The following is a 72,089-nucleotide window of genomic DNA, read 5'->3' as shown; positions in this document are numbered from 1 at the left end:
AGTATTAAAGTTAACCTACCTCAGATCATTTTTGCTGAAATTGTTGAAATCGTAAATCTTGTTCCTAACAAGAAACTTTGTTCATCTCTAGTTTACGGTTGCATTTTGAGTAATCTATTTTCTAAAGCCGGGCTTAGAGTAGGTCTAGATGCCTCCTTTCCTCTAAAGAAACAAATTAATCTTCTTTCCTTAACAAGAGCGGGATGGATAAAGGATAAGGAAACCGGTGAATGGGTTCGATCTTCTGAAAATACTCCGGGAGCTAGTTCTTCACGAGCTCCACCAGAAGCTGACGATGATCCCGAGCTTGAACAATTAATGCGAGACATCGATGAAGCCGAAGATGAGCCTGAACAGCCCGAGGACCAAGCACAACAAACGCATCAAATGCCTCCATATTTTCAATCTTTTATGGAGACATTCGATTTCCGATATGCTACCATGGATTCGCGCTTTACTTCTATAGAGTCCTATTTATCCACAACGGGAGCTCAACAATTAGATATTCTCCGAGAGATGCGCACAAAAAACGCTTCGATGAATGAACGTATTGATGCACTCTCACATGAGATGGCTGCTACGCGAGCTCATTTTCCTCCTCCCGATCTATATGTTTGATTCTGTGTTTAGCTTTAGAACTTTGAACTAAAAGATTATTGTTTCAATATTTTGAATATTTTGGAATGTTTGATTTTGTGGATTGTTAGACTTTGGATTTGTTTGGATGTTTGAAATTATATATTGTGTGGTTAAATTTATTCATTATTGCATCATTTACATCATGTTAGATACATGACCAATTTTGCCATGTCACATTAATTATGAATATTGATTATGAAACTAATGTCTAACTTTTCTCTTGCTTGTGATCTTAGCAGCTTAAACTATATATAATTGGCTAAATGATTTGAAAACCTTGTTTCATTTCTTTTAAAATATCTTTTTGATTTAACAAAAAGGGGGAGAAGTGTTAAGTGTTTTAAATGGGAGAAGTGTTAAAGTAAGGGGGAGTAATTTCAAAACTTGATTTCAAAATCTTAAAATTACTAAAATATTTTGTTATATCAAAAAGGGGGAGATTGTTGAAAACATTTTGATATTTCGATATAACAAATTAAGTTAAATGAATTTTAAGATTTTCCAAAAAGATTTTCTAAGTATATTCGATATAATTATTTACTCCAAATCTTTCAAATGTTATTTTTAATCCTTACTCAAGTGTAAAATTAAGTTTTAATCTTAAAATAATTTCAAAACGATTTTAAAAAATATTTCGAACCATCTCAAAGCCAAAAATTCCAGATTGCTCAGAGGGAACCGATTCCCCCCCCCAAGGGGGTACCGATTCCCCCCTGAATGGTTTGGCTCCGAGAATTCCAGTATGCTCAGAGGGAACCGATTCCCCCCAGGGGGTACCGATTCCCCCCCTGTTTAACGGTCGAAATATTTGAATTTTACAGTTAGGGAATCGATTCCCCTTAAGGGGTACCGATTCCCCCCACGCTCCAAATTGTTTTATTAATTGATTTCACACTAAAACGACTATATTATCTTCATTAATGATCCCCAACGTTCAGAAGTGATTCAAGGTGTATTTAAGCAAGCTTAGAAGCCATTGATAAAAAACAAGAAACATCAAGCAACTAGAATCAAGAGAGAATCAAAGAGAAAGCATCAAACCTCAAGTTTGAGCATTTCAAGCCTATTTTTCATTCAATATTCATTTTGCTTTCAAGAACACTTATTGTGCTCAATTGTATTCATTCTTGAGTGTTCTTTTCTTTGTTCTAGAATTGTGCAAACAATCTACCTTGTGAGGATTTCCTTGTAAGTTTGCAAATTTGTATTGTTCTCTTTGGGAGAGAGTGTTCTTAAGAATTTGGGGTATAATTCTTGAGAGTTTGTAAGGTTACTCTTTTTCCTCAAAAGAAAGACAAATTAGTGAATTTGTGGAAAATCCTTAGTGTAGATAGCTAAGGTAGTGGACGTAGACTTTGGTTGAGAAAGTCGAACCACTCTAAATCGCTGTGCAATTTCTTTCAATTTTCTGCAAAAGCTTCCACCAAAATTTTTATTGCCAATTCACCCCCTCTTGGCCGATTCCGTCAATCGATTAACTCAACACTTTGTTAGAAAACAGTTGATGATAATTGGTTGAAAATTTTGGTTGTCACTACATAAGCAGGTTAAGGTTATTGTTAGGAATGAATTAGGGATACCCAATGATGAATGCATAATTTGATTGCCTAGGCCATAATTATTGATAAGACTGTCTAAAGAAGAGAACCAATCTTAGGCCTGATTTTTTGAAGTTCATAAACACGATTGTAGGCTGTCTTTGTTTCAGGTAATCTGTAAAATGTTTGGAAAAGAACTTTCTGCTTGCCGAGACTTCAAAAGTATTTTAAGGGTGAAGTAAAAACTCTCTAGTGTTTAAAAACTTGAAAAATAAGAAGGGACACTTCTCTGTGAAAAGGCATAAACATAAAAACTTCATAAGAAATAAAGAGTAGCCACAGCATATGAGTGAGTGAAAGTAGTCACAGGATGACTCTGCTTGACTAGCTTGGGGGTGGAAGGTATGCTCCCTTTCACCTAGAGTGTGGAATGGTAGTTCTGATGAGCTGACTCCCCTACCAAAAAAAATTGATAAATAACTAGGAGTATAAACTAAGCCTGAGAAATAATTTGTTTCCTTGACAAACCAGAAGTGCTTACTTAAGTTTTCTAATTACCTTTATGCAAAGACTGGTTGCAATCACACACACACTATAGCAAATAATCCTGACTAGGGAAAGGACTTGACTTACATGACTGTCGAACATGTTGAGGCCAAACAATTTTTACTGAGGGCTGAAATCTCAAACCATATGATTTTCTTAACTCTGCTTTGCCATGACAATTTTTATTTTCTTCTAGCAATTATACATTGCTTGAGGACAAGCAATAGCTTAAGTTTGGGGGTGTGATAACTCCGTAAAAAGACTTAATTTCTACTCTTTTCACTTAAGTTATTGCTCGTCTAGACAAAGTATGCATAGCATTTTAGTTACATTTAGTTGCATATAGATTACATTAGCTTGTGGTGGATAAATTTTTCTTAGGCAAGATTTAGTTGGTTTGACTGATGCTACTGAGGAGAAATGGTTGTTTGGATTATATTTGTGCAGGAAACTTACAGGGGAAGAACATTTCAGTCATGAAAACGTAAATTTACAAAGGCCAACGGAACAGATGAGAACGTGAGGAGTAGATTTATCTCGCCGAGGTAAGGTTTATCAGAGGAAATCTGAAGCAGGTGTGACGAAACCGCCTATGTCACAAGCCAGCTGGATGACCTACTTCACGTGCAAGCAAGCCTTAGTTATTCTGACAGTCGCCTTTCCTTTTTAAGTTTGGACATTTATTTGATAATGGTTATTTAAGGAAACTCCAAAAAGCATGCAAAGCCCTAGGAGAATTTTCCTTATAAATAACCAGCCGTAGCCGTCAAAGAAAAAAAAAAGAAGAGAGAAAAACTTTATCCAAGGCGTGAGCAAGCAACTGCAGTGTTTCTTTACCATCTACCCACCGACCTTCCTTAGTGTCCTCCATAACCAGATGTTAGCAGACTGTTGATCAGACCTCGAGAAAGAGTGATCACCAAGGCATGTGTAATGCTGATCAGAATCGTCAAGACAGAGCCCCTGGTTTTGGGAGTTGTTCTTCCTTTGTTTTTTAATTCTCTATCTATTTAGAGTTGTACTAAACATTTAATTTTGGATGATCTTTGATAGCACCATGAAAGTCTTACTTGGTGTTAAACTTTGTGTTGCCTGAACAATATTTTTATGTTTTATGAATGATGAATTATGTTTTTCTTATGACTGTTTTGCTTACTGTTTAAATATTTTGCCTTAACACTGTAAGAGCATCGAGAGATCGCCTAGGGTTTTGGTAAAACATTTCTTGGCATTGTAAGAGCATCGAGAGATAGCCTTTTGTCTAGATAGTGATTTTTATATTCGAGAGAATTAAGATAGATCGACGTAAGCAATAGAATGAATCCAGGATGGTGAAGTTTTAACTTGTCTACCTTAGAGATAAGGAACGGTTTCAATCGACTAAAAGGGATAGACGCTAGAGTAGAATAGACAAAGCCTATAGTTTACGCTGAGAGGTATTGTTACAACAACAGATTTTGGTTAACGCTAAGGAGTATTGCATAACAACTGTCTAAGAATACCTAGTAATCCTGTCGGGCAGCTTGAGCGAGTCATAATAATTCATTCTAGACTTAGAAATAATTGTTGTCAATACACGGGTTTAGCATCAGTGCTCTGTGATATGTCTGACTATGTGAGGTTGTTTGCATTCAATTTAAATCAACACTTATCTTGTTTAATTTAAATCATCTCTTTGTTTTATTAATATTAGTTCTTAAGTTGACAACTTAGTAGGACTTAGTTTGTGACATTAGTTCTAGTTGTGGTGAAAATATATTTCTCGACCAATCCCTGTGGAGACGATATTCACTTACCCTATATTACTTGAATCGATTGTGTACACTTGCACAGATTTGCTTGCCTTAGCATATACATTTACAAGTGATCAGTAGTGTAGTACACTCACATGCTTAGAGATCAACTCAGACTTCTTAGAGGGGTTAGGGATCCTTCTAGAAGGTGGTAGTTTAGCTTCTGAAAAGAAAAATAGGGGTATTGCTAGATTCATAGTCGTTCTTGAGGCTAGGGTTACCTTATAAAAGTATGCAATATGGGCCTATAAAGTTTATGAGGTTGTTGACGTCGTCTCAGGTATATTTACATTTTTTGGTTTGCCTATTATTGCCTTGATAGATTCTGGGCCAACTTACTCTTATATTTATTGTAAAATTACCTGAGATAGAGTTATCCCAGCTGAAAAATTAGAAATCAAAGTCCAATTTTTGAGTCTCTTAGGACTGGATGTGGTAGTGGATAAGGTCTATTATAGATGTCTAATCAAAATCTAATGTCATACTTTTCTAGTTGATCTGATGGAGTTGTCGTTATGAGAGTTTGATATAATCCTAGGAATAAATAGGTTATCCGAACATGATGCGAGTTTGAGATGTAGGGCTATACAACTCAAACTTTGTAAGTAAGATGACACCAAGATTGTAATGGTGAACGAAGAGCTTAGTTGTACATCAAGGATTGATTTAGTCTTGGAGGATCACAAGTTGATAAGACATGGTTGTGAGGCATTCTTGGCTCATGTTGTGGACACTCAAGTTCTGAGTCTGACACTTGAGGGAATTCGTGCAGTGATGGATTTTGTCGACGTATTCTTAGAAAAATTGCCATGATTGTCTTCTGATAGAGAACTAGAGTTTAACATCGACGTTATGTCAGGATCAGTGTTGGAGTCCATCGATCCCTACCTTATGGAATTGATGGAGTTGAAAAAGCTTAAGCCTCAACTCCAAGAAATTTTAGAACAAGGGTTCATCTGACCGAGCATTTTATAGTGAGGAGCACAATTATTGTTTGTAAAAAAGAAGGATATGTCAATGATATTGTGTACCGACTACATTTTGTTAAATAAGTTAATTATGAAAAATTGATACCTGCTTCCGAGGATTGATGATTTTTTTATCAACGTAAGGGAGTCAGAGTATTCTTTAAGATCGACTTGAGGTTAGGGCACTACCAACTAAAACTTAAGGAGACCGACTTAGAAAAGACTGCCTTTAGGACTCGATACGGTCACTACGAGTTTTTGGTAATATCTTTCGATCTCACCAATACTCCAACTGTATTTATGGATTTAATGAATTACATCTTTCATCAGTATATTATATTAGTTTATGGTGGTGTTCATCGACGACATTAATATATAAATCTTGAGAGAGTGCCATTTATTCGCTAAGTTTAGTAAGTACAAGTTTTAGCTGTCAAAGATATCATTTATGTGTCACGTGGTGGCGACCGAGGGTATCTGAGTTGACCCTCAAAATATTCGAGTAGTATTGAGTGAGAACCATCATAGAAAGTATTTGAGGTATGTAGTTTTTTGTTACTTGTCAGATATTACCGTCATTTTTTCAATGGGGTTTTAATGATTGTCATTCCAATGACTAAGTTGCTTAAAAAAGGAGTTCTATTTTTATGGGATGATAAATGCCAATAGAGCCTTGAAAAGCTTAAGGAGGTCCTAACTCAAGCTCTAGTGCTGACTCAAATGGAGTCTAGTAAGGATTAAATCGTATTTAGCGATGCTTCGTTGAACGATTTAGGTTTCATATTGATTAAAGAATGTCAAGTGGTTACGTATGTGTCCCGATAACTTAAATCACATGAACGTGACTACCCTACTCATGACTTACAACTTACCTTTGTAGTTTTCCACTTAAATATTTGGAAGCATTACCTCTTTGGAGAGAAATGTTACATATTCACTGACTAAAAGATTTTGAAGTATTTGCTCACTAAAAAGAAGTTAAATTTGGGGCAGCATTATTGGGTAAAGTTGCCAAAGGATTATGACTCTGTTATAGACTACCACCCGAGTAAGGCAACTTAGTTTGCGTGTTTGAGTTTAACCAAGGATTGTGGAATTTTAGCTGAGTTGTAAGTTGAGCATGAAATAGTTAATGAAGTAAGGGAACTTCAAAATACCGATGATTTCTAAGTAGTTAGGTATAGTAAGTTCGATGAGGTGAGGCGCTTGGGTTCGAGTTTAGGGATGAAGATATATTGTACATTTGAGCTGGTTATGTATCCCATCGAATGAGAAATTAAGGGCTCAAATCATAGCGAGGCATACTGTATTTTGTTCCCAGTCTATCACGTAGGGAACAAGATGTATCAGGACCTTTGTCAGTTGTATTGATGGCTGGGTATAAAAAACGATATATCCAAATTCATGTCTAAGTGCTTATCTTGTTAACAAGCTAAGGAGAAATATCAGGTTCCAACGGGGTTACTTCAACCTATCCAGATTCCACAGTGGAAATAGGATAGAGTAATCATGGATTTCATAACTGGATTACTGATGAAAACATGACATAGTTTGGGTAGTGGTCGACAGATTAAATAAGTTTGCTCATTCCTGCTAGGAGATAGTACAATTACATGGAGTGTCATCGTCGATCATTTTCGATTGAGATCTGCATTTAACATCGAGATTTTAGAAAGCACTTTATAAGGCCTTAGGACCGATGGTCAATCCAAACGTCTATTTTAGAATTTTAAGGATATTCTTAGATGCTACATAATAGACCTTGTGGGTAGTTGGGAAGAACACCTTCTGTTGGTTGAGTTTGCCTACAACAACATCTATTAGTCTAGTATTTAGATGCCCTTATGAATCTTTGTATGGGAGGAAGTTTAGAACACATTTATGTTGGATAAAGCTTAGCAAGAATAAATTGATTGGTTTCGATCTTATTAGAAAAGTTGAAGAGAAAACTCGGTTGATTCAAGGTTATTTGAAGGAAGCTTTTAACCGGTAAAGATCGTACTCAAACTTGAAGTGCAAATACATAGAGTTTGAGGTGGATGACAAGGTATTTCTCAAGGTGTCACCTTGGAAGAGACTACTTAGGTTTAGGCGAAAAGGGAAGCTAACCCCGTATTTTATTAGCCCTTGTGAGATCTTGGAAAGAGTTGGACTTGGAGCCTATCGATTGACCTTGTCGCTATAGATAGAGTGCATCCACAATGTGTTTCATGTGTCAATGCTTATGAGGTATTGTTTCGATACTTCCCATGTGATTCTGTTAAAGAAAGTGGAGGTAAGCCAAGATATGTCCTACGAAGATGAACCGATAATAATCTTGGATCGAGAAGTTAAAAGTTGAGTAACAAACAAATTATGTTAGTGAAGGTCTTATGTAGGAACCATGGGGTTGAGAAGGCAACTTGGGAGATCGAGGAAGACAAACAACTCCAATATCCTCATTTGTTCAATTCAAGTAAATTTTGAGAATGAAATTTCTTTATAGGAGACGAGAGTTGTAATGTCCTGATTCCTGAGTTAATAGTTTCAAGCTAACCCAAGAGAGTTTGGATAAACCTAATAAATTTAAGGGAAGCATTGGTCTAAGAGTGGAGTAGTGTGGGCTTGAATTGAGCCTAAATAGTGATAAAAAGGATTTTTGAATGTGGAAATATTATGGAAGGACTAAATCTATAATTAACCCTTAAAGAATTTTGAAGCTAAAAACCCATTAAGAATTGGTGATGTCAACGGCATAACCATATCTTTTTCTTCACCATGTCCTTTACTTTTTCATATCTTCATTCTTCTTCATCTTCCTCAAGTGTGAGATAACAAAGAAGAATCTTGGTTGACCAAATTCCTTATTTTGAATTTGTAAAGGTAAGTGAGGAAATCCCCATTCCTAGAGCTTTCTTTTAAGCTCTATATCTGCACAAAAGTTGTGGTAGCCATAGATGAGGTTTAGTGGGGGGTTTTGGGTTCTAAAACCTTAGAGTGGTTCTAACTCATTTTCAATGTTTAGAATCTTGTTTCTATATCTCTAAAGTCCTTTAGATAAGTTAATAACGTATTCCTTTGTTTGTTTCTAATGAAATAATTGGGTGAAAGCACTAAGGATAAAGATATATAGAAAGTGGCCCTTAGATGAGCTTAAAGTGATTCTCTAGCTTCTATTAGTAAGGTACACTTCTAATCCCCTCTATATCACTTGTAGATCAATGTATGTAGTGTGGTTGCTTGTATGTGTTTATATAGCATGTGAGTGCATTTTGGGTTATTGGCATGAAAATGAATATATGTCGTTATTCATGCATAAAGAAATAACCTTTCATGACCCTTTTAACTCTACATAAGCCTTAAATATTGTTTGAGGGTCTTGGGAGGTAGTCTTTTTGATTTTAGGGTATTAGTACTACATGAACACTATTGACATTGATCGTTTAAAGAGGTTAAAATCAAAGGGCTTTGGTAAGAGGGTATTGATACTTTTTATTGTGGTATCAATGATGTTTATAGGGTATCGATACCTCTTATTGTGGTATCGATGATGTTTATGGGGTATCGATTCTTAAAGCTTAGTATTGATACTAGAATAACAACTTAAATTCCAGTAAACTATTTTAGTATCGATACCCAGGTAAGTATTGATACCATAGAGGACGATATCAATACTTCATATATATCATTAATAATTGTATGATAACATAAGATCATTATGAGATAAGATTCCATAAGACTTATTTGATGCTCAGGAAACAATGAGAACACCCGAGTTACTTGTGTACGACGTTACTTAAATCGCTAGTTGAATGTTGTGCTGACGCTAGGTTGCTCAGACATATTCTGAGTACTCAAGAGGAGTAGACTACCCTGGCAGGGTGTCGACGCTACGTGACTTGGACCTAACCTAGGGTATTGGGAAAATGCTTCTGCTATGTGACCTAGATCTTACCCAAGTTACCTTTAGTAGGCAAATAGGGGTGTGAGTTATGTGATGCAAAGGTGACCCCGAACTACACCATGATGCTTGTTTTGATTGTGTGTTGAATGTTCTCTCATGTTCATGAATACACATGTAGCATGCTTATTTGTTGGATGCATGTAGTATAGCTCTGCTATTTGAACGACATTGAGCTTGTGAGCTCAGTGTTTGGAATGTGTTTTCGTGTGCAGGTTCTTAGGAGTCAGCTCGAGGAGCTCATCGCCGGATTTCAGGATTTCCAAACTTGATCAACTATCAGAGTACATCTCGAGTACTGTAAACTTATGTATTTTTTGGAGATACTATTGGGAGCTCCCCATACTTTGTAGACTTATTATATATATAGTTTTGTTTTGTTTTAACTTTATTGATGTGTTAAATGTTTTCAAAAAATGATTAGTGACTTTGGTGGTTCCGTGTAATATTCTAATCATTTGAATTTTGGGTCTGAATGAAATAGATTTTTACAATTAATTTGTGAATTTTTTATATTTTCGAGTATAATTTTGGTTCTCTTAACTGTTAGGGAATTCGAAATTATTCATGATAACTTAAAAATTCCTTATTATTCTAAAAGTACATTAACTGCATGCAAGAGTCGAGACGGAAATATTTGTGGTCAAGTAAGCGTCGTTTTTATTGGCGTTTTGAGGGTGTTAATTATTCCTCACATGTAACTGTGCCCTGAACTCAATTTTGGTTTTCATAGACCTAAACAATTTTTTATGATCCAATCACACCTAAACTGATTGGTGCGACTCCCATCTTCTTTTTAAAAGTCATACAATTTTTACTTTGTTATAAAAAAATGGTGTCGACATATGTGAAGCCATGGTTGATTAGTTTTGATTTGGATTGACTAATTAGGAGTGTTTAGTTTTCTTTTTATAGTGGTTGATTTTCTTATCATACATGAATTTGTATTAAGTTTTAATTAGTATTACGTACTACAAAGAACTTTATTTTTTAGGGTATGTATTATATTTAATTAGTTACATTGTACATAAATACATTCAATTAATTAATACAATGCATATTTTTATTCATGAAGAACACTGTAGGTTCGTTGGATTGAAAAAAAATATCGTTAAATTAATAAATTATTAATTTATCAATTAATAATATATTTTTAAATTAATAAAATTATGTGATCACAGTATTATTTATTTGGTGGCCCACTCGGTTACAAGGCTTCGTCTGACTAACCCAGATCGACTCGCTTGCACACCTAGCTCTGGTGGGTGCTTCGCCTGACTAACTCGAACCGACCCGCGTCGCACACCTAACTTTGGTGGGTGAGTATCTCAGTGGGGATTTTCTTCATACATAATAACTCAAACCCAAGACCAAGTTGCTTATGAATTGAACAACATGTTTGTCCCGACAATATTTCTATAGATGTTTTACTATTTATATTGGGAATATGAACAACTATGACAGATCTGCTACACATATGCAAACAGTGTGTGCATTACAACTAGACAATTACTAAATTAAAAAGCTACGCTTATTACAAAGTAGCTACATATTAGCTACTGTGAAGGACTTGTAGTCACATGGCCAACAACTATCATGATCATGTCTACTTTTTGTTGAAGCTTTTAGCACATGATTGCATGCATGAGAACCAAGCTGATATCTGTATCTGTCTGAAAAACAAAGTCAGTTTGCCCCCAAAATAACATTGCTATCATGACACCTAAACAACAGTGAATTCTATATGGAAATCTCAAAACATACTCATATATTATTCACAATAGTAAGATCAATAGGAGTGTAAATGAATGGGATTTGAAGGAATAAAGTTATGCTTGTATTCATTTGTTCATTTTTGTAGGTGTTTATGCTCGGTTATGTTTGTTTAAAATGATAAAATTACTCCATTAGTCCTTAAATTCATTAGACTTCATAGTTTAAACTCCAAAATTTACCTTATTTCAGTTTAGTTCATATCTTCACAAATATTTAAAATAAAAAATAAAAAATGAGAACCAAATAAATGAAATTATAAACGAGCCAATAAACGAGTCGATAAAGGAATCAATAAATGAACTTGATCGTGAACGTAGAAAATCACACCTTTTCTCATGTTTGTTCGTTTATTAAATGAACATAAAAAATTTGTTCATACTCATTTATTTTAACTTAAAAAACAAATCTAAACAAACTGTTTACGTACAATTACTCGAATGTTCTGTTCATTTACACCCTAGACCATTCCGAAAATTACAATGATATTTTACCTTTTTGTTTATACAAATGAAGGGCGGTCTTGGATAGGACTAGTGGCTTATTGTTTCAGGTTCCATTTTCAACTTCAGCCTCCCACATATTGACTTTGTACACTAAATTTACATTTCCATTTTCAATAAATTTGACTTTAAAATTATATAAAGCGTACATGCTTTAATTTGAGCATTTTCATATCACATGGAATGTTGGGGTGGTAAAGCCTAAATCATATATATATACAATTTAATATACTTTTTAGCAGGAAATATAGGTTAATTATTGTATCTTTACTATATTAACGTTGAAACCCGATGGGGGCTCTCTCTTTCTTTTACATAGTAGAGCTTAATTATTTGCCCTTTGCGTGCATGCCATTTGGAGTCTGACCATAAATATAATGATAGTGTAGTCAAATAATCTTCAGTTCTAGTTTCCTATTTAGATGCATTATAATCTCAACTCATTGGTCAAAACTCTTGGGTCATTATTGGTGTAAAAGTGATTAAGTTTTTCAATTTTTTTGTCATTGATTTGTTGTCGCTTTTCTTCTTTATTGCTTTTGCAAGTAATCTTCTATATGCGTTCTCTAATATTAAACAATCTTGGTATCCATTAGTGGAAAACGAGTCATTCGGACCGGTTAAGTTCGTGTCATTTCAGTTTATATTTCATTCGGGTTAGGTTTGAGTCGGATCGGGTCATTTCGGATTTCAGTTTTATTTTGGTCTATAGTAAGTCGGGTCGGGTCTGGGTCTGGTTTGGGTCATTTCGGGTTTCAATTTTATTCGAGTCTATAATAAGTTGGGTCAGTTCAGGTATAGGGTTGTGTCAATATTTGATCGGTTGATTTTGGGTCGGATCAAATCATATCGGTTATTTTCGGGTCAAGTCAATATCCGATCAATTATTTTCGATTTGGGTCAATTTTGGATCTTTAGGTCATTCCAGGTTGAGCTGGGTATAAGTCAAATCAAGTATACATAGAATCATTGATATATTTTTGTATAAAATATCGGGTTTGGGTAAATTAAATTCGGGTTAATTTTGATATAGGTTATTTTCGGTTCAATTGCTTTCAGTTCAGGTTTCTTTTAGTTTGGTTAAACTCGGTTCGAGTTACTTTTGGCTTTGCTAAAATTCGGGTCAGTTTCAATTCGATTCGATTTTTTCGAGTTTCAGCTCAAATTTGAGTCATCATGTTCGGGTATATTTCGGGTCTCGATTCAAGTAAATCGAATCGGATAATCAGGTTTGGGTCAAATTTACCAGATCAAGTATCCATCCATGGGCAAAGCTATGTATTAGATTGGAATGTCATTTGACACTCATTTTTTTAATATATATATATATATTATATAAAATATATTAGTAAAAAATTGGTATCACTTAAAAAAGCATTGACATTATATTTTTAAAATTTTGATAAGGCACCTACACCATGAAAATAAATCGATATAAATTTTAGTATATTATTAACACTGCATACATTGTAGATGCAATTGATCGAACCTAGAATATTAAGAGAGAATAACATTTCCTTCAACTATGAGGCCTTTTGATGAGTTCAAATTTTATCCTATTCTTAGCTAGGGATAGAGGTGGAAATCATGTCATTTGGATCAGGTTAGGGTAGGGTCATTTCGAGTTAGGATTGTATTCGATTTAGGTTCGGGTCAGATCGGGTTCGAGTTTAGTTCGGGTCTATGAAAATTTAATTCGGGTTTAGTCAAAATCGGATCGATTGGTTTTTGGGTCGGGTTAATATCAAATCGGTTGGTTTCGAGTCGGGTTAGTATCTGGTCGGTTTGTTTCGGTTCGGGTCAACCTTTAGATTTTTGGGTCAATTCGAGTCGGTTTTGGTTCGGGTTAACCTTTAGATTTTTGGGTTGATTTTGGTTTGTGCAACTGAGATCTACAGCTGTAAAAGTATCAACAGTGTTAAATTTAACTTGATCTGCTTTCTTTGTAGCTAGATCTTTACTTAGCTTGATCCGCTTCATTACATTTGCGATTTTTTCATAGATCTTACGAGAATTCAATTTTTTTTTTCATTTATTTTGAACTCGATCTTCTACCAACCTATCTTGATTAATGCTTTCATCGCGTAAATTTTAATGTGTTCCAAAGATATTTTTCGAGCTTATAGAAAAATTCTAATATCGATTCTTATTTCTAATTGATTTACTTTGTTATCCATTGAATTATACAGTTTATTGATTAGATTATCTCAAATGAATGTTGCCTACTATTTTTGTAGTTAATATTAGAGTCACGAACTAGATCATATGAAGAATTGAGTAATTTTGTAGTTAATTTTCTTCAAAATTTCATTATTTTTATTTTTTTACAATAATCATTAAAGTTGTTAATTGTTTGATGTTCAAAATTGTTTGTTTAGTGGGAACTTGGATCTACTGGATCTTTATTTTTGCACTTTTCTTTGAGTAGGATTTACTAGATTTTTTGTTCATTGTCCTAGACTCCTAGTATCTTATATCATTATTGATTTTTAAGTAAGATATAAATCCAATCATTGGCTTCTAGCTGTTGGCCTTAAGTTAAGTTAGATAGTGTTAATTTGTCTTAAAATCCTATTAAGTAACCAACTAGGCTTCTTAGTACCCCTTAATTCTCTAGCGTTTTATTGGTGCACCTTCTGTCTTCTTTGGATTCCTTTTTCATAGTTCCACATAGCTTCGAATATAGATGATTACTTGAGGTCATGTCCTTCTTTTAGGTCCTATAGGGCGTATAGGGGGAGGGATCGACAGAGTGGTGTCAAGGAGACTAGACTTAGAGTTTGTTCGTTGAATGTAGGCACATTAAATGCTAGGCTGTTGGAGCTGACCGACGTACTTAGTAATAGGAAAATAGATTTTGCTTGTATTCAGGAGACTAGGTGGAAAGGGGCTCGCTCCAGATAGTGTAATGGGTACAAGTTGTGGTATTCAGGCGTAGATAACACTAGAAATGGGGTGGGTATCTTGGTATCCTCTAGGATCAAGGAAAATGTAGTTGAAGTTTGTAGATACCGGGATAGGATCATGATGATTAAGGTTATTATAGAAGAGGAAGTGGTGAATATCCTTTCAGTGTATGCCCCACACGTTGGCTTAGGGGAGGGGGAGAAACGTTGTTTCTGGGATCAGTTAGATGATTTACTTATAAGCATTCTGGAGGACCAAAAAGTTTTCATAGGGGGGACTTCAATGGCCATATAGGTAGTGCAACTAACGGGTATGACGGTGTTCATGAGGGTTTCAGTTTTGGTAGTAGGAACGAGGAGGGGCGTACGTTGCTTGAATTTGCTACTGCACACGATATAGTGGTCACTAACTCCTACTTTAACAAGAGAGATGTGAACTTGATTATGTTCCATAGCGGGGGACATTGTACCCAAATCGACTACATCCTTGTTCGAAATCGGGATCGATGGGCTTGCATTGACTGTAAGGTGTTCCCTGAAGAGGCATGTGCATCACAACACATATTGTTGGTTTTGGTGTTCCGCGTTCGCCACGGGAGGAGCACTCATAAGAGGGCTAAACTTGGTAAACCTAGGATCCTTTGGAAGAACTTACATGGAGCGACAACTGATGACTTTAGAAGTAAGGTTATGTCTAATACATGTTTTGGAACTACAAACTCAAATAATGCAGATATGTTATGGAAAAATATGGCACATTCCATCAGATAGGTGGGCAAAAACACTCTTGGGTTATCGACAGGGAAGGTCAAGGAGTATAAAGAATCGTGGTGGTGGAACGACGAAGTCCAAACTAAGGTGAAGAGCAAACTGGCTTCAAGGAGTATCTACAATGCAATGACGACAAAGAAAGATCGAGAGCTAAACAAAGATACAAGGAGGCGAACCGGGAAGCCAAGAAAATTATGGCTAAAGCAAATAATAAGGCATAAGAGGAAATGTACAAGAGATTAGATACCAAGGAAGGACAAAATGGCATCTTTAGGCTAGCAAAATCTAGGGAGAATAGGAAAAAGGATCTAGGTAGCATTAGGTTTATTAAGGACAATAATGGTGTTCTTTTAGTGAAAGATCATGATATTAAGTGAGTTTAGGGTAGTTACTTCTTTAGCTTATTTAATGACGGTGCCTCTCCCTATATAGATAGTATCGTTGATGGGTCAGCCGACCATCTTACTACGGCCAATGAATGCCTTACAACTAGGATTGAGTTTGAGGAAGTTAAAATGGATCTTAGAAAGATGGGGAGGGACAAAGCTATCGGTCCATATCAAATTCCTATCACTGTGTGGTTGGCCCTAGGAGAAGAGGGAGTTAAGTGGTTGACCAACATCTTTAATATTATTTTAGAGACTGCCAAGATGCCAGAGGAGTGGAGAGAGTCTACGGTGATACCAATCTATAAGAATAAAGGAGATCCCCAACGTTATGGCAACTACAGAGGTATTAAACTACTCAGTCATTCCATGAAGCTATGGGAAAGGGTGATAGAGGCTAGGTTGAGAAAGGTTACTAGGGTTTCGGAAAACCAATTTGGCTTTATGCCAAGCATGTCTACTACGAAGGCGATTCATTGACCTTGAGAAGGTGTATGATAGCGTTCCCCGCGATACGATCCGGAAGACCTTGGAAACGAGATAGATCCCAACTGCTTATATCCGGGCGATTCGTGATATGTACTGTAGATCTACTACATACGTCAGGACTACAGTTGGTGACACCGAGGCATTCCTAGTAGAAATCGGACTCCACCAGGGGTCGGCTCTTAGCCCTTACATCTTCGCCTTGATTATGGACGACATCTATTGTGCAACACCAGACGGTGTTCCATGGTGTATGCTTTTCGCTGACGACATTGTCCTAGTTGCTGAAACAAAAACTGAGCTGAATAGTAGACTGGCTACCTGGAATACTGCTTTGGAAGAAAAAGGTCTAAGGATCAATATTGAATAGACAGAGTATTTATGTTCAAACCTCAGTGGGAACCAAAATGATGAAGATGTAGAAGTATGCATAGAAGGACACGTTCTCCCCTCAAAGGATTGTTTCAAGTACCTAGGGTCTATGATACATAAAGATGGGGGTGTGGATGATGACGTTACACACCGTATAAAGACGGGATGGCTAAAGTGGAGGGTTGCTACCGGAGTTTTGTGTGACAATAAAGTGCCTCTAAAACTTAAGGGAAAATTTTATAGAATGGCAATAAGACCAACGCTGCTGTATGAATCTGAATGTTGGGCAATCAAGAAGGATCACGTAAGAATGATGGAGGCTGCAGAAATGAGAATGCTTCGATGGCCATGTGCTAGGACTCTGTGAGACATGACGCCAAACTCTTCTATTAGGATGTCCTTGGGAGTGGTGCCTTTATCCGAAAAATTGAGGGAAGGAAGACTACGGTGGTTTAGGCTTGTCCTTAGACAGCAACCGTCGGATGCGGTCAGGAGGGTAGAGTCGATTACAATCGACGGTGCCAGAAGGAGAGGACGACCAAGGCGGAAGTGGGAAGATTGCTTGAGATCTAATTTGAAGGATTTAGCCCTTACCGAGGACATGACATCTGATAGGAAAGTATGGAGACTTAAGACCAGGGTAGCCGAGTAGTGCGGGTCACACCCATAGGGTGTATCATCTATGTTTTCTTTTAATGCCTTTGTAGAAATTTCCATGACTTCTACTTTTTATACGCTTTTGTCATTGGAATTTTTGAAGGCTTAGAACTAGGGTAGCAGAGAAGTTTTGCCTTATTTTAGGTTTTAAACCAATTTGACTTTATTCCTTCTCGTTACTTGCTATCGTTGACTTCTGTGTATCATTTTCCTTTTTTTTTTTAATTTTAGTCGGGTCTTACGTTTCTGTCTACATGCAGAGCTTTTTACGCATGGATTTATTTGCAGGGATTAATTCCCATTACAGATGCGCATATGTAGACTAAATATGAAGATTGTTTCAACTTTGTATTTATTTATTTATACATGCATTGCATTTTATCTTTATTTATAATTTTCTGATTGCCGGAGGTCTTCCACGGAAGCTGCTCTCAACCTGGCCTTGAGGGCAGCCTACTACCCTACTACCCTACCTCTCATTTATCCCATTGCATATGGGAATAGGGTTTTATTGTTGTTGTTGTAGTATTATCATTTATCATATTTAAAAACTAAATAATTTATATTTTTTTAATTTAATTTTTTATATTATTTTACTAAAACACACTACCTGTTACCAATTCTCAACCCCAATTTAAAAAAAATTACAAACCCTATAATTTTCTGTATTATTTTAATTTAATTTTTATATTATTTTATATATGCATTCTAACACAGTAAAAATTCTCCAAATTAAAAACCTTAGAATTTTGGGATTTTATCTTTAATTTGAAACCCCTTATTTTTTACTGTTTTAGAATTAATCGATATAGATATGATATTTTAACTGAGGAAAAATTATATTGAACTATTAAATTATTACTAAAGGTGGTGATTAACTAGTTGTGTAATATAAAATGAGTATATTATATATATATATATCATTCTACTATTTATCTAATTAATAAAAATAGATAATAATAATAAATAAATAAATAAATTATTCGTTCACTTAGACTCAATTATCGGGTTAAAATCAGTTCAAAGTTCAATTTGGATCGGATATAGGTAAATTAAATTCGGGTTGATTTCGGTTCGAGTGGACTTCGATTCGGGTTATTTTCAGTTTGACTTGATTTCGGTTCAATTATAATTTGGGTCGGTTACGGTTCGATTCAGTTTATTTCGGGTTTCAGATCAATTTTGGATTATCATATTCGTGTCTATATCAAGTCTCGGGTCGGGTAATCGTGTATGGGTAAATTTGCCTAGTCTAACTAGGGATGGCAACAGGTCGGCTGTTTGGTCAACCCAATTGACCCGAAAAATATATATACTCCACCTGAAACCGATCTGACCCAGAAATTTTACAACCTTCACCTAACCCGATCCGATTCAAAAATTATATATCTTCCACCTGACCCGACTCGATAAAAAAAGATTTAATTAAAAAATAATAATTTTCTTAAGAAAATTATATTATTATCCTCGGGTCGAAATTTTTCACCCTCCACCCAAAATCGACCTGAGCCGACTTCACCCCTTAAAAATCTGAACCAACCCAAATCTGATTTTAAAAAAAAAATCGACCCTATCAGATAGGGTGAGTCAAAACCCGTCAGATATTGTCTCCCTATTCTTAACTACATTAACACGAAACGATCTAACAAAATGGATACAAAAAAGAAATAACCAAAACACTATTAAATGTGATTTGATTAATAAATTTCAGGTACAGATTTCAGCCCTATTAAAGAAAATGAAAGTAGAAAGAGCAATGAAATTCAGCAAAATTTCAGATGAAAGTGAGTACTGAGTAAACATCACATATCAGATGTAAAGGAGAAAAATCAGAGAAAAGAAAAAAACACTCTGAAAACCTCTGTTTTGAAAATCGAATTGGATCGGTCAGTTCAATCGGAAATCGTTACTTAGTCTGGTTCAATTTAAATCGGTTGAACCGCTATTAGTGAATCGGCCAGAACCGCTGAACCGTTCGAACCAGATCGGCTTTTTTGTTTTTTTTTAAAAAATTAAACCAAACAACATCGTTTGTTAAACGAGCCAAGTCGAACTCGAGTATTGCTGAGCTCGACTCGAACTTGAAAACTTTAAAAGTAAGCTCAACTCAACTCAAACTCACAAGCTAAAAATTATCAAGTTCAACTCAAACTCGAAATATAATATTGAAACTTGAACTCAAAAAGGCTTGAACTAAAAAAAAATTAGAAGCTCGATTGAAGCCTAAAATTCGAGCTTAATTGAAGTGAAATAATAGTTCACTCAATGCTCACCAAAAGGCTCCATGATTTTGAATGCCAAATTACCTCTATTATTTATAGAAGTTAGTTGTGATGCGCTTCTATGTTTCTTAGCAATGTGAGATTGTTTTGTTCTCATATTTTTACTCTTTAGACTTTTGGGATGCTCTTCTATGTTTCTTAACCATGTGGAATTGTTTTAAAAAAAAAATTAAACAAAACAATATCATTTTGTTATGATTTTTTTAACCCCAAATTTATTTTTTAATTATAGTTATATAATTATATTTATTATTTAATATGTTTTACCTTAAATATTATGTTGTAGTTAATTTGAATCATTTTGTTTCACTTGATTTTATGGTTTTTAACTTATATATATTATGACTTGCTTTGAATATGACTTATGATATAAAAAATTATTTTTTATTAAATATTTTTGGTATTTTATTTAATTTTTTAAATAATTATGACGTCGTCCGATTCTTCCGACCGGTCGGACTAGTTCGACCGGTTGAACCAATGAACCGATAGCATGACCGGTTCGCTAACCGGTCCGGTTCTGAAAACCATACTGAAAACCAAGAAATGAATCCACTTCCCTGGCTAGGTCTGTGGAGGCAAAGGAGCACCACTCTCTTTTTGAGTCGCTCCGACCATCCTCGGTGGAGCTTCCAAGATCCGCTGGATGCTTGCTGTTCTTAGCCATTGAAATATCAAACGACAGCATTTAATAGTCGATGCCAATTCACCATTTGCTCCGGTTGAACTTCTGTTGAATGCATTGTTCTTCACGTTTGTTCTGATGGTGCCACATGCGTCTCCATTGGCTTCCTCATGTTCCAGTTTTGAAATGACCAATGCATCTTTTGATGTACCTATTGTAGCACTGCCAAATCCTGGTTGATTCTCTGAGTTGTGTGCCTCGGCACGAATGAAACTGTCGGACTCGATGACCTTTGCCATACTGGTTTCTGGAAAATTCTTGGATTTTTTCCTTATGTGATCAAATATTGTTTCTTCAGTCAGTCTTTCGAACATGAAAGTTTTAGGTTCAGGTTGAAGATCACCTTGAACAGGAGAAGTAACATTTTAACACCAAACTAGAATAAAAATGACTGATAGTTTACATATGGAACTTTCATAAAAAAATGCACCTGAATCATCTGTGATATCAATTGTAATTGAGCTCCCAGCAATAACACGACGCTTTCCGGTTAGGTAGGTGTTGATGCGATCGGTAATCTGTTCTGGCTCAGTGGATTATGGCAAAGGATCAAGGACTATCTGTTGACGGATTTTGCTTTTCACTCGGTCAGAAGAGCGCTTTCTTGGGAGAATTAATCCCCGGATAAAGGGGAATAGGCATTGTTTGATGGAGTCAAGAGAGGGAAGCTCTTGGCTTTTTCCTTGGCTTTTTCTCGTATATGGTCGAATATCGACTGCTCAGTGATTATTTTACAGTCATCTTTTTCAGTCCAGAATAGAAGGTGATGATTTATTTCCATCTTCATCTAGTCTGAACTCTAATTCGGCAAATCCAATTCATAACTTAGCAATTTTTAACTCAGAAACAAAAACAATAGCACAAAACCCGAATACTAAAATGTATCAAAATTTATATAACATGAATTATGAACATGTCAAATTTATGTAAATGTAAAATACTTTGAACGCAATCATAAACCATAAATGGCAATGTCTGGCAAAAAACTACTTCAAAATAACATTAGGCTGATCTCTACAAAATAAGGAGTTCGAGAAGAAGCTTGCATACCTTAAAAACTCATCCACTCTGCTGCAGCCGAATCAGATTAAGTTGGAAACTTAAAAATAGAGGAAAGAAGCACAGATAGCATTTAGAATTAAGCTTTCCATCAAAGTCTTCCCGACTTCTATTTGACTAAAATATTTGATTAAATGAGAAATATGTTTCGACAGGAACACCCTTATATAATGCTCAGAATGAAAGTATCCAAATACTGACTATAAATTACTGTAATTGCATTAGCACCCTATCTTCTCATGGAAAAGAATTAGGTTTTCTTCTTCAGAAAGAACAATCTGTTAGAGAAAAATTTAGTACATTAGATTTCATTAATGACTTACTAAGAAATACGAAGAAGCTTTCTGGATAGTGTACCACATCAGCAAAGTGTCGTTTGGTTGATTGGGCTCCTTGTGATGATAACCTCGTCAATGTTACTGCTAACTTGGATTTTCCTTGCCTCTTACATTCACTTACCTCAATCTCAATGGCAAATTTTGGAGGCAAAGACGTGAGAGATTCCTTGATATGATTTCCAAAAGGAAAATTTTTCCCATTAACTATCTCTATTATCCTTGGATCAGCTTCAGCTAGGGTCTCAAATGATTTAACTCCCATTGATTGCAGTGCCTGAATAGAAGTATTAGCTTAGGAGTATAATGTGAGAATAATGAATCAAACAAATATTTAGATACCTATGTTGCTCCCACTGCATTTTAAATTTTTTCAAGGTATCCATATATTATATCTATATCTAATGCATATTCAACATGGATACTAGGATATAACCCGCCAATAATTCTTAAAAAATACATCTATAAGCCTTTAAAAAAAAGTAGCATGTCCCTCTGATCCATATTTATGCCCAACACTGATATCAGCATCCGATCAATATAGTTGAATAAATGTAGCATTATCAATCAAACTATCACTTGTCCAAGAAAACCTTTGCTGTCACCATTCCGATGCCAGGTAATTGTTTCAGCAAGAGTGGACTGTCATCCCATAGTTTCTGATAGAATGACTTTGCTAGAAGGGACGAGTTCAGGGATCCTTTGTAGTTCTTTTTGCATATAAAATACTCTTTCATACACTTAGCAATCCTGCACCCATTTAAGCATATTGAATTTGCATCCTAAAGCAAACAAACCAATTCATAATTTCATCAGTTCAACTTTAAAGTATTTTTGTTTTCTAAAATGAAGATAAATGTTGGGGTAAAAATATAATAGAATTGAGGTCATTAAACCTGGCTCATGGATAAATCATGAACTAGAGGATTCCCGGTTAAGCAGTCATTTGCCAAAAAAAATATCTTCTCTTCTCTAGTTTGAATGCGTTTTTTCCGTTTCCCTTTATCACCACTGACATGAAACCGGAGGCGGCCATCTTTATCTCCATTTATGTCATTCAAAAGTTTCTTCTCATTCCGTCTAAGCATCCCTTCATTTCAAGAAAATTAATACATCACTCAGTTCCTCTAGAATAACATGTACAAAAGATTACTCTCTTCATTTTCCCTTAAGTGCTCCTATTTGCCAGCTATAGATATCGGAATCCATGTCCAATATTCACACCCGAGTTCAAAAAACATAGGAAAAAACAACTATTACTAGATAGTCATACATACAAGCAATCTCCTCAGCACGGCATATAATCTGTAGTACATCTTCCAAACTACAGCTTGATGGTGCTTGCATAATGTGTTTCATGGTGTTAAATTTCAAATAGTACTTTGCATCAATCTTCCTGATTCTAAAGAAAAAAATGGGGAGGAATTATTGATATGTTTATACTTCAGGAAAGCTAAGAGAATCCTTAACAATTTCAAGATACCTTGCGGCTTCAAGACAAAACCATCTTGATCAGTCTGAATCATTTGGTGGCATGATAGCTTATTAACATTTTGAACACAAATTTCTGGCTCAAACAACATTCATGAGTAATATGATGTCAAAACAAATTCAATAAATCAAAATGGAGAGAACTATACCTTGGATATACTTCTCTATTTGTTCTCTTCGAATTGCCTTTTTAACTGCATAATTCTGAGGATCCTGATTGGGATCAAGGTGTCAATTTTCAAGTACAAGAAAAATTTATATCATTCAAAAGATGGCAGTACGCTTATATACATGCCTTTTTCATTCTCACATATAAATATGAGCACTTCATCCACTCGATTGCCTTTGTGATGTCAGAGATGGTCAGTTGAACTATTTCTGCAGTTAAGTGCTCCGTCAAGCAAGAGAGCAATCTACAGTGGTAACTAAAATGTGAAGGACACAATTAGGAGATATGGCCAATTTTAATAGAAGGCGAGCAGAGCACCATGCGCAGAAATCAAGAATAACAAATCTTATAGAAAAGCATTGATAATTTGACCGTCAATAAGTGTCTAATATGGATATATTAAATTCTTTAGACATATTTTCATGCATTTGAAGTATATCCATATAACGTGTCAGATAAACTGCCAAACACGAGTACTTCAAGAAAAACAGAGCCTTTACCCCCATAAAGAATATAAGATTGCATCTGTTTGTCACCGCATGACAGGGAAGACTCCCTTAGCCTTTCCTGTTGTTCATGACTTAAATGGATTTGAATGACCAAAGGTCATTACTACCTGAGAGAGGCGTTGTGCTGCTTCTTTTGTCCCTTTGCTTGTTGAGCAAAAAACCAGAGCAGATTTTCCTCTTGAATATTGCATCAGAATATCTGCAATCAGTTCCTACCAATAGTTATATATATGGTCTTCTATCATAAAAGAGTATTTGTGTATGCAATAGAAGCAGACATAAGACATAAGTCAGGAAGTTGAATCTTACCAAAAATATAATTTTGGGCGGGCTGGATGATGACACATAGAGACAATGATTAATATTAGTTTAATTTATCTTATAAAAAAAATGTTAGATGAAGCAAACTTTTGCCTAATTATATATGTTCATATAAATCATTCTAGTAAAAAGGTGTGTGACTTAATAATCAAATACAAGTTGCCTTCTCAAATAGGAAGTCATTTTTTGCCGAGGCATATCCTGCAAGGAAGGTATTTCTTTTATCAAAGAAATACACCCAAGGGAACTAACTTCGAAAAGACAGTTTTGAAGATGGAACATCTAAACAGAAAACGTGTACCGAAAACTTTAGTGGTCAACTTTACAGGCCTCATTTCTTCTTCAAACCTGTTAAACATTAGGAAGATCAAGGAAATATAATTCTACATCAAACTAAGAGAAGATAATGTAGTAATCCCATGAATAAATCACCTCTTGATTCCTTGGACAGGGACCTCGACCCATTCAGCTGTGCTTGTTGGCAATGCGGCGTGGATGTTATAAAAAACATAAATTGCTTTCCATCTTATGAAAACAAAAGTTTCAAATTAAACTAGACCAACTCTTTCACACATATAAGAGGAAAATTTCACACGTATAAGAGCAAGCATTATTATTCTGCTATCTATTGCTTACAAAGCTACCCCACGAAGATCATTCAGCAGGTGAACTTCATCAATAAGTACAAGTGCTATGTCACTGAAAAAGCTCAAGCCTCCATCCTTTATGCGATACCGAGTCACGGCATCAAATTTCTATTTAAAAGAAAAATGAAATCATTAAATCATGTAACTCATGTCTCAACAGAGCCATTTAGAACGAGTATACAGTGCAACAAATGAGTAATTCACTGTTTGGTTTTCTTAATGACAGGGGAAATTGAATTTTTCATACATGGGCTGATATTGGCAAAAGTTTAAGGATATGATATATTTGATGGTTTAAGACTGCTCCTAGTTTATTATTACCTGTTCTTTTGATTGTTGGATTAAGTTCTACCATTGTTGGAGTAAAGATTATTTCAATATTTTTGTTGTGTTTGGACATATTTTGCCAAGGAATCATAAAAGCTGGTGCTTTTGTTTGGTTTTTTGTTGGTGACTCATTGAAGGATGTTATTTTGTGTTGTAACGGTAGTCTTGGCCCATTGACAACTATTGTTTTGATGTCAAAATGAATTCCTTCTTCTCAATTAATAAATAAATGAAATACGTAGTAAAGACAAGTAAGGGTCGATCCTCAGTGACTTAGAAAATTCCAAATTTCTATTTGAATGGTTTAAACCAAGCTATATGTAGTAAGGGGGTTTTGGTAAAAAGGATTCAATAATAAAAAAGTTATTTAAAGTAAAAATAAAGAAAATAAAGAATGTAAAGTTGAAAATGAATATGGTAAAAACAGCCTCATGCCTCTCTTTGACTCAATTTTCTTCGGATCATCGAATTAGATTTACCCTTCGGGATTCACGGCGGTTAGTTTGTCTACAAGGGCAATCATCGTGACTCTATTTTGTATACCGAATACCCAAGGAAATCTTTGATTCCGGCTTCGGAAATTGATCTGATCAACATCAATTGTCGTAAATCAATAACCTTTTAAGTTCGTGAAGACCGACTCGGATTGTTGTTTCAATAACTACTAATTCAGATCTCAATTCCCTCTTGGCAATGCAATCTCGCCAAGTGTGTTCCCAGGAAGTCGAATGTTCTTTCAATAAGTCGATCCTTCCTCTCACACATTTAATCGCAACAACATCTTGACCAAAGTCAATCTTTGATTTTGAAAATTGTTTTGATTTTGAAAATAAGCGTAGAGAATTAGAGAGATATTCCAAAGTTATTCATGTGTTTTCCAATTCTCAAATTGGAGTTGAGTTATCGCTTAGCTCTCGGCTTATGAGAAAATTAGCTAAGCATGACAAAAGTCATACTTAGCATGTTTAAAAATAAAACGTAAAATAGAAAAAATTGAAATGAAAAGAAATAACTTTATAAAACTAGAAACAAGAAGAAGAGTAAATTTTGTATTGTGTTTAGGCTTACCCCAAGAGAGTATTTATAACCTCTAAAAACCTAGAAATAAACATAGCAATTAAAATAAAAAATAATCCTAAAGATAATTTCAAATGTTTTCTAAATTCAAACTTTAAAATTTAAAAATAAGTCTCCTAAGATATCTCTGTCCGTCCACCTTCCAGAAGGCACTGACTAGATCTTCTAGAAAACTGCTATTGACTTGACCTTCTAGAAAGTGTCACGTCAAACCATGTCATGCCCAGAGTCGTGCCCATATCTCCAGCCATGACCAAATAATAATAAAAATACAGAATGCGCTCGTTTTACTGCTAATTCTGGAAACTAAGATCATGCATGAAAATAAACATAACACAACCAAATCAACAACAATAAATCCATAAGATCGAAGATTTAACAAGCAAATAATATCGATTTAGAACACTTATCAAATTCTCCCTCACTTATCTCATGCTTGTCCTCAGGTATGATATAATCAAATTAGCCAAAAATTACATTTATCTTTCTTTGTCAAGTCTCACATTTGAGGAAGCATGGTAGAGACCACAATAATTATCCAAGTCAAGACACCAATCAATTGAACATCACCAATTGGCACAAGCTAAATACAGTTGTAACATCCATTCATTCATCAATCTCAATACCCATAACTCAACACCTTATCGAGATTCACTCAAATTACTCAATGTGTTTGGGGTATAAAAACGCTCAATGTCAGAACCGACACGATATTACCATAGGCCTGCAAGTAAATTAAATCTCCACTACTAATAAGAACAATATGCATAAATCAAAGGGTCTTTTATTATAGGTAAAGGTGAGGAAAAGGCTAATAATATGGTTAAAAATTCAAGGCAATGAACTACAAATAAGTATAACTCCATCAATCGACTAATTACAACAAGATAAAAGACACAATACCATCAAACAACACATTTCCTTTCGAATTGAATTTGATTTTTCCGCACTAGTGTTGTTGCTTTGTTTTTTTCATTCTTTCTCATGTCTTTTTTTAGAATTTTTTTTCGAAAAAAGAAAGAAAAACCTTTTTTATTTAATTTTTCTCTCTTTCGCACATCACACCAAAATTCTTCTGTTCATGGAGCATACACGGGATAATTTGTTCACTTGTCCTGAAAATAGCAGAAAAGAAGGATAAAATAAAAAGGCTCGGGTTTATGATTGTGGTGAAAACAAAGAATGGGAATAAGCTCAAGAGTGGTTAACTAGAGGGAAAATGTATGGGTAGACAATTTAGTGGGTAAAACAAAGTGGTTAATCCTAAAGTTCCCAAATCATTTTTAAGCATCATGTTCATGTGTAATCTTGAAAGTTTTTAAAATGTATGTTCTAGAATACCAATGTCAAATTCGACTCACTCAATCCAACAAAATAAGAGCAAAATGATATGCTTGTAAAGGCTCAAATTGCACCAAATTGTTTTCATGCATTGAGCTAAACACATTTCAACCAATAAAATCATGGAATATCACAAGAAATCTAACTTGATCACAATTCATGCTATCCGCTATCAAGAATATCTTAAGCTAAATGATTATGTGTTCCAAAACAAGCATGGCATACCAAAAATATTCAACAAGACAAAAGAATTCAATGAAATTTTCCGCAAATCCAATCAACACATAGAGATAAGCAAAGGGAAATTCAATGTAGACTATACTCCCCCTCAATTATAGCATTTTGTCCCAAAATGTAAAATTAAAGTACAAGATAAGGAATAGAATACTCCCTGGATTTACTGTCGACCACGGCCAAGACCGAGGTGGTAGGCGCTGGAATGTCCGGGTTAATGTCGTGAACTAGAAGCATGGTCAGGTGGTGTCGTCGGTGGAAAATTGACATCTAAATCTTCTGTAAAACCATAAATGGGATGGTACATTAGCAACAGCTGAACAGGAATAGGATTAAAATTTACCTCATGAGTATTTTTCGATGCCACCGAACGCATGGAACACGATGAGAAGGTACATTGTTGTGGATGAGAGGAAGAAGTGGCAACGGTTGGCATGGACTGGAATGATGGAGATGGTGAACATGACAGAGAGGGACGACAAACTGTTCTTGGTTTGGGAAGGAGAGAGGCGATGGATACAAACGAAGAATGGTACGACGCGGGCGGAGTGTTTGGTACGGGCCTTGGCATCATTGTTTTGCTAGTTCCTCATGCGTACCATCGTGGAAGTGTCTGTCGGTTAAAAGCTCGGTGGTGGGTACGACGAGAGAAGTGACCGGTGTGGCGTAGAAATTAGCACAAGGCCGACGGCGGGAGTGAAGGAGAAGAGAATGAGGCGACGGGTTTGGTTTGAGGAAGATGAATGTGTTGGGTTTTGATTTTTTTTCCTATTTGGTTAAAAAATCTGGGGAAGAGTGTTTTAATTGGGGTGAAATTGGTTTTGAAAATTAAAAATAGGGTAAATATGATTGGAATAGAAGTTGAAAGAATAGATTGGTTAGGGTAGGCCCACGGTGAAAGGAAAAGAAAGATAGAAAAAGGGTGAAATGGCGGCGGCATGTATATGTTTCAAAATGGGTGGCAGATGGGTTTCTTTTTTTGGTTTGGCTAAAATGCGTCGTCCTGCAAGTGGAGATGCTAACTTGCGACGTTTAATGAAATGGTGCACATGGTGCTGGAATAGATTTTTCCATTGTGTTGCGCGAAAAGTGTTACTGCTCTGGGGGACTGAATTTCGTCATTGTTCTAATATAAATTCTGCAAATATTCCTCATTAAATTTCCTTGTTTAAGCTCAATTGAAAACATTTGGTTCCTAAAATAAAACAATAAATTAAATTAAATTTGCTCAATCGAAATAAAATAAAAAATGCAACGAAATTAAAAACAATAGGTTGCCTCCCACAAAGCGCTTTTGTTTAACGTCATTAGCTCGACAACCTGATTCAGACTACAGGTTCTAAGAGAAATACTTCATCCACTTTATACGCTTTTTCCAACTAAGAATTTCCTTATGAAAAATTCTACGATCGTATAATTCTTTCATTTTCTCCTTTTAGAATTTGGCATTCTCATAGGTTATTCTTCGGATCTTTTTCGGCTTTGAAAGTTTATCCGAAATAACCGTTGAACTAGCATTTTCTTCTAAAAAAGAACTCTATAAGTTTTTCGGCATTTATTTCAGTTCTATCTCAGGTGCCTACAAAACAGAAGTCGAAACTTTAGACTTAGAAAGAATCAATTTTAAATTGGCACAATCTGAATTTTTTTTAACTTCCTGATTTCCTCATCATGATCTTCTAACTCCCTGCATAGATCAAAAGAAAAATTAGTTTCTACAAACTCTTTTTTCCAAAGGATCAATAATACCAACAAAATTTATGCTCGCCACTCTATCTGGTGTTTCATTTTCTTATATACATCAAATTTAACAATCTCTCCATCAAACTCCATGGTCAAAATTCCGCTTCTTACATCAATTTTTGTGTGCACTGTGCTTAGGAAGGGACGCCCCAATAGAATATTAGAAGAAGTACTTGTGCGATCATTCTCCATGTCAATTATATAAAACTCAGCGGGAAATATTAAGTCGTTTACCTCCACCAACATATTTTCCAAGAGTCATTCCGGGTAAATGATAGATCTGTCAGCAAGTTGAATTGATATTTTTGTATCCTTCAAGGGTTCGTTAGTGATCATATTTTAAACAGAGAGAGACATCACATTAATATAGGCGTCAAGATCACACATGACTCGCTTTATCTCAACTTTACCAATTTTACAGGGTATTGTGAACATACCTTGGTCTTTCAATTTTGGTGGCAACTTTTTTTGGAATACAGCTGAGACATGTTCTCCTAGATTTACCTTATCGTTCTCGGTAAGTTTTCTCTTTGTTGTGCAAAGGTCCTTCAAAAATCGGGCATATCTTGGAACCTTTCGAATAACCTCAATGAGAGGTATATTGATTTCCACCTTCCAAAATACATCTAGTGTTTCCTTTTCCTTAGCTTATTTATCCTTTTTTACTAACCTCGATGGAAAAGGTGGTGGCACGTCATATTGAGATGGTGTTGGATCTGTTTGTACTTTGTCACTCTTCTTCTGGGATCCTGAATCAACAGTCTTCTTTCCTTTTTAGATTGCTTCATCTTTTGAAACAGGTGGCGCGACTACTGTACCACTCCGAAGAGTGATGGCGTTGACATTCTCCCTTGGATTTACCTCGATTTGAGATAGAAGTTTACCTTGTAACTCCAAGCGTCCCACAATCTGAGCCAGTTGGCTTATCTACTTGTCCTTTTCTTGGAAGTGAGCTTCAGTATGAATCTGGAATTTTCCTGGGAAATAGCTAATCTTTCAACAATTGACTCTAACGATGTCTTCTGCGACTATGGGGGTGGTGGAGGTGGCCTTGGTTGATAAGCTTGATTCGTCCTTGAATTTTGAGCGTAACTCAATTTTAGATGATCCCTCCATCTTGGGTTGTAAGTATTGTTGTAGGGATTATAAGCCCTCTGGGGAGGTCCTGGAAAGTTCCCTACTACATTAACCTGAGTTGTTGTGTCATCTTGAATCAGTGGACAATCATCTATTGGATGATCAAGTAATGCACATATTCCACATAATCTGTTGTGTCCTATCTTTCTTGCAACAAGAGAGTTGACTACTTCAATTAATTTATCTATCTTATTTTCTAAATAAGATGAACTTATCTCATGAACCATTCGAGGAGGTTCATTATTTGGGCGAAACTGTTGGGAATTTGCGGCTATTGTGGAAATTAAATCCCTAGCCTCAGTAGGTGTCATGTTCATCAAAGCTCCTCCGCTGGAAGCATCGATCATCTTCATTTCCAGGGGAGTTAATCCTTCGTAAAAGTATTGAAGGAGTGTTTGCTCAATTAACTCATGCTGTGAGATCTTCATTTCCAGAGGAGTTAATCCTTCGTAAAAGTATTGAAGGAGTGTTTGCTCAGTTAACCCATACTGTGGGAAACTAGCACATAACTTTTTAAATCTCTCCTAATAGTCATAGAATGACTCTCCATCAAGTTTTTTGATTCCAAGTATTCTTCTTTAAAACTCACTTGCTTTCGCCACAGGGAAAACCTGTCAAGAAAAAGGCAAGTCATTTGAGCCCATGTAGTAATAGAATTTGGGGTAGATAAAATAACCACTCTTTAGCCGAATCGGCTAAGGAAAAATGAAAAGCTCTAAGTTTGATTTGATCCTCGGTTACTCCCTGTGGTCTCATGCTGGAGCAAACCATGCGAAATTCTGTGAGATGTTTATGTGGATTCTTGTTTGGTAATCTGCGGAAGGTAGGGAGGAGATGAATAATGCAAGTTTTTAACTGGTATGGTGTTTCACCTTAGGGAAAATCAATGCACAAAGGCTCTTGTTCAGTAAGTGTTGCAGCTAACTCTCTGATAGTAGGATAGACCATCGGATTTGGTTCGGTATTAATGGTTTCACTTGAACTTGATTCTGAATTCGATTCTGGATTTTATTGTTGTCTCCTTCTTTCCCGAAGCATCTGTGCGTGAAGTCTCCTAGCTATGGCTTCTATTTTCGGTCGTACTCCACTAATTCGCCTGGGTTTGTCCTAGTCATAAATCAAAAGCAAACAAAAATTAGTAATTTTGGAGAAATCCCCGACAATGGCGCCAATTTGACAACTTTCATTTTGATGTCAAAATAAATTCATTATTCTCAATTAATAAATAAAGGAAATACGTAGTAAAGAGAAGTAAGGGTCGATCATCAGGGATTTAGAAAATTCCAAATTTTTGTTTAAATGGTTTAAACCAGACAATAAGTAGTATGGGGGTTTTGGTAAAAATAATTAAATAATAAAAAGTGATTTAAATTAAAAATAAAGAAAATAAAGTTGAAAATGAATATGGTAAAAACAACCTTAAGCCTCGCTTTAACTCAATTTCCTTCGGATCATCGAATTAGATTTTCCCTTCGGGATTTACGTCAGTTACTTTGTCTACAAGCGCAATCCTCGTAACTCTATTTTGTATACCGAATACCCAAGGCAATCTTTGATTCTGGCTTCGAAAATTGATTTAATCAACATCAATTGTTGTAGATCTATAACCGTTTAAGTTCGTGAAGACCAACTCAGATTGTTGTTTCAATAATAACTACTAATTTCGATCTCAATTCCCTCTTAGAAATGCAATCTCGCCAAGTGTGTTCCCAAGAAGTCGAATGTGCTTTCAATAAGCCGATCTTTCCTCCCACGCATTTAATCACAACAACATCTTGACCAAAGTCAATCTTTGATTTTGAAAACTGTTTTGATTTTGAAAATAAGCGCAGAGATTGAGAGAGATATTCCGAAGTTATTCAAGTGTTTTTCAATTCTCAATTTGGAATTGAGTCATCGCTTAGCTCTCGGCTTATGAGAAAATTAGCTAAGCATGACAAAAGTCATACTTAGCATGTTTAAAAATAAAACGTAAAATAAAATAAATAAAAACTTGAAAAGAAAAGAAAAGAAATAAATTTATAAAACTAGAAAGAAGAAGAATAGTAAATTTTGAGTTTTGTGTTTAGGCTTACCCAAGAAGCTATTTATAGCCTCTAAAAACCTAGAGATAAACATATCAATTAAAATAAAAATAATCCTAAAGATAATTTCAAATATTTTCTAAATTCAAACTTTAAAATTTAAAAATAAGTCTCCTAAGATATCTCTGCCGGTTCACATTCCAGAAGGCACTGACTATATCTTCTAGAACACTGCTGCTGATTGGACCTTCTAGAAACTGCCACGTCAGACCGTGTTATACCCAGAGTCGTGCCCATGTTTCCAGCCATGATCAAATAATAAAAAAAATGCAGAATGTGCCCGTTTTACTGCTAACTCTAGAAAGTAACATCCAGCACGAAAATAAGCATAACATAACGAAATCAACAACAATAAATCCATAAGATCGAAGATTTAACAAGCACATAATATCGATTTAGAACACTCATCACCCATGATGGTACTTTTTCCATTATTGTTGTGAACAACAATTCTGTTTTTTCTTTGTTCATTTGCTCCGGGAAGGATATCTAATGATGGATGCTCTTGCAGAACATATTCTAGTGTTTTTTCTTGTCTGTTGATTGCATTTCCTATTGTTTCTGGTGTTCTTCTGGTTTGTTTGGTTTATGGATGTGAACTCCCTGTTTGCTTTGATAGTTCTTGTATGGTTAAGTCATGAGTTCTTGAGGCATTTTTTTATAATGGTGTTGCACCTTTGTAATAAGCTTGTCATTTCAATAAAACAAATTACTTGGGGGACAATGAGTGTTGGCACAAGTGGTTGGGATTCAGGAATTTGAGCTTGTAAGGGCAAGTTTGAATCCTACCATATTTACTCTTGGTGGGCATTCTACAAATTCTTATGTAAATTCCAATCCGGTCATAGGTATGCCCTAAACTTGGACTGGAGCTACCTCTTACCTAAACTTTTTTCTCCAAAAAAATTACTTGGGGGAAAGGTATAGTCACCTCAGGAGTGGTTAAAATGATATTTGCATCTTGAATATTCCTTATGTTATAAGATTCGTTATCACCTATCAATTCTAGGCAAGTTATCCCCAATGAACCAAGCTTATGAGTCCAATCAATCAGCTTCTATTGTACTAAAGCTTTAGATGGGGCTATGTAGATCTTTAAACCATATCAAAACAAAAATAAGAATAGTTTCAACGTGAGTGCTGAAGAGTAAATTAAGAGAAAATAGGCACTTGACTGGATTTACTAAAGCACTAACATTAGCGCTGAAGACTTAAGCACTCAACTGTTTTTAATGTTCCCTTCATAAGCACAAACCTTCCATCACCAGAGATAAACCTTGAGAGAAGCCTCAAAATGCAGAACTCAAATAGTACCGTTTTCCCACTTCCTGTCGTAGCTGAAATAACCATGTTTATATCGGAGAGGAAACAAAAAGGGAAGCATTCACTTTGCAGTGAATTAAAGTACCTGCAAAAACGCAACAAAAACCACCATATGGAAGAGATTTAACTTGAAATCGCAAACTTATCTTTATCATGGTTGTAAACATAATGAATGATACTGCAATTAGTTGAAACAAATATCGCATATGAATGTCAACAACGTAGGGTGCCAAATTCCTTCATCGTCAAGCAAAATCCATAAAATGTTATAGTCAATCTCTTAACGTGTGAAAATTTCAAGTTATAGTACATTTACCTGAAATTAAAAGTTGAACGGAAAGGTTCTGGTAAATGGAACACGGATTTCAACGAATATGAATCCATTCGCAAACTCTGTTATTAATAATCTGAGGCAAGAAGAAAAACAAATAAAAGCTTATACTAACGTTTTTCTTTTGAATTTCGATTTAACCGATGTGAATCCCTGCGCTCTGCATCAGGCACTCCAAACAAAAATAAAACGAAATATTCTAAAAGATCTAGGAAAGAGCTTGAAAGAGAGATAGAAGAATAACCTATTATCGGTAGTTATTGTTAAAGACACTTAGGATAGCGATTATTGGAGCTTATCATAACAAAAACAATGGAAATCAAAATGTTTGGCGCCTTCATAACTCTAAAAGTCGGAATCATATAGAAAACAAAAACGTTTACCTTCGGAGAAAGAGGGTTTGAGCATTCAGTTTCTGCAACACCTGCGATTAGAGGGAAATTTAATCAACGAAGAGAGGAGAAAGAAAATATAACTCAAAACATACAAATTGATTTTGATTTCAAACTTTAAACTATTCCATTTGACAGATTGACTTTGATGAGCTTACGGCGGCAGCTGAAGCACCGATTCATTGCCCATCAATATGCAGGAACTGACTTGATTATAGAAACATTCCCCGCCTTCGCAGCTGTTTTCAAAGAATGATGTGAATTTTGGTTATATATAATCATATATTTAAATTTAAATTTTGATATATATATATATATATATATATTATTTTATTTTAATTGTATAGTTTTAAAAAAATAAATCAGGTTATTTTATGCAACTGTTTGCATTATGACAAATGATTAAAGAGGAATCTTTTAGATTTTAGGGAGGCAAATTAGAGATAAGGATAGGATCAGTTCATTCATTATTGTTAAATTGAAAAGTTATGTCTAGAAAAAATAGTTTTCAAAAATTTTGTAAAAGAGTAACTGTGAAAAACAATTAATAATATTTTTTTAAGGTAGACGCACACATATATTACCAATATGAAATTTGTGTGTGTAATAGACACAAACAACATTTTAGAAGGAACATAATCAATAAAATAAATAATTATCAGAGACAAATTGTACTTTAAGATTGGCACTTGTACACTCTCAATGATACAATGATAACTATTAACCATTTGACATCTAGTTTTGTAATAAGTTTATTTTGAAAATTGAAAGTTTAAAAGCCAAAAATATTTTTTTAACTGTGATAACTATTAACCATTTGACATCGTGTATTATAATAAGTTTAATTTTAACGTAATTCAATGATACAGTGATAACTGTTAACCATTTGACATCGAGTATTGTAATAATTTTATTTTGAAAATTGAAAGTTTAAAAGCCAAAAATATTTTCTTTAATGAATGAACTTGACTAACGAAAATAATCTATAGTCCCAATATATGATTAATATGAGAAATAGGATTAATTGAATTTTTTATTTAATTCGGGAGCTTAATTAATTTTATACTACATTGGAGGTTCATTTTTCTAAATTGAATTAAAATTATAACAAAATTGACAAAATATGTAAATAATAAAAACTAGATATGTGATTATACTACTTTTTAATAGTCACATCAGCTCCTATATTAAATATTATCGATTGGTGGTTCGATTGATAACACTTAAATAGTTAAGTGATCTGATTGATAAAATTGAAAGATTAGTGGCTAAAGTAGAATCCACCCATAGTTAAGTGGTCAATTGTGTAGTTTACCCCTAACTTCATACTACAATAGACAATATCTTATACATGATACTTAGTAATATAAACATACATGTATAAGATGCAAGAGCAGGATTGTTGGTAGTTCAACTGCGTAAGTTATTGTTTCTTTTACCCACCAGGCAATTTACATCTATTTAGACAATCATACAAGCTGCACAACACATAGAGAACCAGAAATATCAACAGAAATAATATATGAATGGCCAGATTATTTACGTACGACTAACCGCAACGAGCAGGAAGATGTTCTTACATCTACAGTCGAATCGGGCACATAACCATGGTACTTAAATCCAAAGGCTGTCTGAATGGCAGCTTCGTGACGAGGAATCTCCAGGTCTTCTTCCTAGGATGATATATCTGCATGAACAATGTCCCTGCCCTCTTCTGCTGTCGTGACAGTCGAGGTTCAGTTGAATCAATTCCATTTACAATTGTCAGTACATGTAACTCCCCATTTAGAACAATAAAACCGAATGAAGTCTTACAAGCAGCTCTCCTGGGTACAACACACTCCTTTTGCCAACGATTTAAATCCATGTTGTATCTGCAGATACATAAAGCGATGATGAGTGTGCCATCATTCCTAAGACCTAGAGGCGAGAATAAGAATTTGGAATAAATAAAAAGGCAAATAACTTCTAATTCTGGCTTTAAATCCTAAAGGGAAAGTGAAAAGGAAGAGAATGTCTTAGATAAAATGCATTTTTGTTGATAGTCATATTAGAGAGAGTCAAGCAGTTTAATACATGCATCTCAGAAAATGGAACCGATCAAAAATAACGAATGAGGCGAAGGAGATTTAACCTACATTACTCAAACACAGGTATGTATCCCACGCAGGTATGGTAAGACTTATCTAAGGTTTTTTTTTTCTTCCATATATTTGACGGGTCCTTAGAGGTCGTATCCACATATCTAAGTGTCGGAGTAATTAGGCAAAAACCGTCTAACAAGAGATCAGACAACTATCTGAAATGGGCAAAAACCAGCCCATATGCGTCGGAGTCCAGGAAATGCTGAAATGTAAGTTCATTCTCTGAAGTAACCAAGACTTGGCAATCGATAAACGAGAAATACATAGATAAAATCCGTGAAGGCAGCGTGCCGAGGTATCATATCATAAACTGTCAAGTTGGCAAGAAAGTTCTATTATTTTTCCTCATTGCATGATACTATTGCTAAATAATGGCAAAAGCATCACAATTCTAAACTATAGTTTGTAGTCATTGAAAGACTAGAAGAGTTTCAAAACACAGATTATAGTATAATTTAAAATCATTATCTGCCTCAGTCGAATGATAGAAAACTACACAATCTTTGAACTGATCAGATTGTAACTATTAATGGTAAATTTATAATGCATTAAACGTCGATCCTAGCAAAACCATCAACTCATTGAAGTACTCGGTAACCTTTTAACACTATATCTAAATATTCTCAAAGAAAAACAAATCTGCAACATGGCAGAATTACACAGCTAATTTTTCCAAAAAGGCATGAATTCAATGACACCAACATAAATGTAGTTAGCAAAAACAAGAGCACAATTACCTGAGAATATCATAACCATCAAGCATGAAAATAGCAGGAGGATTACCTCCTTCTTCATTCTCAAATCACAACAATTTTCCCAAACCTCGGCGTCTCCCCTGTTCCCCACATATCCCCAAGTTCCCTCCACTTGCCACCACCATTTTCCTTCAGCTCCATCACCAAGGCATCCTTATAGTACTCGTCAACCGGGAACACACCCGAGACTGTTCTCGAATCTCCATACCCACCCATCACCCAAAACTCTCTCTCTTCCCCATCTCCACTAACCGTAAACCCCACGCAACCAGCTCGAAACCGAGGCAACCCATCCAATGCTTCCCATTGATCTTTTTCCACGTCGTACCTCTCCACCGTGCATATCCTACTCCCAGCAGCCCTAAACAAGGTGTGCCTGGACCCACCACCGGCGACGATGATTTGATCGGTGTCGGCAATCGCAGCGCAAGCGAAGCTCCCGCGCGGGGAAATCATGGGCGCAAGGCGATCCCAGGAGGAAGTAACGAAGTTATAACGGAAAGTCGAGGAAGAAGGAGAAGGGCGGTCCAGAGGAAAAGAACGGGTGTCGAAGAGGGAGCCGCCGAGGACGTAGATGTGTGGGGGCCCAGAGAGACGGAAGTGAAATTGCAGAGGCCGTACTCGTGAGGGTTGCAAGGCATGGGGGGCAAGGGACACCAGGCGAGGTGTTCGGGGTCGAAGAGGAAAGGGGAATAGATGTGGGGATCTTCCGGGAAGATACACAGGAGGTGAGAGCTGCGGTTGTGACGGCGGAGGGAGAATAGAGTCTTGGAGGAGAGGAAGATGTACCAGGGCTTGCAGGTGGCCTTGAGGCGGCAGTGGTGGGAGTATGGGAGGAAGGAAAGGATGAGGGAAGCGACGTCGTTTGGGAGGCCGGGGATCAGGGTTTGGTCTTCGTCGATTTCGTGAAGATGGGTCCGCGGCGATGATGGAGGAATTGACATCCTCTGCGAAAATTGATTATCGCTTTGATGAAACTGAAAATACAATTAATTTCCCAGCCGCTGTATCTTTTGATCTGTGAAATCAAGAAATACGACGCCCTTTCCCCCTTTTTCTCGACTTTTAAAACGGAATTTTGGTTAGGGTTTCAGGATTGGCTATGATTTCCAGAAATGCAGAAAAGTCAAAACGCTAAAAGCACCGAAGGATCTATAAGCAACTCTTTGATCGAATTCAACTCGATACATTTTTCTTCGAGTTAAATTAATGAATTTTATTTTTAAAATTTTAAATTTATAAAATTTAAGCTAAAGTTCTTAAATTTTACTTAGTATAAAAGCTATCATTTTCAGTCCATTTTAATATTTAATATTTCATTTTTTAAAACTATAACTAAGTTTTGTTTTGTTTCACTTTAGTACCCGTCGTTAAAAAAATTAGTTTTTGTTTCATTTTAATACCTCTGTTCAAAATTTACCATTTGAAAAAAAAATGAAAGTTTCGGTTCTATAACGGATGAAACTAATAATTTAGGTTTAAACACATTAAATTTTTATGAAAACTAAACGTTAAATATGGTTCTTAAAAAATGAAAATTTAGGTATTAAAATGGCCCAAAACTGATAGTTTAGGTATTAAATACGTAATTTACAGTTTTACTTACCAAATTTAATTATTTTTTTATAATATTTATGGTATTAGTTTTTAAAATAATTAATTTAGATTTTAGTGATTAAACACTATTTAGTGATAAAATTTATTCAAGACTGAATATCTATATATATAGATTATGTTTTAACGTTAAGTTTTGAGAAATAATTGTTTTAGAGAAAGAGAATTTTTATTGTGATTTATCTAACTATTAGGGTCTATATTACAACGATATATTTTATGGAGAGATACAAAGAGTTTAATGTATTTGTACTCTTTGTAATGTTTATATTTATAAATTATTTCTTCACTCGTGGAGGTAAATAAGGTTAAATCACGTTAAATATCTTCTATTTCATATGTCTTATTCCATGTTGATCTTGTTTTTGATTATCTTTCCGTGTAATTTTCTAATGATATCATAAGCTATGATTTGAATTGTAGAGTTTCAAAAAGAATTTTTTGCTACAATTTAGTGATATTAGAGTACAAGAAGGGTTTTGTTACGATAAGTTTTAAGTTAGATGAGGTAATTCTCAATTAATCTAACGGTGTTTCAATTGACATTTGTTTTCATGCGAGAATTAATGTTATTGATGGTATTGCTTCAATGAATATTTAATTTATGTAAGAATTGAAGTTGTTGAGACTTGAAGGCCAATGTTCAGAAAGAATTTGTGTCGAGAGAAATTATTGTATATTGACTGAAATTCTAATTGGTAATAAAGTTGAATTTTTATTATAATTGCAGTGGTTGAAAATTACTCGGTGATCAACTTTATTTAATTTAAAAAAATTATGGAATAAAGATTCTTCTCGGTCAATTTTGTCTTTTCTACAAATGTAAGGTGAATATTAATTTTTGAAATCATGAGAGATAATTCTTATGGAGTAAATTTCTTTAGTGGTCAAGTTTGTTTTTCTATAAACACAAGGTAGGTATTAAATTTTGAAAAACAATTAATTTAATTCCTAGTTTTTTTTTACACTTTGTACTCTGGAATTTTATCATTTCATCTTTTTAATCAACATTAACTATTAAATTCTATAAATATTTTGAATCGATTGATATCATGTGTCGTGTCATAATGTTGTCATATATCATTAGGTTATACTATACTTTTGTATTCATGCATCTAGGTCTTATTTGGTTGCATTGAACCCACTTCCCTTCCACTAATTAAAGTCTTTTTTTTTATTAATTTAGGGTACTTACAAGTGATAATATATGCTCTAAAGATTCTTAAACATTTCACAATAAATTCTCAAATACCCCTACAATTTATGGTTCTTGAACTTGAGACCTCTAAGAATAAAAATTATTCATTTAACCACTAAAATAACTTGATTCGTGCCACTGAATTAAAGTCTAAGTCGAATGGACTATAGATATTTGCATATTTTCACGGCTATAAGAAACTTTGAAAAATAAATTCGAGAGTAATCTAATTGATTCATTAAATTATTTTAAAAATATAATATTTAATGCACGAACTAAACTACCTCAATGGTTAGAGAAATGGTTATTACTTCTAAAGGTCCTAGGTTTGAGCACCAGAGACTAAAGGTATTTAGGGGTTCATTGTTAAATAATTGAATAAACTTTTATCATCCATTGGCATCCTTATTTCTTGGAGAAATATAATATAATCTTAAATAATATTTCTCCTCGCCCGTGGATCCATTGGCATCCTTGTTTCTTTGGTCTTTACACTTCATAAACATAAAAAAAAATTCAAAAGTGATGTCATTTCAAATTTTTTTTTTAGAAAATGTTTCTCAATTTTGTCAAGAAAACTTCTCATCCAGGATTGATCCTGATTATTTCTTGACTCGGGATGAAATTAAAAAAATGGAACCCTAATTCAAAAAAAATATATGTAATATAAAATTTTCATTATAATTTTTTTATTAAATTAAACAAATAGTAATTATTTCAATATCAACAACGTCGAAAATATATTTAAGTATATAAATACTTAAAAAAACATTGCCTTTGAGCATTTTTTGATGTAAAATCATTGATGATAGTGTCAACATCAATGTTTTCCAACATATTTTCCTCAATATATAGCATAACATTTGAAAATAAAAGAACGATTCTATCTAGAATTAAGAAATATATAGAAATCAAAAGAAAGAATTTGAAAACATAATCTTATCTAGAATTTTAAGAACAATCTTCAATACGATTCAAACACCACAATTGATGATAAACAATTGTGACTTTGTGTTTGTGAGAAATTAAAAAGTGTGAGTAATAATTTTGTAATACCCTAAACCTGATTGGGCTTAAAGTGCTACAATGGACTACCGAGGCAACCTTTGATTTTTAAAAACATATTCATTTTTTTCAAACAGGTTGAATGGTATCATAATTAAACATAAATAACTGTTATAAAATAATTTTTAATTAAGCCAATACTGTTGTATTACAATAATTAACGATGTGTTCTCCAACGTTATTGGAATGTTATCGTTAATTATTCATGATATGAGAATATCCTTTACAAAATCACGTGAGCAACTTTTTTTATTTTTTAAATCAATAAAAAATGTTTTTCTTTCAAAATGATTCACCTCATTAATTAAATTTACATTAATTCAAGGACCATAAATTAATTTTAAATTCTTTTTTAAAAAATCGAGACAAGATATAATTTTCTAATAATATATCAATTATTTTAAGTCATGAGGGTGTTTTAACCTTCCTCACATGTCTATTAAAAAAATAACTCACAAATTTAATTTTGACTGTTTGTAATTGTAGACCTCCAAAAAAAAATTTAAACATATTTTCACAAATCTTTAATACATGATAATTTTTATTGGTATTCGATCATATTTAATTTAAAATAACTAATATTTTTTCAATAAGAGAATTTTGTTATAATAATATATTATTTAGACTGTAAGTTTCATTAAAAATATCTCTACTTCTAAACAAAGGAAAATAGAATTCAGAACTGCAGATAGGAGCTAATGCCAACAGTATTAGGCTGCTCGAGCACCAATCTGCCAATCTACAAAACCAAAAAACAATTCAATATTACACTCATAGTCCTTAACGAGACCTATTACCACCATTCCACCAAGCTTTAAAATTTGATACTCTCTACATTTCATCTTTCGGCAACTAAGCAACCATCTCATTGTATGTTCTCTCCACATGAATAAATGTAATCTTATTAGTCTGTTTTGAAAAGGTATCAATCTGTGAAGTACGAGGACCGTATAGGAAAGGTGTTTAAAGTACTCGATACGTCTCCGACACGAGAATAGCACAGGGACGATTGGGATATGTATCGGAGATGTACCACGGGAGTAGGGTATGACTAAATAAACTTGAAGATATTCGGTGCTTACCCAGGGATATTTCGGGACAGTATGTGACTATCACGTGAGTCCCAAAAATAATTTTGATATTTTTATTAAAGAAATAAAAAGAAACGTTCTCACACGAAAATAAAAAAAGGAAGTGGTAATGTAAGAGAAATATTTGGGATGTTGACATTATTATATTGTTTATATGAATTTATACATGATAATTTTTGTAAAAAATAAAAATTATTCATGATACTTGATGATGTATTAATATTTTTGAAAAAATTAATTAAAAAAAGTTGAGAAAATTGTATAGGATGAGATGTTATGTTTTGTAAATGATGATTTATTAATAGAATAAATTCAATTAAAATGATTGTTTATATTGGAAAATTATAATATTTAATTTTAATTCATTGATTAATAAATTAAAAATATTAATTAATCATTAATAAATTAAATATTACTAGAGATAAAAATATCTATATAAAACAGGACGATAATTCAAAATGTTTATATAAAGCGAATTGATCTCAGAAGTTGACATTTATTGTCTAAGTGGTGAAATTTGATACTTTAATATGTGATTTACTTATAGATTTTTATTTTCTAATTTTTTATGAAGTGTTGATTTATTTATAATTTTTTATATCTATTTATAATTTTAATTTTTTTATATGTCGTACCCTTGTTCCCCGCGTTGTAACGTCCTAATTCAGTACAACCCAAAAATCAACGGACTATGGCGTCACGCGGACAACCAGAGTGGTTGACCCAAAAGTTTTTATTTTTTAAAAACAATATATTCATTCACTTAAATCCATTCATCGTAGATATAGCAAAATAGATACATGATAATTGGTTTACAAATATGAGAGCCCCCGAAACGATTTAAAGTAAAATATACAAAATATCCAAAACACATCGTTTCGACTCGAACATACAAGGGTACATATATGATACATGCACACTAATTTTAAATTCGAGACGAACTCAAAAGTTGATGGCTGGATGCAAGGTGGTCTAAGCGATGGCTCCTCCAAAAGCTCCTCCTACTAACCTACGCACAGAAACAAATTGTGAACGTTGAGCTCAGCTTCACACTAATAACCAAAATATACTATATGCGTCCTCTAATTCACATGCTTACAACATACTATTATCATACAAATATGCTAAGCTAAAATCATACATACAGTGGTAGGCATCATGGTGCAGCTGAGGGGCTACATCTCAGAGCTCATACACCCTTCTAGCCTACCTAGGGTGGGATCTAGAATTCTACGTCATAAACTGCACACTGGCTAACTTGCTTCGTTGAGCCTTGGGGCATCTATGCCTAGTTAGCAAAGAAGTGCCTAGTGCATTAACTTGGGGTTGGCCAAAACCTAACATACAATAGTTTCCATGTTTCTAGAGTGATTCGGGTGTCTGTCTCATTTCCCAAACATCACACAATGCAAGTATTATGATTCCTTAAGTTATAGGGTTTCTAGGTGAAATTTCACATTGTTAATTGTTCCCATTTGATGTCTTATTGGGGAGTTTTAAGAATGTTTGGGGTCCTTCAACGTTATCTCTAGATTCCCATAATTTCTTATTTTGAAGAGTGTGGTAGTATCGATACTGAACACATCAATATCGATATTGACTCAGGGAGTATCGGTACCAAAATTGCATTCTATAAAATCAATATTGAAACCCCTCCTTCAGGCATCGAGCCCGAGCCCATGGTATCGATACTCAATGCATGAGTATTAAAACTCCTACCCTGTAACTCACTTATTTGTTCCTTGCATAAGAACAATATCAATATTGTTCCTCCAATACCGATACTACTCGAAAATGCCATATTTGGGCATATTAAAACCCTTCTAAACTATTCTAAGAGCTCCAATGAGGTCTCCAATTGTTATTAAAGTCTTATGTGAGTTTATTAGGGTCATAAAGAGTTAACATACAACATAAAAACACATATTGCCAAGATTTGTCATGATCATGCTCCTAACTTTTTAAAAGCTAATACAAGCTAAGTCAATAATCTAAAATGCCTACAAATGGTATAGGAAGGTTAGTGTTGAAAACATTTTGATGTTTCGATATAACAAATTAAATTAAAAAAAAATTAATTTTGAAAATGATTTTTCTAAGCATATTCGATATATTAAATCGAATATCAAAATATTACTCAAATTATTTCAAAGTTCATTTTAAATCCTTTCTAAAGTGTAAAATTAAGTTTTAATCTAAAAAAAATTTCAAAACAATTTTACAAAGTATTTCGAACCGTTTCAAAGCCAAAAATTACAGTTTTTCCAGAGGGAACCGATTCCCCCTGAATGGTTTGGCTCCGAGAAATTCCAGTATGCTCGGAGGGAACCGATTCCCCCTAGGGGGTATCGATTCCCCCCACTGTTCAATGGTCGAATATTTTAATTTTACACTTAGGGAACCGATTCCCATGAGGGGGTACCAATTCCCCCCCACGCTCCAAGCAGAAATATTAATTGTTTTCACACTTAAACGGCTCCAATAACTTCATTAATGATCCCTAACATTCAGAAGTGATTAGAGGTGTATTTAAACAAGCTTAGAAGCCATTGATCAATAACAAGAAACAACAAGCAACTAGAATCAAGAGAGAATCAAAGAGAAAGCATCAAACCTGAAGTTTGTGCATTTCAAGCCTATTTTTCATTCAATATTCATTTTGCTTTCAAGAACACTACTTGTACTCAATTGTATTCATTCTTGAGTGTTCTTTTCTTTGTTCTAGAATTGTGCAAACAATCTACCTTGTGAGGATTTCCTTGTAAGTTTGCAAATTTGTAATATTCTCTTTGGGAAAGAGTGTTCTCAAGAATTGAGGTATATTCTTGAGGGTGTTGTAAGGTTATCTCCTTCGCCTCAAAAGAAAGAACAAATTAGTGAATTTGTTGGAAAATCCTTAGTGTGGATAGCTAAGGTAGTGGACGTAGACTTTTATTGAGAAAGTCGAACCACTCTAAATCGCTGTGCAATTACTTTTAATTTTCTGCGAAAGCTACCACAAAATTTTAATTGCCAATTCACCCCCCCCTCTTGGCCGATTACGTCAATCGATTAACTCAACAATTGGCATCAGAGCCTAACTCATTTGAAGGTTTAATCGCCTCTTGAGTCGATTCGGGAAGAGTTACATCGATAATCAAAGTCATCAATGGCCTCTACTTCAAACTTCGACTCCGGTCTCGATTCGATGCCCGTCAACAAGCCTCCTTTCTTCAATGGGGCTAACTATGTCTATTGGAAAAATAGGATGATGTACTTCATTCAAGCAACTGACATGGGAGCATGGAATGCCGTAGAAGAATGATACATCAAGCCTCTCACTCATCTAAGATTGTGGAGTGAAGGAGAGACAAGAATGTTCCAGCTCAACTCCAAAGCCATACATATCATATTTTATGCTCTTGGACCAGATGAATACGGAAGAGTTTCATCTTGTACAACTGCCAAAGAAATATGGGACAAACTTCACGTCACTCATGAAGGTACCGATGAGGTAAAGAAATCTAAAATTAGTATTCTAACGCATAGCTATGAAAATTTCAGGATGAAACCAAATGAAGATGTCAAAGCTATGACGGATAGATTTTCAACGATTGTCAATGGTCTCAAATCATATGGAGAGATCATTTCAAATGAAAAGCTTGTGAGGAAGTTAGTCTACTCCCTTCCAAAATCGTGGCAATCAAAGAAGACGAAAATCATCGAGTCTAAGGATCTAACGTCCTTAACTCTTGAAGAACTAATCGGTTCCCTTCTCACTCATGAAATGATGCTTGAATATGAAGTGGACCTCGATAAGATTGACGAGACACCAAAGGAGAAGGAGAAGAAGAAAAACATTGGAGTTGCTCTCAAATCCACAAAAGATGAGAGTGATTCGAATGATGATGATGATGACGAGGAAATGGCATTATTTGCCAAACGATTCAGAAAGTTGATGATGCCCAACCGAGAAAGAAAATTCAAACGTCATGAAGGCTTCAAAACTGAATCGAAGGAGAAAGACCCGATCATTTGCTATGAATGCAAAAAGTCGGGGCATGTCAAATATGATTGCCCATAATTGAAGAAAAAGGGTCAATCCAAAAAGAAGCACAAGGCTCATGTAGCTACATGGAGCGATGAAGAAGGTTCTGATAAAGAGGAACAAGAAGTTGCAAACTTGTTCTTGATGGCTATCGGGGAAGATTCTAAGGTAACCTCTAACTCATTCAATTTGGATGAATTATCTTATGATGAGTTATTAGAGGATTATAATGGGTTGGCTTCGGATTATAAGACTCTATTTTCAAAATAAAAAATGATATTTCAAAATTGAAAAACGAAAATAGTCTTATATCCAAGACCAACAATGAGCTTGAAAGTAAGATCAAAGAATTGCAAATCAAAATTAATGATTTTGAAAAGAAAAATACTGATTTGCATAACTTACTTTCAAAAGTTCATGATGATCATCAAAAGAAGATTGATGATCTTAAAACTTCTTTTAATAAGGTTGGAATAAAAAGTTTTGAAAAATGTAGAATTCAAAATCCAACTTTGTTAAGAAAAGTTTTAGAAGCTACAATCATAGAAGTCCTCAACGAACCTTGAATGGTAAAATTGTTAGGAGTATATGGGTTCCTAAATAATTCATTACTACTAAAGATAAGGATGTCCTTCATAAATGGTACCAAAGGGGACAAGGATTTTAGAAACTAATGAATATGGACCCAAAAGAATTTGGGTATCAAAAATTAGAAATTAATCTATGTTTGTACGAAAATGAGCATTGCTACAAGGCACGGGAAACAAATCCAAATTCATGGTACCTTGATAGTGGATGCTCGAGACACATGACTGGAGACAAAAACCGATTCATAGAGCTTAATGCCAAAAATGGAGGAGAAATGACTTTTGGTGATAATTCAAAAGGTCACATTGAAGGTATTGGTACTATAGGCAATACCTATTCCTTACAAATTAAAAATGTGTTATATGTGAATGGATTAAAGCATAATCTATTGAGTATTAGTCAATTATACGATAAGGGATTCAATGTCATGTTTGAAATTAATGGTTGTAAAGTCATTGACATTGCATCTAATCGGGTTATGCTTGTTGGTCATAGAATAGGAAACATATACATGGTGCATTAAGATTCTATTGATATGACTAATTTGTGCCTAGTTGCTAAGGATGAGCATGATAGTTTGTTATGGCATAGGAGACTAGAACATGCTAGCATGAGTGTTTTGCAACGGTTAGTTCAAGGAGAATTAGTTCGAGGTCTGCCTAAACTAAAATTTGATAATGATAAAATCTGTGATGCTTTTGCTAAAGGAAAACAAAAGCGAGTTTCTTTTAAATCCATTAATGACGTATCAACTAGTAGAGTATTACAATTGATCCATATAGATCTTTTTGGGCCAAATAGGACTACTAGCTTGGGTGGAAAACAATATTCATTTGTCTTGGTAGATGACTATTCTAGATATACTTGGGTTCTATTTTTAAGTACTAAAGATGAAGCATTAGAACGTTTCATCACATTTTCAAAAATAATCCAAAATGAAAAAGGTTACTCTATAACTAGTGTTAGGAGTGATCATGGCACTGAATTTGAAAATCTTGAATTTATTGAGTTTTGTAATTCTAATGGTATTAGCCATAATTTTTCAGCACCTAGAACCCCTCAACAAAATGGAGTTGTTGAGAGGAAAAATCGAACTTTAGAATAAATGGCTAGAACCATGCTTTGTGAAAATAATTTACCAAAATATTTTTGGGCGGAAGCCACAAATACCGCTTGTTATGTTGTAAATCGAGTAATGATTAGGCCAATTTTAAAGAAAACTCCATATGAAATTTTCAAAAATAAAAAGCCTAACATTAGCTATTTTCATCCTTTTGGATGTAAATGTTTTGTTTTGAACAACGGTAAAGAAAACCTTGGCAAATTTGATGCTAAAAGTGATGAAGGAATTTTTCTGGGTTATTCCTTAAATTCTAAAGTTTATCGAGTATTTAATAAAAGAACTTTAGTTGTAGAAGAGTTTATACATGTTGTTTTCGATGATAATCTCTTTCCGAGGAAGGATTCTTGTGTTAATGATGATGTATGTATTATAAATACAAATGACGTTAGATATGATATTGGAGAATCATCATCAAAGGAAGAAACGAAAGATGATGAAACTCATGATCCTCTTGAGAATCCAACCATTGAAGAAAATGAAGTATCTTATCCAAGAGAGTACAATTATGTCAAGGATGGTGAGATTATAGGTGATCCATCCAAAGGGGTAACAACTCGATCTTCTCTTAGAAATATTTGTAATTATGTTGCATTTATTTCATGCATAGAGCCTAAGAATATTAAAGAAGCATTAAATGATGAAAATTGGATTATGGCTATGCAAGAAGAGTTAAATCAATTTGAGAGAAGTAAAGTATGGACATTAGTTGAAAGGCCTAGCAATAAATCTATTGTAGGTACTAGATGGGTATTTAGGAATAAGCTTGATGAGAGTGGTTATATAGTGAGAAACAAGGCTAGACTTGTTGCTCAAGGGTATACTCAAGAAGTGGGCATAAACTATGATGAAACATACGCTCCCGTAGCTAGGATAGAAGCAATTAAAATGTTATTAGCATTTGCATGTTTTCATGAATTTAAATTATATCAAATGGATGTTAAAAGTGCATTTTTAAATTGTTTTATAAAAGAAGAAGTGTATGTGGAACAACCTCCAGGTTTTGAAGATTCAAAATTCCCGGATCATGTTCTTAAATTGACAAAAGCACTTTATGGTTTAAAACAAGCTCCTAGAGCTTGGTATGAAAGATTGTCAAACTTTTTAATTGAAAAAGATTTTTCAAAAGGGAAGGTTGACACTACATTGTTTTTAAAGCATAAAGGTAAAGATTTATTAGTAGTTCAAATTTATGTTGATGATATAATATTTGGTTCTACTAATGATGTTCTTTGCCAAGAATTTTCTAAGCTAATGCAAAGCAAATTCGAAATGAGCATTATGGGGGAGCTCTCATTTTTCTTGGGACTCCAAATCAAGCAAAGAAAAGATGGCATCTTCATCAATCAAGCTAAGTACGTCAATGATATGCTCAAGAAATTTGGACTAGAAAATGGCAAGCCTCATGATACTCCAATGAGCTCTTCAACAAAGCTTGACTTAGATGAAGGAGGTAAATGTGTAGATGTTAAATTATATAGGTCAATGATTGGATCTTTACTTTATCTAACTGCAAGTAGACCTGACATTATGTTTAGTGTTTGCTTATGTGCAAGATTTCAATCATTCCCTAAGGAATCACATTTACTAGCTGTTAAGAGAATCTTTAGATACCTTAAGGACACTCCTAGTTTAGGAATTTGGTATCCTAGAGACTCTAGCTTTAGCTTGCATGCCTTTTCTGATGCGGATTATGGAGGATGCAAATTAGATAGGAAAAACACCTCCGGTACTTGCCAATTCCTTGGAAATATGTTGATTTCTTGGTTTTCAAAGAAACAAAATTGTGTTGCATTATCTACCACTGAAGCGGAATATATTTCAGCTGGTAGTTGTTGTGCACAAGTTTTATGGATGAAACAACAACTTTTTGATTATGGAATTGAAGTAGGTACCATTCCTATCAAGTGTGACAATACTAGTGCTATTTGTCTCACTAAAAATCCCATCCAACACTCTAGAACTAAGCACATCGAAATAAGACATCACTTCATTAGAGACCATGTCACTAAGGAAGATGTAGTTCTAGAATTTATTGATACTTTGCATCAATTAGCGGATATCTTTACAAAACCTTTAGACAATGAACGTTTTTGGACACTTAGGAGAGAATTAGGTTTAACTGACCTATCTTCACTTAGTATTTAAAAATAATTTTTAGCACTTTTAAGAATAAATGAAAAATGCTTAAAATAATATTTTTGATTGCATTCTTGTTATTAGTTAGGGGGAGTTTATGATTATTAGTGAAAATTAATTGTTTGTTCAAATGATGTTTAATGACAAATTTGATTGTTTGAACATAGTTAATTTTCGAAATATTAGTTGCAAATACCACTAGGATTTTAATTTAGCACTATTAGATGTTTAAAATACAGATTTTTTAAATATTTGGCAGAGGGAATCGATACCCCCATAAGGGAACCGATTCCCCCTTTAAATGGGAACCGATTCCCCTTGTAGGGGAATCGATACCCCCCTGGGGTTCTGGTTTTTACGGGCATAACACCCTATTTTTCTCAAACCCTCTGTATCTTCTTCCATTACCGCCGTGCTCTTCTCCTCTCTCTCCCTATCTCCTCTTTGCTTCATAAAATCTATTTCTAGTCGGAATTTCATCATTTTTCAAATCCTAAACCTCCTAGCATCATTAAAATCATGCAAACAACATCAAAATTCACTCAATCTCATATTTCAAGGTAAATTTTTCTAAACTCTCTATTTTTTTTGATTTTGAACATAGGACTAGTTTCAATTAGTTCTAGATAGAAATAGTGATCGGGCATTGATTATTAGTGTTTAGAAACTAAATTTTTACAACTAATTTCATCAAAATCTCACAAATTTTCTATTAATTTTTGAATTTTCGAAATAAAAAAACGAAAATCTTTAATTAATTTTAAAATTGATGATTTTTATTTAGTTATGTTATTTACATGTAAACTATACATACTATGGGTTTTCAAACATTATTTTCAATAGTTTTTAAAACTTTGCCCATTAGGATTTTTTTTAGAACCTTGAAATATTGAGAACTCAATTGAGTTTTGGGACTGATTGAATTGCATACATGTGTTTTCTAAATTGCAGGTTATCCATTCTATTCCGATTTCCTAAACCATGCCCAATCCTAAACGTGCTAGGTCATCATCTAGTCACTCAAACCGTCAATCCAACCCACCTCCAAATCCTCCACCTATCCCTCCAATTCCTAATCCTAATCCCATTGATCCAAATTTGACTACCCAAAACTCGTGTTTCAATCAACCTGGTCCTAGAAATAATCGTTTTTGGTATTATCAATATTTTGAATCTTAAAAAATTAGGCAAGAACGTATCCCATCTCTTCAGGCTATGATTGATATCAATTTTAGATATCTCCCTCTCCTACGAAAGTGGAAATTTGATAAACTTTGTAACCTTGAACCTCAAGTTTTTCATCAACTTGTTCGTATCTTTTATTCTAATGCCGTGTGTATTAAAAATCAAGCTGAAACCAAAACAATAGCAGTTCATTTTTATCTTCTAAGACAATACTTTCATCTTGATTCGGCTTACATTGCTAATGCATTAGGATTAGATAATGATGGTTTATCTAATGAAAAACAAACTTTAGGTTCTCATTATAAAAAAAGGGATAGTGCGAGTTTCTTAGATCTTCATGATCGTTTTCTTCATCTAATGATCACTTGGTGGTTTCGACCATCCGGAGGTCGTTACTCTACTCTTCGTGCTTTAGATCTTTGGTGGTTACATTGTTTCCAAAACAATTTTAAAATAAATCTTCCTGAGATTATTTTTACTGAAATTGTTGAAACCGTTAACCAAGTTCCAAATAAGAAACTTTGTTCTTCTCTAGTTTACGGTTGTATTCTTAGTAATCTCTTTTCTATAGTCGGGCTTAGAGTTGGTCTTGATGCCTCTTTTCCCCTAAAGAAACAAATCAATCTCCTTTCATTAACGAGATCGGGATGGATTAAGGATAAGCATACGACGTTCACGAGGAGCTTGAACAATTAATGCAAGATATTGACGAAGTCGACGATGAGCCGGAGCAGCACGAGGAACAAGCTCAGCAAGAAGATCAAGTGCCTCTATATTTTAAATCATTTATGGAGACATTTGATTTCCGTTATGCATCCTTGGATTCTCGCTTCACTTCCATAGAATCTCACTTCTCGACTATGGAGGCTCAACAATTGGAAATTCTCCGGGAGATACGTGCAAACAATGAAGCAACCAACGCTCGTATTAATGCACTCACTCATGAAATGGCAGCTATGCGAGTTTATTTTGCATCTTTAGACATATATGGCCAATTATCCATTATATGTTTATGAATATTGATTATGAAACTAATGGCTAACCTCTCTTTTGATTATGATCTTAGCAGCTTAAGCTTTATATTAATAAATCAATTGGCTTACGCTTTTCAAAATTCTTGTTTAAAACGTTTTTATAGGGTCTTTTTGATTTAACAAAAAGGGGGAGAAAGTGTTAAAGTAAGGGGGAGTTAAAGTAAGGGGGAGTAGTATTTTTCAAAATCAAAATTCATTTTGAAATTAGAAAATCTTAAAATGTTTTGTTATATCAAAAAGGGGGAGATTGTTGAAACGATATAACAAATTAAATTAAAAGAATTTTAATTTTGAAAATGATTTTTCTAATCATATTCGATATATTAAATCGAACATCAAAATATTACTCAAAGTATTTCAAAGTTCATTTTAAATCCTTACTAAAGTGTAAAATTAAGTTTTAATCTTAAAATAATTTCAAAACAATTGTACAAAGTATTTCGAACAGTTTCAAAGCCAAAAATTACAGTTTGTCCAGAGGGAACCGATTCCCCCCAAGGGGGTACCGATTCCCCCTGAATGGTTTGGCTCCGAGAAATTCCAGTATGCTCGGAGGGAATCGATTCCCCCCAGGGGGTATCGATTCCCCCCACTGTTCAACGGTTGAATATTTTAATTTTACACTTAGGGAACCGATTCCCCATGAGGGGGTACCGATTCCCCCACGCTCCAAGCAGAAATATTAATTGTTTTCACACTTAAACGGATCTAATAACTTCATTAATGATCCCCAACATTCAGAAGTGATTCAAAGTATATTTAAACAAGCTTAGAAGCCATTGATCAATAACAAGAAACAACAAGCAACTAGAATCAAGAGAGAATCAAAGAGAAAGCATCAAACCTCAAGTTTGTGCATTCCAAGCCTATTTTTCATTCAATATTCATTTTTCTTTCAAGAACACTACTTGTACTCAATTGTATTCATTCTTGAGTGTTCTTTTCTTTGTTCTAGAATTGTGCAAACAATCTACCTTGTGAGGATTTCCTTGTAAGTTTGCAAATTTGTAATCTTCTCTTTGGGAAAGAGTGTTCTCAAGAATTGGGGTATATTCTTGAGGGTGTTGTAAAGTTATCTCTTTGGCCTCAAAAGAAAGAACAAATTAGTGAATTTGTTGGAAAATCCTTAGTGTGGATAGCTAAGGTAGTGGACGTAGACTTTGATTGAGAAAGTCGAACCACTCTAAATCGCTGTGCAATTACTTTCAATTTTCTGCAAAAGCTTCCACAAAATTTTAATTGCCAATTCAGCCCCCCTTGGCCGATTTTGTCAATCGATTAACTCAACAGTTAGAAATGTGTTACCTTGGTGTTATAATTGGTGGAACTTTTCCAAAATCGAGGGTCACTTTCTCTTTTCCTCTAGCTTGAGATCCCTCTCCTAATTTAACTAACAAAGCAAGAAAAGGAATTACTACATCATTTGGATACTTAGGTTGAAGTTGGAACACTTCCTATAACTTGAATACACATGAAACATGTTAGAATCATCACTTGATTCATTTAAACCTCCCAAAAACCTATTTTTGGTTCAAAAGCTTAAAACTTGAAATATGGGAATTAAATTGAAGCTCTTGAAATGGAGATTAACATCCTTACCTTTGCTAAACTCAACTAGGTTTTAATCTCTTAAAGTTTTCACCTTGGAGAGGAAGAAGAAGAGAGAAAGATGAAGATAATAGGAAGTGTGTTTGGTGAGGAAATTGGGTGGAGTGGTTCACGTAAAATCTTAAGGATTTTCAGTTTGAAATAGGCAATGGGTTAATTGCACCTTTAATCCTCCTTCATCTAACTTGATATTAAAATGGTCCCAAATCTCTAACATTTGGGTCAACCCAAGCCCAAAATTCAATCTCAACTTGGTCCAAACTGTACTATAATTCTATCGGGCTCAATTTAAAAGGTCTCACGTCAACCCGGGATTTGGAGCGTTACATGCGTACCCTATAATTTTAGAAATTGTTGTTTCTTGTCCCCGTCCCCATCTCTGTATTCGTCCCCATATTTGTATCAGTACAACATAGGTATTAATTTACAAACAAGCACATGATAAATTCCAAGGGAAATATAATGAGTTTTGGATCCAATTTAAGACCAACCTATAGAGGCAGAACACAATTGAGACATGTGGGGGCTACACTCAAAAATTTGAAAAATTATACCTTTAAATATAAGGTGCATCTACGTTCATGAAAATTTTAAATTCTCATATAATTTAAGTATTTTCGTTATATTTTCTATTGATATTTTCACATGACTTTTTTTAGTTTCGCATTCTCTAAATTGATAATATAAATATATACGTTCTTAAATATGCATCATCTAACGTAAATCCGAAGTGTATTCCTGGAGATAACCAAAGCGTACATGTGGAACTATAAATGATTTACCAGTCGCACCTCCTCGGCAGTAAGGGGTTCCTATTATTGACGTAGAAATTGGTATATGTGCAAGTGCATGTGAGACCATGTGCTTGGATGACGCAGCAACTTAGACTTCCATGCCACAACTATATATGCTGGTATTCACCGTATCATCTTTCAATATGATATGAAGTCACAGCTATCAGCATTGTTGCAAACTGCGATATTCCCCTATCAGTGTGTGACGACCAACCATTAACCCACTTATGTTTTTTTTCCCCTTTGGTAGTAGCTACATGGCTGTTTTTCAAGCAATGCGCCACGCCCTTTTTTCTCTTGTATTTCCACCTGGTTCTGGGTTTAGTTAGCCTTTCGGTTGAGAGTCCGTTCACATATATTTTCCAGGTTTTGCTGATGAATTATTTGTAGGTGTACATTTCTGGTAACGTAAAGAATCTCATATTGGGTAGGAATCGTTTGTCGTAATCCGTCCAGTTAGTGCGTATTGTCTTAGATACAATCCTTATTGCATAACATTATTTGATCAGGAGTTATATTTTATCGTTTTTAATTGATATCCGACTATTAAAAGTTACAAAATAGTCACCTGACTAGTCATTGTATTTCAAACTCATTCTTTTTTGTTAAAAAATTGATGGAAGTTTGAGTTAGATGTTAATATGTTGAGTAGGATATGATATAATATGATCCCAGAATCTCAAACAACTATCATATCGATCTCAGTCAGTAGATTAACGTCTAGCTCAAACTGTAATCAAGTTTTTAATAGAAAAAGACGAAGTTTGGAACACGGTGAATAGTCGGATGGTCATTTTGTAACTTTTAATAGTCGAGGGACTCAAGAAAGCAACATTCTATAATTAGAGGACCATTTTATTACTTTTAATAATCAAATAACTCAATAAAGTAGCGTCATATAGTCAGGGGACCATTTGTATACTTTACCTGATATATTATGAATATTAAAATAGTGTTTACGATAATTAATTATTTTATAATCACTATTGAGTTTTTTTTTTACCATTTTACCGATACTTTTAACCTATGAATAGATGTTGGCTTTCTATTTTCTATATATACAACGATAAGGGAATTTCTCACTTCTTAGTATTATTTTTCGATTGCCGGATTATAATATTTTCTATATAAATATAACGATAAGGGAATTTCTTACTTCTTAGTATTATTTTCCGATTGCCGGATTGTAATAATCAAGGCAATATTTCATGTTAATATTTAGGTATACATATATTGAAGAGTTGTATTAACCCTAAGAGACAATTTTTTATTTCAACGATTATAAGAATCGAGACGAATTTACTTTCAAAACAATAATTATATCGTGACGCAATTATAGTTTAATCTATTTTATTTTAATTATTTTTTCCATTTAATATTAATATTTTGTTTTGTAACAGTATACTTCTCATATATATTATAGTATCATCTGGGTTTTAATGGAGACAGGAGGGGTGTAAACGTGCGCACTGGCGACAAGGAACATTGAAACAAAGAGACCTTTCCGACAAGGAGGGGACAGGAAAGGAAAAGCAAAAGGATTGTGGAATTAGAATTAACAAGAAATGTCTAAAGGGGTTAATGGAATGAATATGGCTCAAAGATTAATCATACGGTCCGACATTTTCATTTTCAATAAGAGACAATAGTGATCGAGTACGAAAAGATATAACACCAATCATGAGGTTTTGCCATGTATCTGCCAATACTAGAGAAGATTTGTGCAGCTAAAAACTCACAAGGAAGTTTTTATACTACTTTCTTCAATCTAATAAATAGACAGACACGTCAAATATTTAGGGAAAAAACACCAAATTTTCTCTTATTGGTGTGTTACTTATCTCTTTTCTTTTTTGTTTTTGTTGATCGACGGAGACATCAATTTTAATATTAGTTGCCGACTGCCATTATTCTTTATTATCTTTTTATTTTTTATATCGTATCTCTATTTATTTTTCAATAAGTCTATCTATATGGCACAATTTCATATGTCTTCATGTTACGTTTTCTTATACTTTTTGGAATGTTTTTATTTGGCTTTTTTTTCCATTTATCCTTTTTTTTTCTAAGGGTTGATTTGACATCGCCACGACTGATCAAGATGACACTTATCTAATATCTTGTTGATCTTACCTGTTTTGGACCCTCGGATAGGATTTGGATATACGATTTGCGTTCGTGAATAGCTTTTCAAGTCGTTCGAGTTTGATTTGCGGTTTGTTGGTGTCTTTCAATAGCTTGATTCTTTTTTGTGGTTCGTTTACCAATGCGATCATATATGTTTTTATCTATCTTTGTTCGAGTTTATTGGTTAGATTTTTAATCTTTTCCTTGTATGATCTTTATGTGATCTTAAGTTACTAGTTTTGGTTCAATGATTATAGAAACATTTCCTAATTATGTGTTTAATTTATTATTATAATTGTAAATCTTTCTTATAATTTCATATATTTCTTATTTTGAATAAAATTAATTGCTTTTATATATAAAAAAAAACTCACAAGAAATTGTGTTTGGTTTCCATTTGCACACGGCTCTAAAGGACTCTCCTACTTGATTAATTGGTTGTTACTTTGTTAAGCATATACGTGGAGTTTAATTTTCTATTCAATTTTACCTCCCAACTAGGTTAAATTTGCTGTCTTTTTTTTAACCTAACTTGAGAAGAAAAAGCTACTTTTAAGTTTAACACTACATTTGAAAAGTAATTTTTAGGGTTACCAACAAAACAACTTCAATAGTTAGAGAGATAATTGTTATTTTTAGATGTTTTAAGTTAGAGCATGTCATCTATAGGCGTGTTTGATTGTTTATCATCAAATAATTAAGAATTTTTCGAATATATATTATCTTACAATCACTTTAGGTTATTAATTTTTTTTTAAAGATAAAACGCTTTTGGAGTCCTAAAAAAAGTTAAAACGTCTAAATTTTAGAGAATAAATGTCTAAAATAACTATTTTTCAAACATAAAAGCTAGAAGATGTATTTGAAAATCACTTTTCAATCCAAACACAAAAATAATAATAATAAGAATAATAATAATAATAATAATAATAATAATAAACTAAAGTTTAGAAAATATTTTTAATGTTAAAATTATAATTTTAACCTTCATTTGTTGTTTTGTGTTTATTTCATAATTTAAAAGCTTACTTTTTGTCATAACATGATTGATACATTATATGTGGTTTAATTTTGTTTATATATCTAATCATACTAATTTGCAGATAAAAACTACTAGTATTTAATTCAATTAATATAATTAATTATACGTTTTTATTAAGTTAAGATGTTTATAAAGTAGTATTTGTTGTAATAATTAATTATAGTTATAATTTAAATAATTATAATAAAAAACATTTATTATAAAATTTAATTAGATTAACAACTAATATATATTCATACTTAAAACTAAATTAAATATGAATAGTCTAGAGACCCATTAATCGGTCGAGTGTTCGAGAATATTCATATTGTCTCACCTTATGTGAGTTCAAATTTTTGACATTTATCTTGAAACTATAATACTTCTTGTTAATAAAAAAAAGTTAATTGCATCATATATCCCCAAATTATGATCCTTAAATTTATCCCTAAACTTTCTAGTATTCTAATTTCATCCTCAAACTACGATACTCATTCTGAATTAGTCCTCAAACTTTTGAACATTTCAGTTTCATCCTCAAACTATGACCCTTATTCTAAATCAGTCCCTAACCTTTTAAATCTTCCAATTCCATCCCTAAAAGCATCCAAATGTGCAATTAATTTTAACAATAATTTAACCTGAACTTTATTTTTTTTCAAACATATAATAATATAACTTGACGTAGCTATTTTATTCGCATGGAATGTGATTAGTATATACATAAAATTTGGGATGAAATTGAAATGTTGGAAATGTTTGGGGACCAATTTAGAATGAAGGATATAGTTTGGGGATTAAAATAAAATGTTCAAAAGTTTGAGGAGTAATATAGTACGATAATCATAGTTTAAGGATGAAATTAGAACATTTATAAGTTTAGGGACCAATTTAAAATAAGAACCATAGTTTGAGTACATATGATGCAATTAACTCATAAAAAATATAAACAATCTAAGACTTAAACTAACATAAAACTAGATTCAAATCCACACAAAATTGGAACCACAAAATTCTCAAAACCTTAATTATTACAAATGAGTTACACTTCATGGTTTTTATTAACTCAAGACATTTATTTGAATCTCGCTAGTGTTCTAGAAGATTTTGAAAGAAAGAAAAAACATACTAAACAACAACATTAACCAAATGCACTAAAAATGTCGGTAGGCATTAACGGCAGGGTGGTACAAAGAGTAGCAGTTTCAAGGTGCGGCAATCGGCTGAAGAAAAAAAAGGAAACAATTTCCACAAAAATCAAACTTTGTAATAAAAAATAATTCAAATAACATAACCCCAAAGTCTAAAAACTCATATGCTAATTTGGTCTATTAACCTTTGGGAAAAAAACGATCCTCATACGGCATAAAAATCATTATTAAATGTTCCCTTAGAACCCTACGTAAAGGCCCTTTAATGCCCACCCCATTCACACTACTTATATAATCCTACAACCTTTTGGTTTTGCCCCATTTTCTATAGCACCATTTCCTAGTGTACTCGTGTGCTCTCAAATTCTTTTATGATTGCTACTCTTGTTTCAGCCATGGCATCATCATCCGGAACCGGCTCGCCTTGCGGTGCATGCAAGTTCTTGAGACGAAAATGCACCTCCGACTGCATTTTCGCTCCCTATTTTTGCTCGGAACAAGGCCCTGCGAGGTTCGCGGCCATTCATAAAGTGTTTGGGGCTAGCAATGTGTCGAAATTATTGATGCATATCCCAGCTCACGATCGTTGCGAGGCGGTCATCACCGTTGCTTACGAAGCTGAAGCTAGGTTAAGGGATCCGGTTTATGGTTGCGTTGGTCAGATATTCGCCTTACAACAACAGGTTTCATTTTTTTTTCTCTTTTTCACAATGTAATTTGAACATTTTTCCTAAGACATATTCATATTCTAATATTATATATATTTTTCGTAGGTCGCATGCCTGCAAGCTCAATTAATGCAAGTGAAAGCTCAACTAGGTCAAAATAACACAGAAGAAAATCAATGGCAAGGAAACCTTTGTGGTGTTGCTTCCATCCCAAGCTATGTGAGCCCAATTTCCCCACAATGCTCAGTTGTGTCTGTTGAACTCAACAATGGAAATAGCATGAACCTGCATGATGGTGATCTGGGTGAGCTTCAGGCACTTGCCCTTAGAATGATGAGGAACTAAATTGATTCATCCTTTTTGGGTTTTTTTTTTTCTTCCTCTCTTTTGAGTATGATTTTGACATCTTGTCTGATTCTTTTTCTCAACAATATATATATATATATATATATATATATATCATTCCAAGGATTTAAATAACGGTTTGTGATAGATGAATGATAATATGGTGTGAAAATTCTTATAGTTTAAATTGGGGAGGATAACTTCTTTTCATACAATAAATCCATCTAGTGATCTCATAAAAAAAGAGTTGTTTTTCCTAGAAATCTCGGGTTTAAACAATTGTATATGAAAGCTGTATATGTATTATCAATAACTAAAAGTTATTCTAGACAAATACTACCTTATAATCTTACTAAATTAACAAAAGAAAATTTTATTACGATAGTTACTGTTTTTGAGCTACTATAACAGTGAAATTACAGTTTAACAATATGATGAAGGAATTAAAATCTGAATTGTAATATTTTTTTAAATATATAATACTATTGTCTTAAATAGTCACAATATTTTATATTAGAAATGTGATTTTAAAAAATTATATTATTAAATTCTGTAAAATTATAAACTTGTTAAGGAATATAAAATTATCAATAAAAATATAAAAACATCTAAAACTGTATAAAAATTATTTTTTTAAAGATAAAATTATAGTACTGTATAAAATTATCCATTCAGATTAATATATACTTTTAACATACTATTTAAATTATTTAACTCCAACGATATTATATTAATATTGGGGCGAACATATAGTACTACGTATCATATAGTTTGATCCGCTTAATCCCCTGATGGAAGCATCTTTGGAGTCGAAGTGAGTAGGGATAGATATAAAATTTTATGTTATTAGAAAAAATTTATAAAATTTTAGAGGAAAATGAATTTTTCAAATTTTATAGGCAACGTAGTTATAAAATTTTTACGGGAAGAAAATATATTGTTAATAGAAAAAAAATATAAGAGTATTTAAATTTTCAAGAGAACAACTAACCCCACTTACCTCTGGATCCATCCTGCACAAAAGGTTTATGTTTGTAATTAGTTAGTGGGTTTACCTAACGTTTAAGGGTTTTTTTTTCTTTCTTCTTTTCTAATTTTAGTACCAGTAAAGTATTCATATTTTTAGACAAAATGTTCCCTTGATTGAATCCAAAGGGTACACATCAGGAGCTAAGAGAGTTTTGCATTCTCGATTCAACTAATTATTTAGTCAATCTCACTTGAGGATGTTATAATTAAATTATGGATAAACCCATAGAGCATCATATAATCATTTTCTTAAAAATGATATTAAAATATAAATTCTCAGTTAAATATTGATATACTTTCATTATTAAAAAATTAAAGCTTTTTTTTCTCTCTAAATACTTCTTTAGCTTTTTTTTTTTCAAAATTAATCAAAACGTTATTTTATGATGATAAGACAAAGACCACCTTATCTTATAGCCTAACCTCTGTTTTGAAAATTGGACCGGCCGGTTCAACCGGTTCAACCGGGAATCGTTGTTTAGTCCGATTCAATCTAAACTGGTTGAACCGCTATTAGTGAACTGGCCAGAACCGCTGAACCGTTCGAACCGGTCCGGCTGAAAACCGGGAAAAACTGGGATTTTTGTTATTTTAAAAAAAAAAATTAAACCAAACAACGTCGTTTGTTAAACGAGCCAAGTCGAACTCGAGTATTGCTGAGCTCGACTCGAACTTGAAAACTTTAAAAGTAAGCTCAACTCAACTCAAACTCACAAGCTAAAAATTATCAAGTTCAACTCAAACTCAAAAATATAATATTGAAACTTGAACTCAAAAAGGCTTGAACTAAAAAAAAAATTAGAACTCGATTGAAGCCTAAAATTCGAGCTTGATTGAAGTGAAAGAATAGTTCACTCAATGCTCACCAAAAGGCTCCATGATTTTGAACGCCAAATTACCTCTATTATTTATAGAAGTTAGTTGTGATGCGCTTCTATGTTTCTTAGCAATGTGAGATTGTTTTGTTCTCATATTTTTACTCTTTAGACTTTTGGGATGCTCTTCTATGTTTCTTAGCCATGTGGGATTGTTTTTAAAAAAAAAATTAAACCAAACAATATCATTTTGTTATGATTTTTTTAACCCCAAATTTATTTTTTAATTATAGTTATATAATTATATTTATTATTTAATATGTTTTACCTTAAATATTATGTTGTAGTTAATTTGAATCATTTTGTTTCACTTGATATTATGGTTTTTAACTTATATATGTTATGACTTGCTTTGAATATGACTTGTGATATAAAAAATTATTTTTTATTAAATATTTTTGGTATTTTATTTAATTTTTTAAATAATTATGACGTCGTCCGGTTCTTCCGACCGGTCGAACCGATTCGACCGGTTGAACCAGTGAACTGATAGCATGACCGGTTCGCTAACCAGTCCGGTTCTGAAAACCATGAGCGTAACACTTACCAATTCTTGCATAGCCTAACCTTTTCTTTTTTGTTAAGGTAGTTAATGGTGGGGAACATGTCATCATTATTAATTTGATATATATATATATATATTAGTTAAAGGGTAGATTATTTAAGATACTATCAAACTTTAAGCGATGATCCGTTTATACCTACAAACTTTTAATTTTACCAATTTTAGCATTAACACTTAGTTTTACGTTCAATTATACCATTTCGTCGTTAATTATTTGATGGGATGGTGACATGGCAACTGTGTGTCGTGACATTGTTGACGTGGTTGTCTCACCAAAACGATGTCATTTTTATATGATTGTTTTGATTCTCAAAAGTCCCGAAAATGACGTAATTTTACTTGAGAAAAAAATATGAAATATTATGCTCGAGAGGGTTTGAACTTTAGACCTATAGAAATAGAGGTTAAAGATTAAACATTGGGCCAACTTGAGTTTGTGTAAAACTTTTATAAAATTTTTAAAAATTCAAAATTTCAATTAAGATTAACTCTAAGATAAATAATTTAAATTTTATATTTTTAGAAATTTTATAAAAATATAATCAAACACCAACATGGTCCAATGGTTAAGCTTTAACCACTACTTTAATAAGTCTAGAGTTTAAATCCCCCAAGCATAGTATTCAATAAAATTTTCTCAAGTAAAATTACTTCATTTTGGGCTTTTTGGTATTCAAAATAGTCATACCAAAACAATATCGTTTGGTGCGTTAATCACGTCACCAACAACATGGTCTGCAACTACCATGTCATCATCCCATCAACTCATTAACACTATAATAACACAATTAGATGTAAAACTAAAAGTTGATGCCAAAATTGACAAAATTACAAATTTGATGGTATCTAAATAACTTTCCCTATATTCAAATACATAATACAATGCATAAAAAAAATACATAATACAAATATGGCAACATGAATAGACTTTGAATCGCTATTGAAGAGAACATTAGTTTAGGATAGAGGTGAGCAAAACTCGACTCAACTTGAAAAATCGATTTTTTTCAATATCGAGTTATTTGAGTCAACTCAAAATTATCAATTCATTTTTTGAGGTTGAGTTGAGTTGAAATTTTGAGTTACTCGAAAAATCAAAAATTTGAGTAAGTATTTTGACAATTTTACAATTTAGTCTCCAATTTCATTATTCCTTTAACTTCTCCTTCATTTAAGTCAATTTTTACCAAATTTGAACCACATGCTCCTAAACCATCGTAGAGTACGTATGTACTTTCAATTTTTCTTTTTGATAATAAAATTTTTTATTTTCAATTTAGTCCCTCAATTTTTTATAATTTCCTTATTTCTTCAATTCATCCTTTATTTTATGTCAATTATTTTACCAAATTTGAACTACATGCTCATGTACCACAATAGATTACCTATGTAACTTCAATTCTTACTTTTTTTGCTAAAATGTACTCTTTTTTTTATTTAGTCTCTTAACTATACATTTTACTCATTTCGTCTTCTGACTACAATTATTTGCAAATTATTTCTTCCCATCATTTCTTTGACTCCTTTATACTCTCATCAATATTTTACCCATAAAATATTTTCTTTAAAATATAATATTATTAATATATTTTATAATTTTAGATTGCATTTGATATATTAAATTACATGATAATGTGAAAAGAACACACACATATATCTTATATGGTTAAAAAAGTCAAAAATTTGGAACAAATCCTTGCCATAATACTATAAATAATTATAATAAAATTAGTATAGAAAGTCGAATAACTCGACTTGGCTTGAAAAAATTTCAAGTTAAGTTCAAGTTGTAAAATACGACTCGTCAACTCGAATAACTAAATTTTTTTAACTCGACCTGACTTGATCGAATGCTCATCCCTAATTAAGGACGGAGCAATGAACAAATATTGAGTCTTTTTTACTTAAATATATTCAAAAAGTTAATTAATTATTAAAATAACATTTATTGATGATATATTTTTGATCTAGTACCTATTTATGTCACATAATAAAATGTACATTGCAGAAAACGTTTTATTGAGGTGCATCCTAACTACTAAAGGTGCTTTCCATAGAAAGCGTCTTCTACTTATATGATTGTCCATCTGGAATGTATTTTCAATAGAAAGAGTCCTTTTAATAAAAAAATAAATAAAGATTTCAATCTAAAAAACAAAACATGAAAATACAACTCGAATATAACATAAAAATATTACATTAAACTTAATATAATAATTTTTTTTAAAGAAAATAATATAAACTAGCGATGATTCTTCACGAATGAGTTTAAAAAAAATTAAATTATGAACTAAAATACAAAGAATAAAATATCTTAGAGTTTGATTTTGAATAGAAATTTTTATTTAATAATTTATTCATTTATAGCTCTAAACCATTAAACTAATTAGAAAACCGGTTTATTTTTAAATTTATAATATATAAGAATTATATTAGATTACATTTTTTACTCAAAACATAATTTTAATTTATAGTAATAAATAATATTATAACATAAATAATAAATAACATATTAAATTGTTCAAACTTTAAATTTTAATAAAAAATATCAAATTAGTATAGAACACACACATATATCTTATATGATTAAAAAAGTCAAAAATTTGGAACAAATCCTTGCCATAACACTATAAATAATTATAATAAAATTAGTATATAAAGTTGAATAACTCGACTCGACTTGAAAAAATTTCAAGTTAAGTTCAAGTTGTAAAATACGACTCGTCGACTCGAATAACTCAAAAAATTTTAACTTGATGTTCATCCCTAGTTAACGACAGAGCAATGAACAAATATTAAGTCTTTTATTTTTTTCTATGATGTTTTAGCACTTTCTTCGGGTTTCTTCATGAGCCAAGACTTGATTGCATATTTGTAACACATTTTGGAGGTTCCCCGCAACTCGGATCTGCGAATCTAACCTCGTCTGCAGCGAGGAAATCTCATCGAGCAATGTTTGAACTGGTCCCGGAGCTTCTCATGGGCTTCTTCTAAATGTTTGAACTGCTCCTTCTTCCTTTTTAGCTGATCTTTATCCTTCCTCTTCTCTTCCTCTACTTGAACCAACAAATTATCTTTTTCACTCAGCTCCCTCGGATTCTTGGCCTTCTTCTCGGCTTCTAAACAGATAGGTCCCGTTTTAGACCTTCAATCTCTGCCTTGAGCGCATTAATCTTTTGTTCTTGGTCTATACTCAGCTCATTTGCCTCATCTAAAGCCAAGGCCAACCTTTGCTGCACCGAATTCTGATTCTTCTCATCACGCTCAGCTCTTAGCTTATCATTTACAGCATTCAAATTCTTTTTCAAACCTCCAAAATCGATTTTTGAACTCGCTTCTCGGATCTTTGTTACCTGCTCATTCTGCACTTTCTTTAAGTGCTAAAACATTAGAGGATAGATAAAAGAAAGGGGATTGGGACATTAATTTGACATTTTTTTAATTAAAATTTGAAGTTTGAATAATTTAATATATTATTTTATTATTTATAATATAATATTATTTATTATTATAAATTAAAAGTATGTTTTGAGTAAAAAGAATGTGATATAAATACAAGTTTATCAAAAAGATAAATGTAATGATCTCATGATCTTCTTCGCATTCTTGAAGTATAGGAATAGACTTCTTTCTAATAATAACTTTATTTTTCAAAGAGGTAAGTAGCTTTACCCGTTGCTCCTCGCTAAGAGGTGGGACATTTATTCCACAAAAATAGAGGAAAATTTCTCATGGCATTAACTACAATGTGTTAAATTCCTCTCCCATTACTTTGTTCAAAAGTAACATTCTTCTCAACATCTTCCAATACTAATACTGGCACTAATACTTTTTGTTCTGTCAGCTCAGCACCATGATCAAGTTGAGCATGATAGTTGTTATTAGACTCACTACTCTTACTACCAGTTTCATCATGAAGCTCTTGATATATTATTCGATGTGATCCTTCCATTTCTAACATCTAATATAAACACATTTCAAAATAAATTAGTAAGGAAGACATCAATCAAATCATATAAATCATGGTTATCAAAACCGGACCAGATTGGACCGGTTCAACCGGTTGAACCGTGAACCGGTGGCCTGTCCGGTCCGGTTACCTCACAAAACCGGTCTGGCAATGAACCGGCTGAAAACCTGTAAAACCGGGGTGAACCGGCTGAAAACCGGCAAAACCGGTTTGAACCGCCGGTTCATTTTTTTTTCTTTAAAAAAAATTAAACAAGACGACGTCGTTTGTTCAACGAGCCAAGTCAAATTCGAGTATTGTTGAGTTCAACTCGAACTCGAAAACTTTAAAAGTAAGCTCAACTCGACTCAAAAACTCATGAGTTAAAAATTATCAAGTTCAACTCGAACTCGAAATATAATATTAAAACTTGAACTCGAAAATGTTCGAACTCAAAAAAAAATCAGAAGTTCGATTGAAGCCTAAAATTTGAGCTCAATTGAAGCGAAAGAATAGTTCGCTCTGTGCTCACCAAAAGGCTCTATGATTTTTGAATGTCAAATTACCTCTATTATTTATAGAAGTAAGTTGGGATGCTCTTCTATGTTTCTTAGCCATGTGAGATTGTTTTGTTCTCATATTTTTACTCTTTAAACTTTTGGGATGCTCTTCTGTGTTTCTTAGGCATGTGAGATTATTTTTTTTAAATTAAACCAAATGACATCATTTATTATGATTTTTTAAGCCCCAATTTTATTTTTTTATTATAGTTATATAATTATATTTATTATTTAATATATTTTACCTTAAATATTATGTTGTAGTTGATTTGAATAATTTTGTTTCACTTGATTTTATGGTTTTTAATTTATATATGTTATGATTTGTGATATTTTTATACCTTTTAATATTGTAAACTTAAAAAAGTGTTACATATATATTAATATTGCTTTGAATATTATGTAAAATTAAAAAAATATATTATTTTATATAAAATCCGATTCAACCGCGGTTGAACCCGATTGAACCAGTACCTTCACCGGTTCAATGTTCGGTTCGGTTTTAAAAACATTGATATAAACACTCACACCATATCAGAAATTTTGACATCCTAGTGGCATGTACACATTTTTCAACATAAAATAACTTTGGTTGAGGCCGAGAATCGGTTAAACCTTCAGCTCTGATACCAATAAATGTAACACCCTTTTCTTGTATTCAACCCTGAATATGACTTAGAGATGCCACACAGTACTTGTAAATCATTTTTTATCTAAAAATCAGTAAAATTTTGTTTCTTTTTAAAATCATCAAATTTACTTCAATCACTAAAATTTTTAGTTGCGTAAAAATCAAAATATAATATTTTAACATATAAAACCAATTCAATTTCAGACATCAACTTGGTAGTTCTATACTATTTCATGTAAACTGCCTAATTTAAAATACATATTGATAACAATTTAAACATTACTTAGTAAACTACTATTCATGCATATGCTAATTATACCTAGTAGTGTCTATATTTAGTCGATATATTTCATTGTTTACAAACCGATCTATGACTAACATATCATAGTAGCATAATACTCATATATTATATATGCTAGCTAGAAAAGTCAAAATATTATAAAATAACATAATGATACTGGAAAAGCAGATATGATCTTAAAAAATGATGGCAAACCATGCTCCATACTTCATTCATTTTTCTTTACCCGTGTGTGAAACAATCACACTCTAAGTTTTCACTTAGTGAGGCATATATGACTAAAGTAAGACATTTAAAATATAAAAAGGTATAAATAACCAAAGTGTTGTAGCCATCGTATAAAAAATATATGAACATATAAAACTGACTTTCAAACCTTATTTTCTTATACTATAATTTGTAATCTGTAAAATCATTCTTTAACATATATAAGGCATATAATGTCAAATTAGAGTATTCAGAAAAAAATTAGCTTTCTTTTATATCATATATCATGTATAAGTATTTTATCACATATAAGGCATATCATGCCAAAAATCATAATACATAATGAACCACTTGCTTTCATCTATATCAAATAACTTGTAATGTTCATATAATTAAATCATAGCCCAATGTATATCAAATAAGAATGCAAGGTACGTGAGTCTAGTCGAGTGTGTGCAATATGCACTGGCAAGTGCCTCATATATCAATTGTACTTGAAAGTGCCTCATCAGTAATCTGCACTCGAAAGTGCCTCATATAAATTGCACCATAGGTGTCACATGTAATGTACACGAATGTACCTCATATAATGTACCTCGTATAATGTATCAATAGATATCATATAATCACTCCAGCTCATGACAACCCAATTGTACCTACGAGTCTCAATGCACATACAATGGGCTTTATAACAAAGTCATATTCATTTATATATCCAACATATCCATAGATACGATATTAACATGTCCAAATATCTTTTATTAAAAATTAATGCATTGGACAATTTACATTTGAAATCATCAATAACCAAATATCAGATATCTTATAAATTACTTTGAATAGTTCACACCATATAATCATTTCAAAAACCATTTTCAGAAACTATTCAAATATTATTTAATAAAATATCATATAAAAATGTATTGAGTAATTTATACTGAATTTCATTTTGTAAATAATATAAAAATAAATCATAATATAATTTAAATACTTTTGTTTCCAAATCATTCGAGGTCATCGCAAGCTATCCTCATATCATATATATGTTAGTACAAAAATAACAATGCACTCAATTGGTAATGCCCCACTAGCGAACCTCTATTTTCGGTATAAGTCGTATTCTCGTACTTTTTCCTTAACTATAAGCTTGCTCGTATCACAATCTCGAGTACAATCTGCACGAATATAATTTACCAACATATAAAATTCAAAGCATATGTTAGTATCTTCATTAACACAATTGGCGTATATTAACATAAAAATTGCTAAAATGAAATTAATGCATATTCGATATAAATTCCATTTCACATGATCAACACTTACTTTTACCTTTTAAAATACGCATTCAATCCTCCTAGTAACCGTATTAATACAATAGTTCTCATATTCATCTAAATTTCACATTCTTGACCAATAAAAAGAATTCTTTTATAATCCATCCTAACTTTTCCAATTTATTCAAAATGGTCAATTTTACTATTTAACTTTGTGTTCATTACTAATCACCAAATTCAATATTCTAGAAATGTATTCAAACTAGTACTTCAACATTTGCATAACTACAACAGAATTCTTCAATTTTATAATATTTTCAATTTGATCCCTAAACTTTGTCAACTTTTTAAAATGGTCCAATTCAACATTCTATCATCAAAATTAGCATTCTAACATTTAATTTCAGCATAGTACATCAACTATCAAACAATTGCATCTCAATCCTTTTATTTTTAAAATACTTAAAGGTCCTTATACTTTTAAAAAGTTCCAAATTGGTCCTAACATCTTTCCAAAGTATGTAGAATCATTCTAACATCATTTTTAACCCTTGTATAACTTTTCCATAATTTTTCTCACTTTTCTTCACTATGGACGAATGTAAAATAAGCTTGAAGGCAAAGTTTTCACTTTGATTCAAGCGTGAATTCAAGCTCCTAACTTCATTTTCATGCAATTACAACTAATTCTATATCAATTTCAATCCAAATTCAACATTTTCCATAAATCCTAGGTCTTGGTCGAATCTCACATAAGTATTTCTACATGTTTTAATCATCACACATGCCTGGAAGTAACTCTACAACATCAATAACATAAAAATTCATCCTTAAAACATCAAAATCCAACCTCCCCTTCATCCAACCAAATCATGAAACTAATCCTCCAATAAAGTAAATCATGATCTATTTATACCAAATGATAGAGAATTGTATGTAGATTAATTCTCTATTTCATGTTTTAATAAAAAAAACCAAGTAATTAAGCTTGAAAATAAAAATGAAATCTTGCTCACCTTTAGCTATGAAGGCCACGATTTTGGGAGGAAGATGAAGACCCAATTTTTTATTTTTCTTCTGAAATATCTATTACACATGTCTTGAAACAATTTAAATGAATTTAAAATTCATTTAATGCTAAATTAATCTTTTACCATTAATAATGCGTGATAATTACCACCATGCCATTATCATGACATCATCCTCCTTATATCATCAAAGTCAAATATAAGCAAAAAAATTATCACCCTTTCCAACTTTTGTCTTTGTAATTTTCCTGAATTTACAAACCAATCACCATTCTAAAATATAGAAATAATATTTTTAACCTTCTATCATTGTTTAAAATTTCTCAAAATTCTGATTCGATTTAATTATCCAAATTTTTATCAGACTTTACTGCTTTATAGCCTTTTATACAAATTCTAAATAAAAATCTGATTCCCACAAAAACGTCATTCTTTGGGGGTGAACTACTCATTTACAGAATAATTTTTTTAGAGAAAATTACCTCTTTTGTCATTAAACTTTTTTTTCAAATTTATACATTTACCACTAAACTTTCAAAAATTACATTTCAGTCATTACACCTAATCAATTTTACAAATTATTGAATCGAAAAACCAAAATAGAACCTAGAGAAAAAGCGATGAACAAATCAATTGTGTAATAGATTTAGTGAAGTGGGTTGTATTATTTTCGAAATGTAAATATTTTATTTTGGGACCCCCGATATAAGGTTTAATTTATATTTTTATGGATGTCTATGTATGAAAATGTATTTTAAAATAGTCGTTTTTAAAGTGTAAGAAATGAATAAACCCACTCTAGTGGTTTCGTGTAGCACTCTAATTAGTCAATTGTGTGTCGTATTGGTCAAGGGTGTTACATGTTAAGTGTTCATGACATATGGATATATTAAAAACATTTAAATAGTTTAGTGGTCATATTGACACAAATTTGAAAATGGTGGTCATTTTGTGACCCAACCCATAGTTATGTGGTCATTTATGTAATTTACCCTATTTACTTTACTAACTGATCAGTAGATGTGATGTCCTTGAACTATTTTTCCATTTTTATAAATTATGATATACTTTACACAACTAATCATATGATAAGAATATTAGTTCTATAGTTATGTCTATATAGCTGTGAAAATTGCTTGGTTCATCAAGAGTTTGAAAGAACTATGCTCAATAGTCTATTTGAAGTGGTCTCACTTCACTCTCACATAGGTGACTTATATTGCTCAACTAA

At 33.1% G+C, this 72,089-nt stretch overlaps 1 protein-coding gene and 2 pseudogenes across 1 annotated transcript; 1 reads left to right on the top strand and 2 right to left on the bottom strand.

Moving 5' to 3' along the window:
• Positions 1-21,454: 21,454 nt before the first annotated feature.
• LOC120136862 lies at positions 21,455-34,429 on the bottom strand (annotated as a pseudogene).
• Positions 34,430-36,085: 1,656 nt separating this feature from the next.
• LOC120136783 lies at positions 36,086-38,800 on the bottom strand (annotated as a pseudogene).
• A 21,021-nt stretch (positions 38,801-59,821) lies between these two features.
• Positions 59,822-60,439, top strand: LOC120136861 (LOB domain-containing protein 16-like). Its single transcript, XM_039152802.1, has 2 exons — positions 59,822-60,109; positions 60,200-60,439. Exons 1-2 carry the CDS (start codon positions 59,822-59,824, stop codon positions 60,437-60,439), a joined length of 528 nt encoding a protein of 175 aa, XP_039008733.1.
• Positions 60,440-72,089: the final 11,650 nt, after the last annotated feature.

This window comes from Hibiscus syriacus, unplaced genomic scaffold (genome assembly GCF_006381635.1).
Source record: "Hibiscus syriacus cultivar Baekdansim isolate YM2019G1 unplaced genomic scaffold, ASM638163v2 tig00110637_pilon, whole genome shotgun sequence".
Taxonomy (NCBI): Eukaryota; Viridiplantae; Streptophyta; class Magnoliopsida; order Malvales; family Malvaceae; genus Hibiscus; species Hibiscus syriacus.
The sequence above is the reverse complement of the archived record's forward strand: the minus strand, read 5'-3'. Positions and strand labels throughout refer to the sequence as shown.

Bases quoted from the DNA above. Each gene is read 5' to 3' on its own strand.
- LOC120136861 (XM_039152802.1), top strand. From the start codon at position 59,822: ATGGCATCATCATCCGGAACCGGCTCGCCTTGCGGTGCATGCAAGTTC. The intron at 60,110-60,199 runs GTTTCATTTTTT...TATTTTTCGTAG, and splicing joins TATTCGCCTTACAACAACAG to GTCGCATGCCTGCAAGCTCA.